We start from the raw sequence: 71,631 nt of genomic DNA, 5'->3' as shown, positions 1-71,631 counted from the left end.
TTGAGGCTGGCTTTGTAGCAGGAAAATGCCTACATGACCAGCAAAGCACAAAAATACCTGAGCTGAGACTCCTGCCCAGTTCAGAGGTGTCCCACGCACCTGCCCCTTGCAGAAGGAGGATGCAGGGAGTCTGCCCCTGGCCTCTCCAGATCCCTGGCTGGGAAGTACTACGTCCTGACATTAATGCGGTCTCTGTGTCGTCTCCTATTCCTATAATAAACTGTAGATTTGTAAGTACTGCCGTGTGGGGTCCTGTGAGACTGCTTTAACAATTGAATCCAGCTCAACTGCTACTATCAGAGGTTGAAAATCTATATTTCATATCTTATAGATGGAGCCCCTGAAACCCAGAGAGGGAAACTGACTTATCCACAGTCAGGCACCGGGTTTGTGGTAGAACCCGGACTGGAAGCAAAGGCTCACCCCTCAGTCCAGAGATGGACTGTTTTTTCCTCTTTATACTTGGCTCCTTGGAGGTGAGTGGTGACTTCTCAGCAGGCCTAGAAGAACCAGAGAGGAGCCTGGACCGCTAGCACAGGCTTCAGGGTAGCAGGAGAAGAATTACCCCAGGATGAGGCGAGGACAGAAACCAGGAAAGAGATGGTAAAACCTAAGTCTCGGTGATTGGAGCAGATTGAGAAAGAGGCCCAGGACTGAGCCTGTGAAGGGAGAGTGTATCAGTCAGTGTAGGACAACTGCTGTAACAAACAAGCCCCGGTCTCAGGCACTTAGATCAAGAAGAGTTTGTTTATTACTTGTGTCTCAAGTTGAAAGCAGGTCAGTGGAAGAGAGGGAGCCCTGCTCCATGCAATTATTCCGGGACCCAGCGCCCTCCACCTTGTAGCTTTGCCTCTTTTATGAACACCTTTGTCTGCATGTCAGTGTCAAGGAGTCAGCATGGAGGGCTGACTTTCTTTCTTGTTGTTGGGCAGTGGAGAAGGGACCTGACTTTGCACTTCAGTGTTCCCAGGACAATTCTCCTGCCATCTCGACATCAACACAGTCCGTCTTTCACATAGGTGAGCCAAATCCCAAACATACTACCAAGTCCGAGATGGCCAGGCTCCTCTTGACCCTTGAGTCTCTGAACGCCACATCCCAAGTTCATCTAATAACACCCTTGGAGAAGTGTTTCAGCAGTCATGCAGACCACTGGCCATTCATCAAAACCTTGGAATAACAGTAGAGTATGAATTAAGAGTTGTCTTTTCCCAGGATGGGCTGTTCTGTTTAGAAACACTTGTATTCACGGCAGAGCCCATGTTGGAAGTTGATTCCAGTAGCTTAAAAGCTGCAAGAGTGGTCATTTGTGTATTACCCAAGGGACAGTCTGTTCTGGAATTTTCCACCAGGACTGGCAGTAGGAATCAGTAAGGCACAGGGAGGGGGCTAAAGCAGAGTGTGGCTCAGAGTCAGGCTGGGGAATGGCTCCCAGACACAATACGCCATGATAAGTGAGGAGGTCTGGGAGGAGCACAGGCCTTGGGGCAAGACAGCTCTGGCTTCTATTCTATAATATGTTACAATGCTGTGTGACTTTGGACAAGTCAACTCACCTCTCTGGGCCTTGTTTTCTCATCTGAAAGACGGGTCGAATCATAATATCTTTCTCACAGGGATGCTGTGAGGTTTAATGAGAGAATGCACTAAAGCACAGTGCTTGGCACTCAGGAGGCTTTCTGTGCCTAAGCTTTCCATGGCTCTCTGCCCTTCTTGGGCCCTCTGTGACGAGGGGACCCCAGAGCCTATTTAGGTAAGCCTTTAAATCTTTAGAGACAGTCCTGTGGGAATGAGCTGAGGGTGTTTTCTGGTTATACTGAGGGGAAGGCAAAGCTTCACTGCCTGGTTCTGGTGACCAAGGCCAGGAAGTGAGCAGGGCCTCAGAGCCCAGTTGTGCAATGAACTCCTCCATTTCGGAATTATTTTTTCACCTGGCTTGGGAGAGCCTGGGCTTATAAAATGCACTTATTAGTCGAAATGATCTAAATCTAATCTAATTCTCCCGTGGAAACGATGTAACGATGTTCTTCAGTACAGACCTGATGTTCAACATTTCCGAAAATGACCACAAACATCTTTGTTAATCACATTTAAACGGCATACCTGTGCTCCAGGCAGTGGCAAGCGTTCAGAACTGCTTCTGAATCAATTAAACGGGGCGACACGGTAAGCACTCACATAAAATATCACTTAATATGAAACGGAGTCATAGTGAAAAGTACAAAAGGTCCTCATCAACGTTCTTGTTAATTTTCACCTCGTTTTCTCGGCAGTGAATCATAAAACCTAACATTTATTGGGTGCTTATAATGCGCCGGACGCTGTTCCAAGCTCTTTCCAGATACCGTATCACTAAATCCAACGCAATGAGTGGAAAGAAGCTTGGGCCCCAGGGACGTTCACCATCCTTCCTACAAGTAGGAGGTGACAGAGCCCGGCTTTGAAACCCACGTGATGAGATTCTAGAACCAATGCTCTTAACCAAGTCAGGGATGGGCCAGTTTTGACAGACAACTTGAGGAGCTCCCCCTGGTTGGCTTTGAGAGCTATCTGCCAATGGTGTTTGCTTTTTGTCTTTCTGTTCCATGTCCTGTTCAATTCTGCAACATCCAATCCGCTCCATCTTAGGTACCAAGAGCTGTGCTGAGCATGGGAGATATCAAGGCATTTGAGAACTGGTCCCTTCCCTTCAGGGGAAGCAAACAAATAAATGGCCCATTCCAAACCAGGAGGAAAAGCACAGTGGTAGCACACTGCGTGTTTGGCATGGCATCGGGGAGGAAATGGCCTGCCTGGGAATGTGTGAGAGAAGATAGTAATTCCTGGGACAGATTCTGGAAAATGAAGAGGAGTTTTCCAGGTACGCAAGAGGAAAATGCATCCTAGACAGAGACATTCATGGAGACACAAAGGCTGGGTGGAATGAGTGTGGGCCCCGCAGGCGCTTTGGTGTGACTGAAGCATGAACCTGCACTGTCATTGTGGGGTGGGGTGGAGGGCGGGTATGGAGCAGCTGTGCTGAGTCTTACAGAACATTGCAGGCCATTATTAGAGGCTTGAAATATCTCTTCCAGGAGAGGGAAACTGTATTAGTCCGCATTTTCATAGTTACAAATGACAGAAACCCAATTCAAGTGGCTTTGGACTTGAAAGATTTTGATACATGTCACTGAAATCAGCAATGTTACTGCATTCAGGCCTGGCTGGATCCAGGTGCCCAAATGATATCCTCCGCAATCAGTCTTCCTCCGTCTCTTAGCTATGTTTCCTCTGGCTTAATCCTCAGGTAGACTCTGTCCAGTTGGTGACAAAGACGAGCTCCAGCTGATCTAGGGTTACATCTTATCAGTTGGACAAACTTAGGGGAAAGAAAGTACCTTGTTCCTGATCATTTCAAACAAAGTCCTGGGACAGATGTTACCTGGCTCTAACTGCCTGTTTAAATGGCCTGTGCTATTATTGAGGAGTGAACCTCAGCTCAAGAGCCCCCAGGGTTCAATTCCAGCCCTGACAATTAACCAAGTGGCCTTAGGTGAGTCCCTCTACTTCCCGGGTCTTGCCCTCCTCATCAGAGTGGGGTAGACTTGAGCATCTCTAAGACCCCTTTGGGGTCTTGCCTTGCAGCCCGCATACAGCCTGCCTGCTCCAAGTGCTGTTCAGGCAGCGGGATATTGTCTGCAGTCTGCAAACTCACAGCTGCCCACTGTGGGAATGGGCTTGCTTGGCACCGTCCACACCTTCTCTCTCTTTCTCTCTCTTCCTAACCCATAAGCAGGAGTGTGGCTTGGCTGACTGGGGGGGTGGGATGGGCAAACAGACCTAGCCACTCCTCCCCCAAGGACCTGAGAGAATGGGCCTTAGAGACCAGTGGTACCATGTGTCAAGTCACTGTGCAATCCACTGTCCGCGTGGGGACCTTCAGGTGAGAGACCCTGCTCCAGTGCAGGGTGATTTAATAATCGCAGAATGGCTTCACCAGAAAGCATGACTGCTTAATCCTTAAATTGAATTTTATGGGAATTTTTTTCCCCTTGAACTCTCACAGTACTTAATTCCAGCTCTAATCTGGGACCCTGACTCTAATCTGTGATCTGGGTCACAGTCATATTTTATCAGGCAGCAGGAGGCTATTATTCACACACGGATGTCATGCTGTGGGCTGCCGTTCTCCCCCCGGTCAGGTGCTTCCCTCCTGTCTTCTGCGCACTAGGACACTTGGCTTCCTTGAGCGCTGACCTTTCTTGTCCTTGACTCAGGCTCTGGTCAGGCCCAACCTCTGGTCATGCTCATTTCCATGATCTGGCTTGTCACAGTGCACTTGACATCCAGAGGTTTGGGTCTTAATCTGTCCCCCTTGTTCTGGGGGACGGGGAGGGGAGAGAAGTTCTCAGTAGGAGAACCATCGCTAGTAATGGGTCTCACTCAGATGCTGCCTTTGGAGGGTAAAGAGAGTTGTCTGTCCCTCCCTGTTCTGGTTCCTATTGCCCCCTCCGCCCACCCGTACCCTGTGCCAGGGACAAGATGCTCTGTCAGTTTTAAAGTGCAGCCTGGCAACACAGCAAAGAGCTGGAAGAACTGGGCTCTCTTTTTCTTATTTTCCCTTCTCTCCCTTCCTTCCTTCCTTCCTTCTCTCCTTTCCTTTCTCTTTTTCCTCCCTCCTTTCCTTGCGTTCACTCAGGTATCTCCCTGCCTTGAAGGACTATTGAATTTTTGAGCTAATCCATGTGAAGGGCTCAGCCTGGCACACACTAAGCACTCAGTGAAAATTATTATCAATAGGCTGGCAGGTAAATAAGCCTAATACGGTACCTTGGGGCAAGAACACAGCAATCTGTGCTATAATGGGCTGGGGGAAGGAGTGTGGATAGGGTGGCAAAGGAGAGGAGGGGGATCAGGGGTCAAGGAAGGCATCTTGGAGGAAGCGATGTAGTAGAGGGCCTTGAAGGCCAAGCAGAATTTCATCTGTAGAAGGGGTGTGGCCTGCAGCCTGACAAGAAGGCACAGCAGCGTGTTTGTGGAAGAGTGACTGGTCTAAAATGATGGATGGGACAGACTGCAGGGGAGGGTCAGACAGAATGACAGGGTGAGGCAGAAAAGGTGGGCTGAGGCCACAGAGTGCAAGCCCAGAATGTCATCCCAAGGAGACTGACTTTATCTTTAGACTAAGAAAAATGTTCTTTCTTCTCAAAGCGGAGAAGTGAGTGACATAATGAGACCAGACCTGAGTCCTCAGTGTTCTTCGGCAGCCCCACTGGGGGACGGGAGCCATATGCAGGAGGCTGCAGCTGCCTCCCGACCTCGGAGAGGAAAAGCCCTGGAACCCAAGTGCGCTCAGGTCAGCAAATGCTTTCCGGGGTGGGGACATCCTGCAGCGTGGTCTCAGCTGCATGGTCAACTCTCTGGGCCGCCTTGCACAAGTCACTTTCCCTCTCTGGGCCTCAGTAAAATGAATGCGCTGGACCAAGTCCATACCAGGCTGTCCAGCAGGATGAGGGTCTCAAACTCAGGCCCTCCAGGTAACAAGCAGGGGATGTAATAAGGGAAGGGACGGAGGAGCATCAGGAAGAGGTGGGAATTGTAGGAAAATGGAAAAACTTTGCCTTGTCTGGAGAGGGGGCTGTTGCTCTGCCCAGCCCACCTGCCACGGGGGACAGGGTGTGTGTGTGTGTGTGTGTGTGTGTGTGTGTGTGTGTGTGTGTGCACAAATGCTCTGAAGTTGCTCATAAGTCTTCAGACTTTTAAAGAGAAGCTAGAAATCCATTTTATTTTAAATAAGGAATCATCTGACTTTTAAATCATCTGACTTTTAAATTGGCTCAACTCTTTTTTTTTTAAATCACTGTTTGAGTCAGCTCATCTCATCTACCAGCCAGAACGGATTTATCTCACCAGTTTGAGACCCCTCATTGTGAGTTTCTGGAAAGAGGAGACAGAGCAGGTAAAGAGCAAACTGATGGAAGTAGTCCTGGGGGAAGGAGTCCTGGGCCCCCAGGATCGAGGACAGCCTGGTGCCTCCTTGCAGCCAACCATCCCTGCCTGCTATCCGGCTAAGCACTTCTTCTGGGCTCACTGGGGAACCAGGAGTCTGTTTTCATTAGGAGCCAAAGGCAGAACCAGCCCTGCGGGCATGTAAACCAGCTCCCCTGTCCAGGAGGCTTTTAAGCCTATCTTGTAAACTTGCCTTTCAGGCCTGACAAGGAGAGAGGCTAGTGAGCCCGTCAGCAGTCCTGCTCTTGGCAATCAGGCCGCAGTGGGGGAAGGAGGCAGGGAAGGGGAGCACTCCAGCAGGCCCAGATCCTGCAGCCTTGGGGCTTTGTCAAGGGCAGAGAGATGAGTTCGTAAGCTCCTGTTCTGGCTACTGCCAGCTGTGTCACTCTGAGCTAGTCCCTGAACCCTCTGAGCCTTTGCTTCTGCCACTGAAATGTGAGGACAATGCAATCCCCTCGCAGTGCTGGTAGCACAGCCACCTGGAGTTGGGGACCACCATTATTTTCGTGGTATAGAACAGGGAACTGGCATTCTGGAACTTGCCTGGGGTCAATACATCTAGGAAAGTCAGAGGTGGGACTCGAACCCAGGTAGTCAGCTCCAGAGCCCACACCATCTGGTTGGTCTCTCGCACTACTCTGGCAGATTAGAGGAGACATGAGAAGGATATTTGGGTCTGGAGTCAAAGCTGCCCCAACTGCCTTCCAACTCACTGGGTGGTCTTGGAAAGCCTCTTCCCCTCTCTGGGCTTTAAAATAGGGCTGGCTATTTGACCTCCAGGGACCTCCGGCTCTGACATCCAGTTATTCAACAAGTACTCTGTTAGCACCTGTTCTGTGACAAGGCCTTTGGGGAGAGATCAGGGAACAAGACAGACAGACAAGGCCCCTGAGCTCTTAGAGTTTATATTATCTGGGTATGGGGGTGCGGTTGGGGGGAGAAGTGGAAATACAAGAGCTCGGGACCAGAGGCGCGTCCCAGACAACGATGTGTCTGCGGCAGACAAAGCAGTCAGGTGGGCATGGGAGAGCAGACAACCTGAGACCCGGTGCTCATGGGCAGCTTGTTCAGGGGAACTCATCCATCCATAAGCCCCGTAGGTGATGATGAAAGGAGCCCACTACGTAAAAACCTATAGGGCAATCATTCTGGGCAGAAGAAATAGGAGACAGAGGCCTCTAGGAGGGAACATGTTCGGGGTTTTCAAGGACCAGAGAGAAACTGGTGGGACCTCAGAGTCTGCAAACCCTTCCTGCTTTCCTCTGCCTCCTGCTCTGGAGGCCAAGGGGCAGGCAGCCAAAGGGCAAGAGACAGAGATGGTGCCGGCCTTGAGAACCCATAAACCCAGAAGACTGGCCCTTTAATAATCCCAGGGTGGGCACTCAGCACAATTGCAATTTGAAGAGCTCCGCTTGCTTGGTACAAGAGGAAAATTACCTTAGCATCTATTCTGTATTGCTTTTTGATCCTGATTTCATCGTTCAGATGTGCAGCAGTGCATTTTCAGTGGGTACAATTTAATTAGGCTCAATTTGTCTAACTACGTCATTAAAGACTCATTTGAAAAGAGCTGAGTGTCAAAGGTTCATTGGACTGCACCACTTGCTCAAAAACATGCTTGGAATAGAGCCTGCTGATAACCCCGGATTCCAGAGAGCTCTCCTCTGCCTCCAGCGCACAAGCCTGGCTTGTCCTTTAATTTCCCTCTCACTTAATAGAATGTCTTTGGACATCTCTGAATCTTGGAGCCTCTGACCAGTGCCTCTTATAATCACACAGAGGTTCCTTATATGCTCCCTCCGTCGGTCACCAAACATTCATGGGGACCATTATGGTAGTGAGGTCCTGAGCCAGGGGGGCTGGATGGGAAAAAAAGCATCAGGCCCTGCTGGCACACACCTTATAGCCTCGAAAGAGGTAGGGGAAAGAAGACCCATGATCCCACTTTTATCCTCATGAACAGCCCTATGGGATGGGTGGGCAGCAAGGTGTTATGAGTGCCAGTCATAGATAAGGACTTGGAGACTCAGGGTCTCTAAGTCAGTGGCAGAGCCAGGGCTTGAACCCAGGACTTCAGACTGGTTCTGCTTCACCAATATCTTTTTTCCCCTGGAAATGAGGTGCAAAGATATTTGCCATGGCAGAGATGGAGGCAATGGAAAGATCCAGTTGGAATCCAGTTCCTGGGAAGGCCATCTAGGGGCAGACTCCTGGCAGATATCGACCCTGGAGGCCAGGAGCCTCTGAGTCACTGAACCTGAGGGGGCAGAAGGAAGGTACATTAGTCAGGGCTTTCCAGAGAAACACAGCCAGTAGGATGGATATATACATCTAGAAAGAGGTTTCCTATAAAGAATGATTCACACAGTTATGGAGGCTGAGAAGTCCTAAGACCTGCAGTCGGCAAGCTGGAGCCCCAACCAAGCCAGTGGCGTTAAGTTCTAGTCTGAAAGCTGGCAGGCTTGAGACCCAAGAGGAGCTGATGCTCCTGTTCTAGCCTGAAGGCAGGGAAAGCTCAGGGCAGCCAGCCAGGAGCAGCCCCATCACCCTCCGAGCTTTTGGTTCCACTCGGGCCCTCACCTGACTGGGTGAAGCCCTCCGCATTAGGGAGGTCAATCTGCTCTACTCGGCTACTCATTCAAATGTTACTCGCAGACCCACCCAGGATGTTAGACAGAATGTCTAGGCATCCTGGGTCCCAGTCAAGTTGACACAAAATTAACCATCACAGAGGAAGAGAGAGAGGGACGTAGAAAGCAAGAGAGGGGAACAGACCAAATGGGGGCAGGGGAGTGAAGGAAGCTCACATTCCCGCTTATCCTCACAGCCACACTGTGGGGCAGGGGTCATTATCCCCATTTTAGAGATGGGAAGACTGAGGCTGAGGTCAGTGACTTACCCAGGGACACACAGCTGGTGACTGCACGCCACCTTGTTCCCTCGTAATATTTGCATCAGGGAGAAAGGCTGAGGGTACTTCTTGTAGGCCAATCTTTCTCTTGTTTTCTGGTGCTGCTTCTGGTCTTCTTGTGCACTCACAATCTAGCCAATTGCGATATCACCTGTCTCTAGCTACTGCAAATACTGAAGGTAATAGCATCACTGTTGGCTCCAAGGTCAATGAAGTCATCAAGGTCTCCCATGATCCTCTGCTTCAGAGATGCTGAGAGCCCTGGAGGTCAAGAACCCTGGCTCTGCCTCTGAGTCACTGTGTGGACTTGGATGAGTTTCTTTTCCCCTCTGGACCTTGGCTCCTCATCAGTTGAACAAGGAAGGATTAGAAGATGTCTAAGATCTAGCAGAACTTCCTGAAGGGTTTTATGACTCCAAGATGGGTCTGTCCTTTGCTGGAGTCCCTTCAGCCCCTGAAATCCCCAAGTCCTATAGGGGCTGCTCTGGCAAGGCCCCCAAACAGGGGGCTGCACAATCCTCACTAAAGGAAATTTAGGAGCTAGGGACCCTGGCCCCGCCCAGCGCCACAAGCAGGGCATGGAGGGTTTGGCTCAGGTGCTGGTGGGAGACAGTCCCACACATAGCCCTGGTTTCACTTCATCATCATCATTGTCATCATCATCAGCCTGGAGGATGTTCACAGCCAGGGGCAGCAGTGTCCACAGACAGAGTTTTCTCCTCTCTGGCTTTTTCCCTGAAGAACACTCCCGAGTGAGGAAAACTGCACTCTTCCCGGGTGCCTCCTTTACTGTCACCTGACTGTCACATGACACTTCTGACACCAGATGTGGCTTGTTTATCCCCCCACACCGAGCAGTGCTGGAACACCAGCTGGGTGTCCTCCAGTGTAACTCAACTCTGACCTTCTCTACCTGGAGATGCGTCAGATCCACAGGTGAGGGCTCAGTCCTCTGAGGCTGCCCCTGCTTCAGACAGCAACCACCTAGCAGGTCCCCAGGTTACTCACGACTTCTGTCTGACTTGGCTACAAATTGCAGTCCCCAGGACCCCCTTCCTTTGGATTCGATTATTTGCTAGAGCAGTTCACAGAGAACTCAAGGAAACACATTTCTCAGTTTATTGTATAACAAACAATATGAAAAAGGCTACGGATGAACAACCAAATGAAGAGATACAGAAGGCCGAGGTCTGGAAAGGTCCCAAGCACGGGAGCTTTTGTCCCTGTGGAGCTGGGTCCCATTACCCTCCTGGTACATGAATGTATTCACCAACCTGTGCCATTAGGATTTTTATAAATGCTTCAATACATAAGCATTATCAATCATTAACTCCACTTCCAGCCCCTCCTCTCTTTCTGGAGAATTGGGGGGGGGGGGGCTGAAAATACCAAATTTCTAATCATGACTTGGTCTTCCCAGTGGCCAGCCCCCCACACAAGAGCCATCAGGAGCCCAGCCTCATTGGGACAAAAGACGCTCCTGTCACCAGAGAATTCCAAAGGATTTCGGAGCTCCGTGTCAGGAACCAAAGTTAAAAACCAAATATTAGAATAAAATATGCTTCTAGCGTTCTTATCACTTAGGAAATTACAAGGGCCCTGGGAGCTCTGTGCCGGGAGCTAGGGTCCAAGACTAAGATTTTTCCAGCCCCTCTATTTATGAGAATTTTAGGAGCCCTGTGTCAGGAACCAGGGCAGAAATCAATCCATGTACTTCTTCTTATTTCACAGTTCCTCAGTGATCCACCCCGAGTCAATGAATCTAAGGCCTAGGATGTGGGCTTAGGGGGTTGGGGGGAGAAAAGTTAAGAAAATCACCTGTGATCCAAGAAAGAAATCAGGAGAATTGTGGAGCCCAAGGCTACTGAAGAGCTAGACTAGAAAGGGGCACGCAGGATCCAATGCTGGCCCTGTTCCTCATCCACTGTGTGACCTTGGGCAAGTCACTCTCCCTCGGGTTTTGCATCTATAAAACAGGGAAAGGGGTAGGTCAAGGTGACTGTTAAGATTTCCACAAGTTTTCGTTCTTGCCAGAGGGCCTTTGAACATGCTCTTTCCCTCAGTCTGGAACCCTCATATTCCACCTCACACCTCAGATCCTGCTCAATGTCAATACCATCTCCACCAGGAAGCCTTCTCGGAATCCAAATGATATTAGGTTCTCTTATAACATTTTTCCCTGCTTCTAAATTTCTTCCTCGTAGCTTTTGTCAGAGTACTTGCTGAATCATTACTTCTAGGATGGTATCTCCCTGGGAGCAGGAGTCCCACCTGGCCTGTTCACGTCTGTGTCTCCAGCATGTATATAGTACATGCTCAATAAATGTCTGCTGACTGATGGACTCGATGCTTGGATGCTTTAATGGTATGAGACTGTGGGGATAAGAAGAACAAAATAAACAATGGAGAAACCACCCATGTTCTCTGAGCTTTATAAACCCCTGGCCATCCCACAGACCATATCACAACAGCCTCCGATGCCACTACTGAAAAAGGAAGAACAAGTGTGGTTGTCATATACAGGACACACCCCTTCTCACCTTTCCTGCCTCCCTCTCACCTGGCTCCCACTAAAGAATGGCTCCTGCTGCGATTCCCCCACCTGGGCACCTACACCATGCTCTGCCATCCCCTGTGGTTGCTCCGGAAACGATTGTGACATCTCTGATGGGGGATGAGGCTTTCAGGCAGGCGATCAGCCCCGGGAATCCACTTGGAGACATTGCCTCTGGGATGTTCCCATGAAAATACTCCTCGTGTAAAGAGCAAAAGAAAAGCCCAGTTAGTCCAGGCTGTCAGGATACCCACGTAAGCTGCTTCCCTCCTAAAGAGGGTTTCCTCCCCCCACCCCACCTGCAAGATCTTCTGGGGCTGTGGCATATCTCACGTGCTGTGGGGAGCTGTCAGCTCCATGGAAAGACTGTAGAAATTAAAAATAATAATTGACTTTCAAAGAGCAAAATCAGACCTGACAACTTAAGTCATTCAAACCAGCTGTGGTTAACAGATCGCAAATGTGTTTATAAAAAGGAGTGGCAGAGACTGGCTGAAATATCACGTGTGAGAGAGAAAGGTGGGAGATGAGATTGTGCCTGGCTTTGGTCAATGAAATATTAGTGGGCGTGAAGCAAGCAGTGGCATTACATGAGCTTGTGAAGTTAGGCTTGGCCAAGACCGTCGTCATCAGAACAAGGAAATGAAGGCACTGTGACTACTCCAACGGGAGGCACTGAAAATTCATATTGCAAAGGGTATGCAAGTCGTACGGGAGGAAATTAAAGACTAGAAACAATAATCCAATTTGCTGTAAGATCACTCTGGCTATTATGTGGAGGGTGGATGGGAGAGGACGGGTGGGAGCGGAGGAGGAGAGACCAGTCCAGGTGAGAGAGGCTGGCAGCTTGAATTCAGGTGCTAGCACTCGAGGCAGAGTGAAATGGACAGATTTGGGGTGCATCGTAGAGGCACACCCCAGGGGAGCGGTGACGGCTTAGACAGGGAGTGACTACAGTTGCACGCCCTTTGCCCACTCCATTCCAGCCACATTGGTCTTCTTGCTGCTACTCAAGCGTCTCAGGCAGGCTCTGACACCAAGGTCTTTGCAACTGCTCTTTCCTCTGCCCAGAACCCTGTTCCTTCAACCCTGGCTCGGCCCACTTCTTCAATTAATTCATGCTCCGCTAAGATGTTAGCTCCTGGGTGAGACCATCTCTGCTCACCCTATTAAGAACAATAGTACCCTGTTACCCTGGTCAAATTTTTCCATAACTCTTATTCTCTTATCACCAACAGCCAGATCTTGGTTTATCCATTTCCTCTCTCAACTCCTGTCTGCCCCCCCCCCCCACTTCCACTGCAGGCTTCCAGCATTCTTCACGATCTCTGCTGTACAGTCAACACCTTGAGTACTGTCTGGCACACAATAGGCACTCGGTGTCTCATTGCTGAATTAAAAAATACATTCCCACAGGCCAGCCGTATGAGGCAGGCCTATGACGACTCCTGGAAACCTTTCTCACTGGGTCTGGTCTTCAGATGGCAGAGTCTGGCCCAGCTCCCATCAAGAAGACCACCTCTCCCCAGGCACCTGACACAGGGGGCTGACGCGTGCCTGGACTGTGCTGAGGCTTTCCTCCCTGCATGAGTCATCGGAAAGCCCACCTGGGGAAATTCTGGAAAACTGGTTTACATGGTTGTGATGAGCACCTGCCTCCCAGGCTTGCGGTCCGGCGCTTTCTCCCCCCATCGTGGCTAAAGCAGAGTGGAAACTCCGGAGGCTGGGCTCACACCCCTCCCAAGCACTGCAGCGAGGACCAGGGTGAGAGCGGGGGCTTCGGAGGCCACAGCACCGAAGATTCAGCTCTGGGACCAGAGGCTGACATCTGTGGGCAGATCTGAGAGAAAGGGAGAGAAAAAGACTCCCCGGACATTTGTTGGTGGTGATGTACAAACCAAGGCCCTGGCTGCCTTTACAAAAGAATAAATAGCTTCTGATTGAAATGGGAAACTAATTGATTTCACACACTGGCTTTTCACAAGGAAATGTCTTCCAGGAAGGGAGTTTGTAGGGAACAGTAGAGCCTATGTGTGTGTCATGGGGAAGGGGGTGGGGACAGCTGCGGTGGACACAGTAGGAGGAGGCTCTGGTGTGCTCCTGGGGAAGGGGGCAGGAGTGTTGTTGTGTTCCCAGAGGGGCAGCAGCCAAGGACTCTGCTGGAGGACTGTAAGGGACACATGCAGGGGCGGGCGCTGTGGAGTTTATATGTGGCTGTGTATTTGCCAGACATGCTCTAACCTACTGTGTGCATTGGGAAGGAACACTTTGGGTGGGAACCGCTGGAGAGCAAATACAGGAGTTCAGCTGTAACCTATACCCCAAGGGAGAGACAGCTGTTGGTTATGTAGAAAGGATGACTATGCACCAGTGAGAAACCTGTTGTCACCACTGCATGACACCTGCCCAGGAAACATCACCGGGTATTCAGGCAGGCCCACTCACAGTCCTGCGCTGCACAGGGACCTTTGGCTGAGAGGTTATGAGTGGGGGTGAAATCTGCTTCCCAGGTTGTGTGGTCTGGCATTATTCACTGACTGATCCACCCACACGTGCCTCTTTTCCTAATCGGTCAGCCCCTAGGGGGCGCCTTTTTTGCTAACTGGTCCATCCAGAGGGATGCCTTTTTCTAATCTGGGCAAATGGGAGGTAGTGCTAACAACAGCCCAGTGTCTTGAACTCTCTCTCCGCTCCCCGTCACCTGCTTTGTCTCCTAATCCTCTCTCCCATGTTCCCCTCCCTCTCGCTCCAGCCAAACAGGGTCTGGTGTCACCCTTCCTGCACGCCCCATCTGGGACTTTCCTGACATTCTCCTCCCCATCCACATCCCTGGTCACTTTCCCCTCCTCTAAAATGAGTATGTTAGACTAGAGAATCTCCAAGGTCTCTTCCATATGCTCTATCATAGGAATTTTAAAACCAGTGTTATTGAGGTATAATGAGCAAATAATGAAACTCACCAATTTTAAATGTCCAATTCAGCAAGTTTTGACAAATAATGTCATGTAACTACTACCAACCCAGTTCAAATCATTTCCATAACCTCCAAATGTCCCTTCCTGTTCATTTGCGGTCAGTCCCATCCCCCACTCCATCCCATGGGCACCATTGATCCATCCCTACAAAAGTTTTACCTTTTTCTGACTATCATATAAATGAAAGCATACAATCTACACCCTTTTGTGACTGACTTCTTTCACTTAGCATAACACTTTGGAGACCCATCTACGTTGTGCGTGCATCAGCAACTCAGTCCTCTTTGTTGCTGAGTAGCATCTCCTTTTGTGGCTATACCATGATTTATCTGATCAGCTCTTCAGTGATATTCGGGTGGTTTCCCATTTGGGGTTAATATAAACAAAGCTGTTATTAACATTCAAGTACAGTGTTTCTATGAAGGTATGTTTTCATTTCATTGGGTGTATACCTAGGGGTGGGATCGCCGGGTCATACTGCTAAGTGTCTGTTTAACTTTACTTTTAAAAAGCCAACTATTCCAAAGTGGCTCAACCATTTCTCATCCCTACCAGCAGTGAATGAGTATTCCAGTAGTTCCACGTCCTTGCCAACCCTAGGTATGGTTATTTTCTAAAACTTTTTACAAATTAACCTTTTTATTTTGTATTACGTTGTTAACTTGATATTAATTTAGAGTCAGTGCAATTGTAAGAAAGAATACAGAAACCCCATGTGCCCTTTACCCAGTTTCTCCCAGTGGTAAACATCTTGCAAAACTATAACACAATTTTACACCCTGGACAGCAGCATTGATGCAGAATATGTCCATCACCACAGGGATCTTTTCTCTCTCTCTCTCTCTCTCTCTCTCTCTCTCTCTCTCTCTCTCTCTCTCTCTCTCTCTCTCTCCAGCGCTCTGTGTCTCTTTCTCCATCTCTTTTCTTTCTGTGTTATGTCCTGCAAGTTCTAGTTGCCTCAGCCCCCATAAACTACAATCTCTGTCTCAAGTCAGCCAGACTGCTGAGCGCTGTTCGGATTTTCTCTCCTAGGTTTCTCCTCACCCCTCGCCCCTCCCCTCGGAAACAGCCTCTAGGCGGTGGGCGAGGCCAGTCCCAGGCTCACCTGTCTCCCTTTCTCAGGCCTCCCACCCCTGCTCTGCACCTTGTCCCAAGTTTGAAGCGCAGTTGTTTCACATATTTTGTCTGGTGTTTTTTTTTTTTAATGTTCTCAGTCCAAGGATAATTCTGGATTCTCTTACTCTCACTTGCCTAGAAGTGGAAGTCTCCCACCATCTTAGGCTTTTAAAATAAGAAACCAAATACACCTAAAAGGGGCTGCCATTGGCACAAGGACTCACGTTCTTGGAGAGGTGGAGAAGATGCTGTCCTGTGCTTCCCTCTGGTCCAACCTTCCCCTGAGGGGAGGCAGCAAGAGCAGCACTGGTTAGACAGGTGCTGTGAGGGGTGCTCGCTGAGTTTCAGGGATACTGAGCAAGAAGATGCGTGAGTGACAGGACCTTTGAGGACACCAGGACTGCAGGGCTGGCCATGTATTCAGCAGCTCTCCTGGCCTGTGGTCGGCCAAGGGGGGGGCCTTCCAAGGGGGGAAAGAAGTCACTAAGAAAAGAAAAAATGTATATATAAATATACATATAAATATGTATATAAATATCTTAACAAAACCCTGTTCCAGCTGGGATTGTGGAGGGGTTTTTTACCCCCTTAAACAAGTGGCAGTGAAATCTTTATTGCACCCACAATCTCCCAGACTTTTTTTTTTAGGCTACCTAATGTGTTTGCAAGTTTCTGTCCATTGCTGAGTCTCCCTGTGCTTTGTCCTATGTGAAACCACTGGTTCCCATGGCAACTAGACTGCCAGCACACGGAATCACATGGAGGGACAGAGGTTCTGAAGTGCACATCTGGGGCCTGGGCCACAGGTAGGAAAGGGACATGGAATAACTTTGCAAGTGTCTCTTCGTGAGCCTCTGCTACCCCGTCTGCTTTGCGCCCTGGGTGACTGCCCAGTGCATCAGCTCGCTGGAGCTCCCGGGAGGACCTTGCCCACTGTTGGGCTCCCGCAATCATCGACATAACAGGCACCTGGGACCTATGCCAGTTTCTGGGCCAGGTGCCGGGTCCTAGGGACAAACAGGACTCAAACTCTGCCCCAAAGGGCAAGCAGTCTTTCTAGAGACAGGAAAATGATGGTAAAGAATGTCTAGGAGGAACATTTATTAAATGCTGATGATATGCCACGCACTGTTCTGGGAACAACATACCGTAGTTTTTAATCTTCACAAAAACCTTATGGTTTAGTTACATCCAGGTTCAAACAACTAGGGAAAGGGAAAGCCGAGATCCACATCCAGGCCTGTCTCTGCCTCTACCGCGGGGCACACTCCCACTCAGGTCAGTCTGCCTTCCTCTCTCCGGAAGCCTCTTTGCCCAGGTGCCCCCGAGTTTAAAGCACTCTCTCAGAGCATCTCTCTCTCTCTCTCTCCCTTCCTCTCCCCTTCTCTCTCTTTTCCCCTTCTCTCTCCCGCGCATCCTGCCCCTCTTGTCCCCATAAATGTCTCTGCCCTCAGTCTCTTCCCTCACGCTGGAGGTAAACGCATCACTGCATTGAACCCCCTGCAACATGAATTAAACATTCGAATAAATCCCAGTGTGACCTCCGAGCCCCCTGCTGTGTGGTGACCACATTAATGAAGGGTCACACAACCACATTTCTGCTTCATTCTCTGAAATCCCACCCCCTTGGTCCAGATAGCGGGAAGTAACAGCCAACATCAAAAACTGGAAGACCCTCAGGGAGAAAGATGCTCTTTTATTAAAAATAGCTACTGTAGAGGGTGGGCTGCCCTGGGCCGAGCCTTCCCCGGGCCCCGGAGCCTGCAACAGCAGCCCTTTCAGCACGCTGGGCACTGCCTGGATGGCCTCACAGGCTGCTCCCCACGGGGCTTAGCCAAAGGAGACAAGCTCATGGACAAGCATCGTCGCTGAGGTCACGGCAGGCTAACAGTCAGCCGACGCTGAATGAATCAGAGCACGCAGCCTGGGCCCAGACTTGGCCCTTCAGACAGGCTGCAGTCACTGGCCTTCTGTCTCTGTGTCCCCTCCCCTGTGCTGACCATGCCTGGGGTCCACACAGTATCAGAGGCTGCAGGAACCTTTGATCGGACTGTCTGACCCCTTGTTTTAGAAATGGAAATCCAAGGCCGAGAGAACGGTCATGTTGACTGGTGGGTCACGTAACAACTCAGGTCAGGTCTGAGCAACAGCCTCAGGGCCTATGAGACAGTCATCACCCCAGGCCAGACATTGGCCATCAAACAGGTGGAGAAGAACAGCAGCTCCTGGGGGCCCTGGAGACTGCAATGGATGGGAGGGGGCCGGCAATGCTGCTTCAGGACCTGGAAAGGGTATGTGAGATCTGGGAGGTGGGTCTCAATACAGACTGAAGGCCAAGGGGATGGGAGGCCTTCTGGGTACCAGGATCATCTAGGCCTCCAGCTCGTGTTGTGGGCACAAGGGGCTGGCAGTACTTTGAGTGGACCTTGAGTAAGGCACCTAACCCCCTGCCACCTTCTCTGGGATGTGGGGGAACACAGGCACCCACCTCTTGGCACGGCTGAGTACACTATGCAATGAGGTATTTCATGAAAAGCGCCTTGCTGGGTCCTGGCACTTGGTACAGGCTCAATAAACAGCAGGAATACACACTGTCCCCTCACATGCGTGGCTTCCCCTCAGGAGCCAGGACTCACAGGGATACTCTCTGTGGCTCAGGGAGCTCCTGGCTGCATCCAGACAGCTGTTCTCTGCAGGTCTTTCCTGTCCATAGAATTCTTGGGTCCCTCCTGACTCCAACAACAGATGTGGGGCCCTTGCCTTGTGTCCTGAGTTGCTGCCATGGTCACATACCAGCATCCTGGTGCCAACCACCCTGGACACTTTACATCTGTACAATGCCTTTTCTGGGCAATTCATATACAGGGAATCATATAACATGTGACTTTTTGTGTCTGGCTTCTTTCACCTGGCATAATATTTCTCAGGTTCACCTATGTTGTAGCATAGATCAGTATTTCATTTCCTTTTATTGCCAAATAATAGTCCATTGTATACTTGTACCACATTTTATTTATCCATTCATTCTCTGCATTTCTTTTTTCACATTTGGCTATTAGGAACAATCTGTACATAAACATTTATGTACAGTTTTTTGTGTGGACATAGACTTTAATCTCTCTGGGTATATACCTAGGTGTGGAATTGTTGAGTTGTATGCTAATTTCATGTTGGACCTTTGAGGAATTACCAGACTGTTTCCAAAGCCGATATATCACTTCACGGTCCCACTGGAAATGTATGCAGGTTCTAATTTCTCCACATCCTCTCCAACACTTGTTATTATGGGCCTTTTTAATCACACCCATCCTAGCGGATGAGAAGTAGTATCTCATTGTGGTGTTGATTTTCATTTCCCTAACAGTTAACAACTCGAGCATCTTCTCATGTGCTCTGTGGCCATTTGTATGTATTCTCTGAAGAAATATCTAGTGAGATTCTTTGTGCATTTTCAGTTGGATTATTTGTCTTCTTGTTATGAAGTTGTAATGGCTCTTTACACGTTTGAAGCTCAGAGAGGCTAAGTGATGGGTCCTGATGAGACTCAGTGCTGTTTCTGCACCCCCGTGATCACCCATCCCCAGTTCTCATCCGTTAGTGGATCACGAAGGATTTGCAATGTCTGGCCATACCTGTATTTTATCAGACCTGAAGATCTTTCTCTTGGGGTTTGCATCACCCGAACTGACTTTTCTGTGCTCCCCCTTCCCTTTCTGTGGATCATGCTGTAGGCAAAGGAGGATGTTTGCAGGGCTCAGCGTGACCTCTCATCGCCTCCCCCAACTTGGTCCACTAGTTTTTGTACTCAGCATGTCTCTTTCTTCCTCTGGCCACCAGACTTGCCTTCCTGCATGATCCTCACAGTGCCTGCCTCCTCTTCCGGGCTAAGGTCCCCCAGCCGCAAAGAGAAGCGAGGCCCTCCCTCACCCTGCAGGTGACCAGCGTCCCTCCCCAGACTCTGATGTGCTATTTCTCTTTATTTTCTTCCCAGTGGGTAGCGTCTTCTCCTTCATCCCTCCTGGCTTCCTGCCTGGCTGCCAACTCATTGTCCTTTTCTGTAATTCTGCTGGAAAAAAAAATCTTTATATTGTTATATTTTCAAGTTCAGAGACCTGGAAAGGAACAAGTGAAACAAGTTTCTCACTGATTTTTTTTTTTTAAATTTCAAAATCAAGCCTGAAAAGGAAACATCAGGAAAGTTCCAAAGGCTTCCAGAAGCAAGTGAAAATTGCCAGACCCTCTAGGAGACTGAGTGACCAAAGGAAACAGATCCCTTTGCCCCATTTAGGAAACAAAACCACGTGGCACGGTCAATGCTGAGCAACTCTGATCAGACAGACCCCTCTGCCTTAGTTGATACCAGACCATTTGGGATTTATATTTCATGTAATCTGGATCAATGTAAAGTCTCCTCCATCTATGCAAAAAGCCAACTGTCCAAGTTTACCTTAGCCTGGGTTCCCCCAAAGCAGAACCCAAGACAAAAGCATGTGCAGGTGGTTTATTTGGGAAGGGGTCCCAAGGATCTAAAAAATAGGGTGGGAGAGGGAAATGGGAGGGAGGGAGATCCAATACAAGCATGCATTATGGAGTTGCCCCTCCAGTGGGGCTTTATGAAATGCATCTCAGAATTGTCCAGGGAAGCTCCATCAGCACCCCAACCCCCACTGACCCAGAGTGGGTCCACAAGCATTGACTCCCTCTCACTTGGAGTTGATCATGCATCGGAGGGCTCCCACAGACACTTCCTGAAGGGGTGACAGAGAAGGGAGAGTCGTGTGCCAGGGCTGGAAGACAGGACCATGTGATTACGTCTGCACGAAGCCTGCATGAAACCAGTCACTGCAAATTTTCTCTCCAACTTCAGTCTCTTCCTGGCTGAGTAATATGCAAGGCCAGGATATTATTAAAGTCATATCCAAGAGGAGACCAGGGACTGGAGGGAGGATGCACCTTAGCAGGGGAACACAAGTGAAAAAGAAATCTCTGAACCTTGGTAGCCACATTCTCCGAATGAGTCAACTGTGTCAACCAAGCCAGCGCAAACTCGGCACAACCCACAGAATAAATGAGCTGGGAACCTAAACAGCCACTTGAGTCCCCTTAGTCACCATCCCGTCCACACCACCTCCTAAACCATCTTGAATCTCTTGCTGCTCCCTCCACCCCTGCTGCTGCTGCTCTGGTTTCAGCTGCCTTCCTCTCCACCGGCACTATCTTTCTGTCTCTCCGCGTCTCCTCCTTGCAGATTAAAAAAGATACTTCTTGCAACTGACTTGAAGCATAGAAGATGCCCTAAAAATGTTTTTTTTTTTTTTTTTTCTGTGTCTGTCAGGATAGGCTTGACAATGCTGCAGTGAGAAACAACCCCCAAATCTCAATGGCTTACTACCACGGAGGCTATTACTTTCTTTCTTTTTCAATCAATTTGAGAGAAAGAGAGAAACATCGATTTGTTGTTCCCCTTATTTATGCATTCATTGGTTGATTCTTGTATGTGCCCTGAGCAGGGATTGAACCTGCAACCTTGGTGTATGGCAGGATGCTCTAACCAACTGAGCTACCCGCCAAGGGCCAGAAGCTAATTTCTTACTTGTGCTACATGTTCATCACAGGTTGGTCAGGAGCCGCACTGATGTTATTTTCACTTAGGAATCCAGGCTAATGGAGCAACCATCACCTCACATATTGCTGGTTGTGATGGCAGAGGGAAAGAATGTTCTGGAAAGTCTTATATCTTCAACTAAATGCTTTAGCCTGAAAGTGACCCACATCTCTTCAGCTCCCAATTCATCAGTCAGAAGAGCCACATGACCCCACCCAATGGCAGGGGGTCCAGGAAATACAATCCTACCACATGCTCAGAACACAGAAAACCAGATATATTTGGCGACTAGCCCTCTTGTCCACCACAATTATCCATCTCCATCTTGATTTCTTCAGCAGCAAAATGGATTCATCACTTCTGCCCTGCACTTAACTGGAAATTGGGGTGATCAAGTCCACACAAGTTTTGGGGGGGTTGAGTTTTCCCAGGGTCCTTGAGCTCAGAGCTTCCCTTTGAAAGCCTCCTGGGTCCTCCGCAGAGCTGGGACTGCTGGGACTCAGGGAGAGGACAGCGGAGGTTTCTGGTGGGACCAGGAGGTAGCGAAGGCCTCATTCTCCAGCCTTTGGCCCCAGGGAGATTGGGCCTGAACTTCCAAGGATCCTTGTGATGAGGCCCGCCAGTTATTAAAAATGAACAAGATGGCAAAGCAATGTTACAGAACCCATGACCTATTTTAAATGTTGGCTTTTAACTAATTAATGCTTTTGCCATCTATCCATGGTCTAGTGATTGATAGAAAAACCACTGGGGAATAAATAAAAGTCTAAGTGTGTTGCCCTTCGTGAGCAGAAGACCTCCTCGGAGGACAGGGGAGGGGGCTGTTTTCAGACTTCTTAGAAGGTTTCCCCACGAGCTTTGTCTTTCAGGAAGCTTGCTGTGACTTCAGTCTTGTGGCTATGGGGTCAGTTCAGACCTCAAGGCAACACCATTTAATGGTCCAAGTCTGAAACTATTCAATCTGAACAAGGCACACAGCTATGACTGAAAATGCCCTAAAATCTCCCTGGCTGAGTCTCTCACCAGGCCCATCATTTCCTTTCCTTAGAATGTCTGTCATTCCTTTGGGATAAGACTCCCAATTTCTGCAATAGGCGGAGGGCTGATAACAGACAGGGAGAGAAAGAGGGATGGGCTAGGACCAGCTGTGGGTCCCTGAAGTCTTTGTCCCTCTAGGTGGAATTAGCATACTGTAAAAGCTACTGATCACCCTCAAGGGTCTGGAGCCAGGCATGGAGGCATCTTCACAGGGACCCAGAATGACTGAGTCTCTGTGGGCTCTGTCTTGTTCTTCCATCTTCTGCTTCTCCCCTTCATTCTAGACTCTACCTGCCCCTCTCTGGTGGCTTTTGCTCATTCTCCTGACCTTGCTCCAGGCATAGCTGGTCAACTCCAGCCACAGCTGATCAACTCCAGAACACAGAATTGCCATTCATTCACTAATTTACTCAAATTTATTCAAAATGTATCAAACATTTATTGAGTGCTGACTGTATTCCTGGCATCGCACTGGGCCCTGGAGCCTCATTTATAACCATGAACAGAGCAGGCATAGTCTCTACCTTCATAGACTTTTCAGTCTTGTGATGGGGAATGATCTTCAAATCACAACTACAACAACCTGGTCTTTAAAATAATAATAATGGATAAAACATGTGAGCAGATACTTTACCAAAGAAGATACATGGAAGATGGCATATAGGCAAATGAAAAGATGCTCGACATCAGTAACTATTAGGGAAACACAAATTGAAACTGCAGTGAAGCACCGCTGTGCCCGTTTCAATGGCTGCCCAGCCTGAGTGTCAGAGAAGGAGTGGCTGAACTGGGACTCTCACATGCTGCTGGCGGGACTGGAAAGTGGTTCGGCCACTTTGGCAAACAGTTTGGCATTTGCTTAATAAGTGGAAAATCCACCTATTATATGATCCAACCATTCCACTCAGGTATTTGTTCATGAGAAATAAAAACAGATGTCCATACAAAGGCCTGTACACAAATCTGTATTTTTTATTTTTAAATTTTATTTTTATTAAATGTTATTTTCATTGAATTTATTGGGGTGACATGGGTTAATAAAATCATAGAGGTTTTAGTTGTACAATTATGTAATACAACACACATATATAGTATAAGCTGAGTCCCCTTCCATCACCATTTATTCCCCTATACCCTCCTCTACCTCCCCTGCCCTCCTTTCCTTCTGGTGATCACCACACATACCCACATCTTAACTGCAGCTTTATATGTAATAGCCAAACCTGAAATCAACTCAGGTATCTATCAGCAGGTGGCTGGATATACATACAGACAACGAAATACTATTCTGCAAAGACAGGAGTGACTGATACACACAACAGTGTAGATGCATCTCAAAAGCATTATGAAATGCTTAAAGAAGCCAGACAAAAATTGTATATGCCTTAGGATAGTCCAGTTATTCTAGAAAGTTCTAGAAAATATAAACCAGAAAGCAGATCAGTTGTTGACTAGTTGGGGGGAAGGTTGGATGGGAGAGAGGAACCATAGAGGTTTGAGAGGTAAAATTTTAGGGGAGACAGGTATGCTTATTAACCTCACTGCAGAGATGGTTTAGCAAGTGAAAACTTACAAGGGCAAGATGGACGAACAGAGAGAAGTTTTCAGTTTAGTTATAGCAATGCAATGGGCTACCTGACGAGTAGTGAGCTCCTGGTCACTTGCGCTTCCTGGTTTGAAGGATGTCAAACAGAGGCTGGAGGACCACTTTTCCTACCTTGCATTGGGGGCCAGGATCATCTCTGAAGTCCCAGTGAGCCACCGAGCTATCTGGTGTGGTGGAACCAGAAATGCACAAGATGGGAAAAGGGGAAGGAGCAAAAAGATGAGTACCAGGAGGTGAGGCTGGAGAGAGGCACTGAACTGCCTGCGGTTGGCCATTAAGTTTCATTCCTTTGGATTACAGATTGTCCATTACAGAAATATAAAGAATGACAGATAGTCCTATCAGTCCTTTTCATTTTAGTATAAATTAGATACACAGATCATTTCCTCCGTGACAGCTGACTGATGATAGAAGAAGACAGAAGATATCAAGTGAAGAGAGAGAAGGACAAGGAGAGTAAAGTGGGCAGGGCTCTGAGACAAACTTCATTAATCTCAATTTTGCCAAGAAGTAGCCCTGCCTGACAGCAAGCTGAAATGAAAAATATATATATACTTACTGGCAAACTTTTGCCATTATCTATTCATTTCAGCAACCAACTGCAGAGTACTAACGATGAGCCATGCTGTGTGCAGGGCACTGGGAACACTAATGATCAGGCCCAGTTCCAGCCCTCTCGGGCGCCTGGGCCGGTGGGAGACAAGCATGAAAATCCCAAGCCAGCGCTGTGGTAGAAGCGTGTGCTTAAGCAGTGGACAAGCCTTCCCATCAGCGGCAGCCTAGGCCTTTCTCTCAGAGCCACCCCTCCCCCTGGGAAGAATAGATCAATGCAACACAGACAGCAAAACAGGCCCAAAGAGCTTGAGCAACCTCTTTGGGATACAGCAGAGTCAGAACTAGAACGACAACTGAACCCAGAGCTGGGCCCCTTCTCCCAAACAAAGGCACGTTCCTTGGGGCCAGTTCCCAGAACATCCCCCACTCCACGGGCCGCACCCCCCTCGGTGGGCTGGCTTCCTCACTGCTCTCCTCCTTCCTCTGCTGCCTCTCCAGGGCAGGAAAGACAGAGGATGGCTGTTGCAGCGAGGGTCTGTGTGGGGCTCTGGGCAGGTGGATAATTAGACTCTGAGAGAAGCCATCTGCTTCGGACCCCCCGGGGTCCTGGGCATGCTTGGGCAGCGCAGCTGCTCTCCACTGGGCGTGCAGGCAGCTCTCACAGTGAGGTCCCTACGTGCAAAGGGTTTCAACATCTCTGACTGTGAGAAGTCGGGCCGCCTTCCAGCAGCAGGGCCTTGGGTGAAGAGCCGGGGTCTTGGTTGGGTCTCTATTTCCTTGTCTGGGTGCTCTAGTGTCTTAGGGCCCTGGGCAAGGGCTGCAGGGATGGGGACAGGTGGATGGGGAGGGTAGGCAAAGACTACCGAGATCAATCATTAAACTTCAGAGGTGGGAGAGACCAGCACCACACAGGCTCTTCCTCTCTCCAGAAGCATAAACTGAGGGCCAGGGAAAGGGAGGGGGTGGACCCAGATTGCACAGTGAAATACCATCTTCAAAGGTCATTCAACCCTTGCTGGGACAGGAATGGGAGTTGGGGTGGGGGTGAGCCAAGCCCTCAGCTCATAAGGAAATTCTATCTCAACACACAGAGAATTTTACCCACACGACCTGTCTTATGTTGGCAACCTCTAAGGCTGACATTTTGGTCTCCAGTGTACAGACGAGGACACTAGCACACAGAGAGGTTGAGTAATTTGCCCAGGGCCGCCCAGCTATCAGATGGATCGAGGCTTGGCATTTACGTCTATCTGGATTCATGGCCCTCCTCTTACTCACCCAAGAGGCAGTGCAGAGCAGCGAGTGCCAGTGTTGGGCTGCTGTCTGGGTTCAACCCAGCTCTGTCACCTACAGGCTCCGTGAACTTGGGCAAATTGTTTTTCTGAACCTCACTTATCCTCCTCTTTAAAATTGAGATACCAGTACCCACCAAATGGTGTTATGAAGATTAAGTGAGTTGAAACAGGTGAAGGACTTGGAATTGTGCCCGGAACGGGGCAAATTCTTGAAAAATGTTAGCTGCTGTAATGACCACAGTCTGTTTTCAACACAACAGTCAGGGGAAAATGTAAGTCAGATCATCTCACTCACTATTGAAAATGTTTCAGTGGCTTCCTCTCCATCCAGAACTAAAGCTCAACCCTAACCATGGCCTCTGACTGGGCTTTGTCACCTCCCTGGCCTCACCTCCCACCCTGACATGACAGGCTGCTGCCTCAGGGCCTTTGCACTTGTTCTTCCCTCTGCCTGAACACTCTGCCTCCTAGAGATTAACATGGCTCCTCCTTCACCCGTCCCAGGTGAGTTTCTCCTCCATTCTGTGGAGAAGGTGATTGTTTACAACTTTATGGAGGAATAGTTTACATATCATAAAATCTACCTGCTTCAAGTTTACCACGCAATGATTTTAGCAAACTCACCAAGTAGTGCAGCTGCCATCCTTGGTTTTAGAACATTTTCATCACCCCCAAAACACCCCTGTGCTCATTTATGTTAATGCCCGTCTTACCCCCTTCCCATCCCAGGCAGCCACTACCTTACTTTCTGCATCTGTAGATTTGCTTTTTCTGAACCTCCTGTATCAACGGAAACAGACCTTTGTGTTTGGCTTCTTTCATACAGCACGTTTCTGAGGTTCATCCACATTCCAGTTAGTACGTATCAGCTTGTTTCTTTTAAAGGCTGAATAATATTCTGTTGAGTGGATATACCATATTTTGTTTACCCATTTACCAGTTGATGGACATTTATACTTTCAATATTTGGCTATTATGAATAATGAGTAACGCTGCTACGAACACTTGTGAGCAAGTCTTCGTGTGGACATATGTTTTCATTTCTCTCGGATATATATCCAGGAATGGAATTGCTGGGTCATGCAGAAATTTTTACTTTTTAAGCAACTGTGCATGAGGTATTTGTTTTGCATCAGTCTTGGCCTATGGATAGTGATGCTATCAGCTGGGAATGCCTGGGGCACCCACCTGGGCCTGCACGCCACAGACATTTCCCCCAGCAGAGCCAATGCTGGGGCTGGATGGACCCTTGTGGTTTTTATTATGGTTGCAGACACACGTCAGCAACAACCATAGGGGACTTGGGAAAAACAAGGTTTTTTTACTCACAGGCCCTGGCAAGTGCACAGCATGCTCAGAGCCACACAGCGAGATCTCAGGGAGAGAGACGGAGAGAGAGACAGAGACAGACACACAGAACCTGGGGTCCTGCCTTTATTGAGGTTGAAGGTGGGGGGCCTGGGGTTTTGCAGTTCACTTTTCATTGGCAATTTCAAACATAAGAACAAGAAGTAAAGTGTGGGAAGGGAAATGCAGGGCCATTGGAGCAGTCAGTCCTAGAGGCAGGTCACCCAGGGCCTTCTAAAAGGGGACCTTCGTGGGAGACAGGGTGGGACGCGCAGTCTGCCTCTTCATGCAGCTATTTATTCAAGATGGATGTCTCTGACACGGAGGCCTCTGCAGTCAAAGCTTAATGCCTGGTACTTACATTACCATCACCGTCAGGCACTTACGCTACAATATTATCATTTTTCACACGAGGACTCTGAGGTTCAGATAGGTCAAGTGAGTTGTCCGTGACACCAGGTCATAGCCGGGTGAAGGAACTGGACTGACCGTAACACAAACCGTGGTCTGTATATATCCCCTGGTAGGCCACACTTTCCGGAAAGATCTCCCCCATGGAACTTTCTCTTTCATGTGCCTGCAGTCCCACCATTAATGCATCTTCCTGTTGTGTTAAGCCGTAGGTGATAGAAGTTACCTTTCTGTAAATAATCTCCTTCAGGCTTGAGCCTGAGGCCTGAAAAAGAAGAAAAGAGAGACATGAAGAGTGTAAAGAGGGCCTGGAAAAGAGGCAACCGGGACCTGTGTTTTCCAGCCTGGTGCTGACCCTGATGTGCCTAGTTCTCTTCAATGGCATTCACTGGGTGTCTACCATGGGCCAGGCCCTGTGCTGGAAGCCTGGAGGGAGCCAGGGCAAGTCAGACCTGGCCCTGCTCTTAGAAAGCTCACAGCCCATTGGGGTGAGGAGATGTACCATCTCACACCAGAGAGGTGCTGTCAAGGGGTAAACACGGAGTATCCCAAAAGCCAGAACAGAGAGAGATAAATTCCTGCTGGGGAGATGGGAGACTCTTTCTGGGAGAGGTGGCATTTGAATGGAGTCTTGAAGGCTCCTTGGGATTCCATGTGAAGTTGGGCTTTCTGGGCAGAGTCCAGCATAAGCAGAGGTGTGGGGGTGGGGAGGAGATTCAGAGTGGACCCTTAGGCATCTCCCTTCACCTAGAGATTGGAGACCTAAATCAGAGCTGGCACACTCAAATGTCTCAGGGGCTGACTGGCCACCCCGAGAAGTGAATCAGGAAATTGGAGATGTCAGAGCCGGGGCACAAGCATCCTGTCTAAATGGTGGCTGCTATTCGGCTTGAGCCAATGGTTGCTGTGTGAGAGTACATACAAGCCCGTTATTGCCAGATCTATGATGTCTCCAAAGAAACCAGAAAAGCCAAATATTTACATGAAATATCCAGGTGTGGCGATGCTAGAAATGCATTTCAAATTCTTTACACTCACCTATGAGCCAGATTTTGTCCCATGACCTCCAGTTTACAACCTCTGGCCAATTTGCCATGTCCAGATAAGCTGTGCTATCCCAGCCTTTTGGTCTTTGAAGAGGGACCACCAGAGAGATGTCCCCCTCCTGCCTCCTCCATCTTCCTCCTGCTCAAAAGGGATTGGCTGATGACGAGAGCCAATCAGAACTCAGAAGCTGGGGGTGGGGGAGCTCCTGACAAAGGAGAAAGTAGGTGAGCAGTCATCAAACCCTATCTGCAGTGAGTGTATGGGTTTGATGGATTTTAATTACATCTCATTCTAATCCTTAACATTTATCTAAAAAGTGACGGGGGCGGGCAGGAAGGCGGGTCACGAGTGCGCTCAGCCCCAGGATTGCCATGTGTCTAATTAGAAGTTTTCTCCCTCTTGATCACCTAAAGTCAAATTCATTTACTCTGCTCGAATTGAGAGTTTAATTGGATTCTTGTTTTCCTCCTCCCGTCTTCTCCCCAATCTCCTTTGCCTTCTAAAGGGCCTCTGTCCGTGTAGGAAGCAGGCCACAGAATCTCATTAGGAGAGAACATCCCTTTAAGGACCCCCATTTATGACTGTTCATGTCAGCCTGCGGCAGCAGCGACAACATTCACCCAGGGTCACAAGTATTATTAAGGCCATCATGATTGAGACCCTTGTAATGATGTCTGATGGGCATTAAGGTGGCCCTGGGCAGCGGGGGGTTTCTTAGTCCACGAACCCCGCCCGCTGCCGCTCTCTGCTAGGCCAAGAGGACATCGGTCTTTTCAATCCGCTGTGCACCTGGGTGGGCTTAAAATCCCGATTCTGGAAGAAAAGTGGTGGAGAACAGCAATTAGAAGCTGAGCCAGCTATGTCTGGGGACCATGGAGGCACGAAAACCACTAATTCTTTTGCCAAGTAATTAGGTTTCTTTCCTTTTCTGTCACCTCTCTCCACCCTTGTTAATTAACGCCAAATGCAGCAGTTTCTCTCTGGCTGATGGGCTGGTAATCAGGGGGTGAGGGAGGCAGGAGGCAGCTACTCACTTACTGGGAAAGTCCCCTGTTCCAGGTCACACACTCTGGGTGCCGGAGAGAGGAAGAGGAGGAGGTACAGACGCAGTACAGAGACCTGGACACCAGTCCCAGCTATGCACTGGCTGGAGATAGCACCATACAGGGCAGAACTGGATTGAAACCCAGCTCGGTCCCATACAAGGGACCTGGGGAGTGTGGCCTAACCACTCTGAGCCTGTGTCCCTTCCCCACGGCAACACATGGTTAACATAAGTTTGCTATGAAGAGTCAATGTGCCTAACACGTGCTGAGAACCCTCCGCACAGCAGGTGACAGAACACTGTCATGTTGTTTTAAGCACTTAGCAAGGAACCTGGCACACAGTAAGTGCTCAGTAAATGATAACCACTAGGATGACCATTTGACCTTGAGGAAGTTAGCTAACCTCTCTGGGCCTTGGACGTCCCCATTTGTGAAATGGGGACAGTCTCTACCCCCTTCCTATTTCTTGCTGAGAGAACCAAATGTGTTAATTCACATTTGGAGAACAGCCTCTGGCACAGTTAGGGTTCCCTGCGTGTTAGTGATGATTACTCTAGCAGCTCTCAGAACTTGGGCAAGCCTCTTAACTTCTCTGGACATTAGTTCCTGCATCTGCAAACATAAATGAATAAATAAAAGATTAAAAAATAACACCATCTGTCCTGTCTCCGTCCCAGGGTTGTTGTGATAATTAAATGGGATGGTGTTGATAAAAACATTCGGTGATCTGTAAGTGCTCTACAAATGTTAATTGTCAGCATCACGCCATTGAAAGGTAATTAGTTGGAAAATAAAGGGAAAGAATCAAGTTTTTCCCATACAAACTGTACTGCTGGGTACCCAAACTGTAGATGAGGGACGCTTCTCTTTTTAGAAGTATTCCAGCTAATAAATAAGGAAGGGATGGTAGGATTAGAATCTCACCATTTTGCAAGCCCTGAGGGATTAATGGATCTAGATATTGCACATCCACAGCTGCTAACACCCCCAGACTGGAGACGTTACATACGGGCATTATGTGCCTCCTGATAGAAACATGAAGCACCGTGAGATTGTCTTGCGGGGAAGAAAAAAAAAAAAAAAGCCAAACTCAAATCTGGTCAAGCTTCAAAAACTAATTGTCAATTTACCAGAAGTACGAAGGATAGAGGAATGAATTAGAAAATACCAGTGAAGTCCACACTGGGATAACATGGGCCAAACATCTGGTTGCTGCCCTGGCTTGTATGACTCAGTGGATTGAGTGTCAGCCTGCAAACTAAAAGGTTGCTGGTTCGATTCTCAGTCAGGGCACACGCCTGGCTTGCAAGTTCGGTTCCCGGATGAGGCCTTTACAAGAGGCGACCGATCAATGTTTCTCTTTCACATCAGCATTTCTCTCCCTCTCTGTCTCCCTCCCTTCCCCTCTCTCTAAAAGAAAAATAAACAAAAAAAAAAATTTTTTTTTAAAATTCTGGTTTCTTTTCAAAACTTTTCTTTAAGATAAAGATACAGCCACTTTGGAAGACAGGTAGATGGTTTCTTACAAAACTAAACATTGCTGGATTGCATGCTCTTTGATATTTACCCAAAGGTAGTTGAAAACATCTCCACACAGAATATGGGCAGTGCAGGCCAGGAGACCTTCCCCTCTCACTGCTCCAGAACAAGTGCTCTTGGCCTCAAGGATCCCAAGCCTGCGATGCTGGCTCAGACTTGGCGCTCAATGAAAAGCCTTTGCCCTTGATCATGGGGGGAGAGGGAGATGGAGAAGGGTGGGGAGGAGAGGGCAGCCTCTGTCCCTCCAGCCCAGGCTCTGTGGCTGACTCACGCAGCATCACCCAGGACACGCCATCTCATCTACATGCCAACATCCAGCCTGGGCGACTGGGCGGAGAGTGAAGAAGACTGACCTTGCCCCTCTGCTAGATGAGAGCCGCTGGTCTAAGGCTAAGAAGGCTCTGTGGGGGGAGATACTCCTATCCACTCGTTCATGTTCTAGGCTCTGGGGAGGCAGCACAGCCCATGAAGAGCCCTGCCCTCGTGGGGCTTCCTTTCCAGCAGGAGGGCAGGGGCAGGGGTTGCAGAAAGGAACCTTTACACGTAATAAGTAAAACATTTATGTAAAACATTAGAAGGACAGAAGTGCTAGAAATATGCGGGAAGCCAAGTGAGAAAAGGAGATGGAGTATGAGGGGAAGCCTGCAATCCCACCTCCCTGCCTTGTTCTTCACCATCACCTGACCATATGGCTCACTCGTTTTATTTCTTTAGTGTCTCTCCCTCCACTCAGATGGACGCTCCATGGAGTCTGGAGTTCTGTCTGCTTGTTCACAGCTGTTCTCCTGTAAATGCTCAGTAAGTGTTTATCACATGAATGAAACAGTCTGTGTGCCTGGCATCCCTCCTGATGTCCCCTGCCCTCCCTCTGGGGAGGAAGTGCATTTTGGCAGCTGCTGCTGCTGTGCCCTGACGGCCCCAGGCCCCAGCCAGGAGCCCAGATTGGCTCCCACCCACCCCAGAGAAGGTGAGTGCAGACTCACCCCTGCTGTAGACGGAGGCCAGTGTGGAAGAAGGGCCGTGAGCGCTCGGCTGCAACTCTAAATACAGCCAGAATCCAGCCTCTTCTCACTGCCCCCACCAGCCCTGTGGTTCTCGGTCACCATGTCTCCCCCACGGATTATTACAGCAACCCCCTCCAGGTGGCTCCACCCAGCCAGGGCCATCTGTTAAACATCAGTCAGGTCTTGTCACTGAGAGAGGCCTTCCCTCTCCAGCCCACCCCAAACAGCACCCCCTCAGCCGTCTCCATGTCTCCTGGCTTCGCTTTTTACCACGTGGCTCTTTTCTCTTGACATTGTACTATAGGTTTATTCAACTGCTCACTGTTTGTGCCATAAGAATATAAAGAGGAGAATAACAATGTTGCTATTTTGTTGACTACTATCTTCCCGGCACCTAGAACCATGCCAGGCGCATAATAGGTGCTCAGTAAATTTTTATTGAATGAATATATGAAGAAGCCAGACTGTCAGTGGGTGCTCCAAGGAAACAAGTTCTCCCGGGGATGTGGATGGTGGTTCTGCTTCCTGCTGTAAGCTGGATGGGCCATGCTGGGGCCGGGGGCTTAGTCTGCAGTCTGGGAAGACGTTCATGGCACTGGCTGAGTTCAGAGGCCCCTGCAAGCGGAGTGGACTCCACCCTGCCTCCATCTGTAGCTGCCCTGCCTCCTGGCAAGTGGCCAGCCAGGCAGGTGATCTGATTACAAGAGCCATACGTGTTTTTTTGTAAATTTGGGAGCTGCAAGAAAGCACCAAAAACAAACAAAATGAAGTAGAAACAAATCATAATCCCATGTACATACTACTCTCTTTTTTAAAACAAAATTGAGATCAGATGGCGCATCCTATATGGTAACTGACTTTATTCTTAACTTTATGTACTGGGAATGAATTCCTATGCCATTAGACCCGTCTTCTGTATTGCCATTTTTAATGGTTATTGTTGTTGTATATTCTGGAATCAAACAAACCACAGAAGTATCTTTAACTGCAAGGCTTTTTTCTCCCTGACACCAAATACGTGGTGTGTTTTCCAACACCACCTGGGCATCTGACCGACCTGCTATAAATCAGAAACTCCCGTGAGTCTCTCCTCAGGCTTGAGAATTTTCTAGAAGGGCTCACAGAACTCAGAAAAACAGCTTACTTATATTTACTGGTTAATTACAAAGGGTACAACTCAGGAACAGTCAAATGAAAGAGATGTGCAGGACAAGGTGCTGGGGGGGGCGGGGCTGCAGGGATTCCACATCCTCTCTAGGGGGGCCATATTCCCAGCACCTCACATGTTCACCAGCTGCAAAGCTCTCCAAACCCCACGGCCTTGGGGTTTATATGGAGGCTTCATTATGAAGACATAATTGATTAGATCATTGGCTATTGGTGACTGGCTTGTTCTCTAGCCCCTCTCCCTTCCACAGAGATTGGAGGTGCAGCTAAAAACTCCAGGCTTCCAATCAAGGCTTTGTTTTTCTGGTGACCTGCCCCCATCCTGAAGCTATCTAGGGGCCTTCCCAGAGTTGCCTCATTAGAATAAAAGACCCTCCAAGCACCTTATCACTCAAGAAATTACAAGGGATCTCAGAGCTCTGTGTCAGGAAGCCCAGACAAAGATTAAATGTCTTTTTATGATGTTATGTGAAACCAGCCACCACTGTTGGACCTTTAGGGGGCCCCGGATGCTTCATTCTTGGAGACCATGCTGCAGCGAGCATCCTGAGGCCTACACTTCAGGTGCACACAGGACCACTACCCTCTGCAGACGAAGCTGGGATTTGAGTCCAGGCAGGGGAAGGAGGTAGTGGCCCCATTGGGCTCCTTTTGCTCCAGACAGCTTTGAGGAGTCCTCAAGGACCCAGCGTGTTTCCCTCTCCTCTCTACAGGCCTCCCTCCCCCAGGACCGTCACCTTTCAGAGTTAGGGTGTCTTGTCTGGGAAAGTTCTGACACCCTCAGAAAGCCCTTTTTATGGATTCGTATACATTTGTCCAAACGCTGCATGTAGCATTTGATGTTTTATGTGACACGTGTCCATGTGGAGTGCGGGCTGCCATGAGAGCTTAAGCAAGTCCATTCCCCCCGCGGAGCTCCGGTGTTCTCTGCCCAGTGAGAGGATGGCAGCTCCGGGCAGAGCTCCGCAAGTGCCCTCCAGGACAGAAGAGGGCTCACAGTGCAGGCTCTGACATCCGACAGCCTGCACTGGAATCCCAACTTGGCCAGGTATCAACTACGTGACCTTCAGCATCTTCCTTGAACTCTGAAGGGGTTCAGAACATACCTCTCAAGAATGTGCCACTTCGGCATGTGGACTATTTTGACCTGAAGATAATCACGGCCCTAAAGACGCAGTAAGAGCTTTTTTACCTCCCACTTAATCGCCTGAAAGAATTCAGATAGGGGGCCTGTCCCAGCAAGAGGACAATCATGAGAGATTACAAAGAATGTATGCTCGGTATGGGAAGCACAGGACGAGCACAGCAAGGCCTGGAGCTCAAGGTCTTTTCTGTGTGCGTTGTCTCTGCATGGCATGGCAAACAATTATTTACCAAACTTTGCTCTTCTCATATTCTTGTAAATTGTCTTCCTTCCCTTTGAAGCCCTGGACTCCTACCCCTTCTCCTTAGCCTTTTTCTTCCCTGATATTCTTATGCGCCAGCCCCCATAGATACATAATTAAATTTGGTTTTATGTGGCCTCCTGTTAATCCATCTTGTGCTAATTTGGCTATTAGATCAGCCAAAGAACTTAGAAGTGTGGAAGGAAAAGTTTTCCTCCCCAATTGTTCTCTGTGCCTTAGTTTCCTCATCCGTACAAAAGAGATAATAGTAATGCCCGACTCATGGGGAGGAGGGAGGAAGCCAGGAGAGAATCCAGGCCAGTTCCTAGCACAGTGCCTGGCTCACAGCACAGGAAGTGCTCAGGAACTATTGTTGCGCTGGCCTGTGTGGCTCAGTTGGTTGGAGGGTCGTCCCATAACCGAAAGGTTGTGGGTTGAGTTCCCGCTCAGGACACATACCTAGGTTTCAGGTTCGATCCCCAGTCACGGAGCATGCAGGAGGCCACCATCAGTGCTTCTCTCTCACACTGATACTTCTCTCTTTCTCTTCCTTTCTCTCTAAATACAATGAAAAGTGTCCTCAGGTGAGGATTAAAAAAAGAAGAAGAAGAATCCATTGTTGTAATGAGAAGATTGGTTTTTCAGTCTTTATTTGGTCAACCACATTGACATGGTCCCTGTGTTACCAATGAAGATAGAGGCTCAGAGAGAGAACATGACTTGCGCAGGTCACATGGCCAGCTCAGGGGCATGGTCAGGGTTGTCCATGCCTCCCGCTCCAGGGCTCTCTGCGTCTAGAAAGCAGGCCCCCAGTGGGTGGCCCAGCCCACAAGGAGAGTGGAGACCCTGTTGTGGAGAGTCAAGCCAGTGGTGCCTCTGCTTCTCCCCATGCTTGACCCCCAGACCCTATACAGAAGTACCTATTTCACCAGGCGAGCTTGGGCTGGCAGAGCTGGGGGCGGCAGTAGCCCAGGGCATGTCAGGTTGTCAAAACCAATGCCAGGTGCTACTGAGCTCAAGGAGCCAGGGTGACTAATATGCTTATGTCCCCCCCCCCCCCCAAAAAAAAGAAGTGAAACTCAGAGGAACATTTCCTCCCCCAAACAAAAACTACACAGCCTACCTGGTGGTCGAGGTATGGGGAGTGGGAGGACCAGCAGCTGCTGCCCCCATTGAGCCTCAGCTGGTGGGTGGAAGAGCTGGCCAGGCCCCAGGAGACTCAGGCTCCCTGTAAGACAGTCACCACACAGCAGTGCCACAGTGGCTAGGGGAATAGTCTAGGGCTTTCCCTGGGGGTGGGGACACAGGTCTTGTCTGTTTGGGTGGGGAGCAGGGAAGAGTCGGGCAAGCACATGGCCCATCTCCAATGCCTCCCTGTCATTCTGCCTTCAACCAGCCTGGGGAACATAGAGTTTCATCTGGTATGAGGACTTGGAGCACCCTGCATCTACCAAATCTTGGGTTCCTTCCACTCCCCACCTCCGCACTCACACATTGGCTTCAGTTTTTGACACCTAATAGGCAGGAACATCCACTGGCCATCCCTCTCCTGCAGCAGTGAATGTTCTGGGTCCAAGTGTCCTATAGTGGAAGAAGAAATGCCAGGGAAAGAAGGAAGATTAATATTCCAAAAAGAAAACCATCTGGCCATATACTTTTACATTTATGCTTATGATCAATTAATCTCTGTCTCCCTTAGACCATAAATTTCGTGAGGGAGGACCCACGTCTGATTTGGCTCACTGTGGCATCTCTCGCTGTCTGGGAGGGGACCTGGCACACAGGGAAGAATGAAGATTAGATGAATGAAGAAATGGCCATTCATTTTTCTTGGGTTCTCTGGGTGAGCTCAGAAAGGGCCTTAGAACCATGGAAATAAGGCAGCTGAACCAGACCTATGGTTGCCAAGCTGGGGTTTGTGAAGACAGTTGTGGGGATCCTGTTCTCAAGATTTTAAAAAGTCTAATGAAGACATCAACCCTTTCCCTCCCCTGTGGATGGCTTGCACAAGACCACCAAGAGAGCAGCCCCTCTGGTTTTACCCAGAGTCATAACATCTGTCAGAGACTGTGGTTGGCTATTGGTGACATCACAGACCTCAACCCCAATTCCAGATCACATGCCCAATAGTTCCAGTCTCTACATTGCACTCAGCGGGCACACGAGGGTCATTTGCTGCCCTGCAAATCTGAGTTGTGGCAGAAAAATACAGGGTGGGGACAAAGTAGTGTTACAGTTGTGAGTACGCAAAACAGTTTATTCTTTTTTTTTTAATTTTTATTTTTTGGTTTTTCAATTACAGTTGTCCTATTTTTTTCCCACAGTTTATTCTTGTATTATTACTTACTAATTGTTGTATTATTTTTGGTACAAACAACTGTAAGCCTACTTTTGCCCCATGCTGTATTGCAGAAAGCACACGGCATGGGGTTACCTGATGATCCACGTGAGCTTCAGTGGGGAGAAGGTTTAGAACTCCAGCTCAGCAGCTACTTGAAGTCCCTTCCAGAATCAAGCACTTTGAGTGAGCACTTACTCAAACCACTTTTGTCTCAATCCAGAAGCGCCTGAGCCCAGTGGGAGGGAGATAAGGGGAGTGAGGGGAGCAAAGACATCCCTTTGGGTCCTGGGAAGGACCCCAGGACCAGCGATGGATGGGGTACAAAGGCTTAATCTCCATCAGGATCTGGGCATCCCTTTTCCTGAAGCCAGAATTGTGGGGAGGGACTCTCCACAGGGCCAGCTTTCCCTGGCACCAGCGATTCCCAGAGTAGAAAAGCAGGCCCACAGCTGTCTTCCAAGAGCTATGTCCTATTCACTATCCCAGAGCCTTCTGTGTGGGGTTTTCATTCTCCCTCTCAAAACACTGCTAATAACGAGCGACCATTCACCTTATGGACTGTCCACTCCTACCCGGTGCGTTTCACATTCATAGGCTCATTTCATTTCAGTCCTTCCAACAATCCTTTGAGGAAGGTACAAGATTCTGCTCATTTTACAGAAAAGGACACCGAGGTCCAGCAAAGTGGTGACAGATTATTGCAGTAATGTCCCCGATGTGTTCATGCACACCCTTGGGAGGCACCCTCCCACCCTTGCTCAGGGCTCGGCCATGTGACTTGCTTTGGCCAATAAGACAGAAGCAAGCACAATGCCCACCGAGACTGGGGGGGGTGGGGGAGTGCTTGCACGTTGGGGCTTGGTATCTTGCTGCCTTCGAAGCCCTTCAACCACCCTGTGTAAACAGCCCAGGCTTTCCTGCTGGAGGCAGAGAGGACACGTGAAGAGGCCCAGTAGTTCCAATCATCCCAGATGAAGCCAAATTAACCAACCAGTCCCTGGGGATCTACCAACTGACAGCAGACACATGAGTGAGCCCAGCCAAGATGGGCCAAGCTCTGCCCAGACCGGAAGGACCACACAGCTGATCCCAACAGAAAGTGCTGACCCCCCCAAATCATGAGCTGAAGAAATGGTTACTGTACTGAACACTGAGTTGTGGGATGTTCGTTGCATAGCAACAGCACCTGACACAATGGTGAAGTCATTTGGCCAAGGCCACACAGCAGGGCTGGGACTGAAACCCAACTTTTCTGCCATAGACCACATATTCTTAACCACTAGTACTTTAGTGCTTACAAAGTACATTTAGTTTCATTGCAAGCCCTTAGTGAGTCCATGAACCAATCAAAACAGAAGCTCAGAGATGTCAAGGAACCTACCGAAGGTCACACAGCTAATCAGAGCTGGAAGAGGGCATCCAACCCAGTTCATGTAATTTCACATTCATGCTGTTTCCATTGCTCCATGAAGGCTGGCTCAGCCAGAGCCTGGAGCACTGGTTTATGAAACAGTGTCTTCTTCAGTGCCTCCAAGGTCTCCCACATGCCTCCTTATATTTCATGAAAGGCCTGATTTTCTCCCTCCCACCATGAAATTCTCAAACAGAACAGGTGGTTGCTCAGCCAGGGAGCTATGACTGCTGAACTGACCCTGACTGCCTCCCGATCCTCCCCTCACTGCCCAGTATGAGCTGTCGGTTGTCTTAGATACAGCAGGTGATGGGAAAGGATGGTGGCTGAGGTCACAGCAGGAACTGGGCAAGCTACGGACAGTGAGGAATGGCTTCCCAGACAGACTCGTGCCCTTTTGCCCACCCTGAGTGAGAGAGGAGGGCGCGGCTGGTCCAGCCATGCCAAACCGGCTTCAGAGCCCTGAAGTCTCCATCAGCTCCCCGGGAGGAAGGAGAATGGGAGTGGAGTAGGAGGGAGGCAAATCAATCACTCACGTCCTTCAGGTCTAATTATAAGGTTGTGGGGATGGGATATCCTCGTCCCATCTGGAGGGTCCAGATGAAGCCCTGCCCTGGCTGAGCACCTACAGGGTGAGGTTCTAGAAAGGTCTGCTTCCCAGAAGTGGGTATAATGAACTGCTCTCTAGGCCACCAAAAAGTAAAATAAACATGCAAGGGACAGCTGTGGCAGGAGGGAGACAGATGCCTTGAAGTCATTCAGCCCTCACTCTGACTCCCACGTGCCCTTCCGCCTCCGTGTGGGACTCTGGCAGGATCCTTCATCTCTGAGCCCCAGCTTCCCGTCTGGAAAGTAGGGGTGATCACCGTGTATCTCATGGGCTGCTGTGAGGCCTGCATGAGAAAATACTGTGGGAGCTTATTGTAAAACACAAATGTCATGTAGGCCGAAGTGAGGAGGGGACACCAGGGCCCACCTGTCCATCTGGCTCCTCCAGCCCCAGAGCTCCTCTGAGTCCTGGATGAAACTCCATAAGCTCCGTTCCTCAAAACTCAAAGGGCCCATTAGAACCCATTTGGCCCAAATGGCCTGATTTTACAGATGGGGAAATTAAAGCCCAGAGAGAAGGGGTCTGCCGGGATTCCAACAGGCAGCGAGTGCAGGGCTGGCCCTGGGACCGGGTCTCTGCACTCAGGCTCTTCCCACTGCACCATGTATGCCATCGACGCTCACCCCTCTGGGTCCTATTTCTCTCTGGCTCCCTGCTCCCTTACTGGTTAATCCAGTCCCCTTCTGAGCCAACTGATGCAGCCAGATCACATTAGGAGGCCGGACTGTGATCACATCTCTGTTAAAAGGAATGGAAAGTCCTGGGGCAGCCCCTGTGGGAAACATCAGGGATTGAAAAGCCTTTGGTCCCTCCAATCGCATCAGCAGCTGCCCTTGTCCTGAGGAGGGCCACCACTGGCTTTGCCACACCCTGAAGGGACTCCCTCACCCTCACAGGCCATCAGAAAAATAATAACTTCTTTCATGTTCTAGACAAAATCCAAAGTCCGCCCCCTTGTTACCAGGCCTGGGAGGAGCCTTAGCCACTCTCAGAGAGCTCAAAAGTACGCTGCGCTCCTGGGGTGGGGGGTAGGGGGGTGCCAGCCCCCAGCCCCTTCAGTCTGAGCAGGCAGAGCCCATGCAGCCATCTGCTCCTAGTGGACAAGAGTGGAGGGGTCAGTCTGGCTCAAAGCCCCTCCCCCACCTCGGGAGCTGACCTTGGATGTTCCGCTCCCTGACCACCCTTTCCCCAAAGGAAGACGCAAGCTTCTCGCTCACCTCTTTGTTTTCAGGCTGGCTTGGCACCCACACTCCAAGCTGCCGATGAGGCAGCAGCCAGGCCCAGAATTCCATTCCAGCCTCATCTTCAGGACAGTAGGTGGTGGCAGTCAGGGTAGTGATGCCCTCCACGCCTGTTTCGGAGCTGCACCTTGAGCCTCAGTTTCCTCCTCTGTAAGGCGAGGATAACTGCCCCTTCTCTCTGGGCTGCTCCAGGATGAAATGAGGCAGTGTACACAGACACCTTGTCTAAGGTGTCTCCCAGGGGGCTATGGTCCGCCCCCTTCCCCCACAGGCCGGCTTGATGAGGCCCTTTCCTGCCTCCCCTGGGCCTGAAAATCACCTTGGCCATGACTTATCCTTGCATGTCCTATCCTGGCTTTGTCACAACCCTCCATGCCAGTGCTTGTCTGGGTTAGTTTTTTAACTGTGATTTTATTTATTTTTTTAAATACAAAACACATATACGTGGTACAAAATTCTAAAGCATAAAAGGGTAAATACAGAAAAAAATCAGTCCTTCCCTTTCGTATCTGGCTCCTCTTGCCAGAGGATAGCCACTGCTCAGACTCCGGTAATCTAGTGAGCCAGTAATAGTCTGCATCTTAATTATAAGGAAAAATATATACACATGTATTTATAAGTCTTTCTGCTTTACATAAATAGCAGCATCCTATACCCATTGTTCTGGACTTTGCTTTGTTTCCCACCCAATAGCCTGTCTTGGTGATCTTCCCTCATCAAGACATGGAGAACTGTTTCTTTCTTTTTTGTGGTTGCATAGTATTCCATCACCTGGCTAGTCCATCATTTATTTGCCAGCATCCTAGTTACCGGCTCTTCTACCATTTCCCACCAAGCTATCAGATTGCTGCCACAAATCATCATGTTCGCTGTAGGATACATTCCAGGAAGCTGAATCTCTAGGTCAAAGAATTCATATGCGTGGTTACAATTTTGATAGGTCATGTCAAAGTGCCCTCCCTAAAGGTAATACCAGCATTGTTTGAGAGTCCTATTTTTCCATACCAATCTCAATTCAATATATTGTATTTTTTAACTTTGTTCAGTCTGATGGGTAAAAGTGCTATCTCTGCTTACCTTTAATACTCATTTTTGTTATTATGGGAGAGGATGCCCAACTTTGCCTATGTTACGTAGTTCCTTCACTAGAAACTGTCCATACCTAAGCTTTTCCCACCTCTCATGTTTTTCTTTATTAATTTGTAGAAGGTTTTCATGTATCAAAGAACTTTTTCATTTGTTTTTGACTCTGTTTACAATGTTTATGCCCATGTATACTTTTTAAATGTCATTGAATTTACTAATCTGGATTGTGTAGAGTTTCTGGGATTTGTGTCATACTTAGAAACCTTGTGAATTTTAAACCTGGACCCACACTGACTCCTCATGTTGGTGTCTGGCCTCCTTTTCTTTCCTGGTTTGACCCACAGCCAACGCTGACACCTGTTATCTGCATCCAGGCCCCGCTAGACAGCTCCTGGCTTTGCCTAGACATCCCCTTCCCCCCTGCCTGTCCTCTGCCCCTGCAGTTTGGCCCTCAGCTTCGTGTCACTTCCCCAGCCCCCAGTTACTGTGTCCATCCAGGTCCCTTCCAACCTGCTCCAAGCTCTCTGGCCCCTACCCAGCACCTCACCCCCTCTAGGTGAAGCAATGCCGAATCACCCCTTCCTCATTGCTACCTCTCCCTGGTCAGCCGGCCCAGCCTTCTGGCTCCTTCTAAAACACAGCCACTCACAGGGCCTTGACCCTGAAGCTCTGGCTCCCTGCTCCAAGCTGGTGAGGTAAGGGATCTGTGGACAAAAATGTTGGGAAACTGGGGGGATGAGTAGCAGAGCAGGAGGCAGGGAGGAGTCTCCCCAAACCTTTGTTAGTAAATCCCAATATGGCTCCTCCTTCACAACAACTTAACTGAATTTCTGTCTTTATTAATCCAATAACAAATTTAACTACCTTAAATTGCTCTAATTGAATCTAGACCGAGAGCATGGACAAAACCCTGGGAAGTTATGAACCCAGGCATTTCCAGCATCAGGAGTTGAACTGATCTCTAATTCCCATTGGGTGTAAAAATAATGTGACTGGGGTCATCTACTTCCCTCCCAGCCTTCCCAAAGGGAGATCTGAGCAGCAGAGGTTGTTCGGGGTTGTAAGGAAGGTCAGTGCAATCAGTAACAGCCTGGCAGTAATATTTAGGGGACCAGCTAGGCATCTAGCACCCCATCTCCCTGGCCCTATGACCCTCGCTTCCTACGTCAGGAAGGGTGCTAGTGTCAGGGCCCACCACCAGGCCAGCTTCTAGCCAACTTCCTGCTTGTCACCCCTGTGTTAGTTTCCTAGGCCTGCCATAATGATACCACCAGAAGTATATTCTCTCACAGTTCCAGGGATCAGAAGCCCACACTCTGATCCCCTGGAGGCTCTAGGAGAGAATCCTGCCTTGTCTCTTCCAGCTTCTGGTGTCTCCTGGCATTCCTTGGCTTGTGATGGCATCATTCCCACCCCCAGCCCCATCCCTGAGATGGCCCATTTAGGGGCACAGGCAGGGCAGAGAGATGGTGCTGGTGGAGCTCGCTGGGAGCTGGGGGTTCTGGGGCCTCTGGAGCCCCTCCAGGCAGGGTGATGAGGCTGGGAGGTGGCTGGTGAGTGACAGCCACCCTGGCAGAGGGAGCAGATGTCTCAGCCTCTCCCTGTTCCCTGGCAGGTCTCGTCTTTTATAAATAGTTGTACTTGCTGGGAGCCAGAGTGGGTGGAGGCTTTAGCATCTCTGACTGACAGCCCAGCAGAGCCAGGCAGGCCCATCTGCCGGGGGCTATGCGTGCTCACATACCACCCCCTCCCCACAAGCAGTCCAATGCCCATGAGGATGTCATTACACCCAGGATGCACAGCATCCTGGCATGTGCTGGCTCCACGTGGCTGGTGGCATGCGGGTTGTGTGGGCTCTTGGGCAAAGTAGCCAAATAATCAGAAAGGACTTTGGAACAGGCTGATGTTGGAGATAGTGAGCTCCTCTGCCCTGGAAGGATTCCAGGGGGAGCTGGATGACCGTATGACAAGCATGCCACAACCAAGCTTTGAGCTCTGACACATAATAAGGGCAGAGGGAGAAGGCTCAGCCAGGTGACCCCAAAGTTTTTTGGGTACCAGCATACATCTGGGGTGCCACAGTGTGGGAGCTCTCAGGACCATGGTGGCTTAGCAGGACCACAGCCTCTCTCCTCAGTTCTCAATTGCCAGGAAGGTCACCTACGTGGGTTACAGAAGCCCTCCCACTCCTGCCTGAGCCCACCAGCCTCTCTGGGTGCAAGAGGCAGTCACCAGAGGCTCTGCCTGCAGCGTGGAATGCATTACTCGAAGCTGTTTGCTCCTCACCGAACACTTAGGTGGCTCCTACAAGATGCATCACTGAGGCTGCCAGCTCCCCAGGCTTCCCAGGAAGTTCAGGGAGTTCCCTGGGGAACCTCGGTTAGAGTGGGGCCTCTAAGAGCCTCCTCACCCTTAGAAACTCCCCATGTTCTAAAGCTGGAAGTTTATGGAATTTTCAGGCTTGGGGACCAGAGGTGGCTGTTCCAAACCCTAAGCTCCATGAGGGCAGGGACCCGGTCTGTCTTGTTCATTGCTTTTGTGTCCATGGTGGAATTTAAATGACTATGGGTCACAGGAATAAATAAGTGAACAAAGGGTGTAAAGTTCACTGCACCCACCTCCTTGCAGGAAGCCAGAGTCTCTTGTGAAGCATCCCCTCTGTCCTCGCTCTGAGGAGCTAGAGGACGAGCATAACACTCTGGAAAGCACATTACCTTTGAGGTCAGATGACCTAGGTCTGGGTCTGAGTCCTGGCTCTGCCTCTTAACAGATGCGTGACCTTAGGTGGGTTCCTCAACTGCTCTGTTTCGTGGGCTGCAAAACCAGGATAACGATCTTTACTTCATCAAGGTGTCAGAATTCTCTGAGGTCACATTTTTTCAATTGCCTGGCATATAAGAGGTCCCCAGTAAATGATGCTTGTGGTAGTCATTAGTGCTGTTCTCCAAAATCTGTTTCTCCTTCTAAGCACATTGTAGGGTCCTACCTTCCCTTCGTTGAAATTGGGTTGTGGCCATATGATTTCCTTTGGCCAACGAAATGAGACCAGAATGTCACTCCTGAGACATCACTTCTGGTCTTATTTCATTGGCCAAAGCAAATCATATGGCCACACTCTTTTTCCTGCGTTGGTAATCAGGGCAACACTAAGATAGAGCCACAACCAGCCTGGGTCCTAGAAGGAAGAAGACATGGAGCTGATCCCTCCACCTGACCATGATGCATCAACCTGTGGTATAAGGTAAAGGTGGCTGCAGTATTCCTACCATCTCAGTTTGTACCCCACGTGGCCACGTGACTTTGCTACCCCCCATCCAGGGGTGGATAGAGTCTAACCCTTGAACCTGCTTAGCCATGTGACTTGCTTTGGCCACTGGAATATTAGATGTGATGCAGGCAGAGACCTGGAAAGTGCTTGCACGTTGGAGCTCGCCCTCTGCTATGGCTAGGAACTTTCCTGCCACCATGTGAATGAGTCTGGGCTAGCCTCCTAGAGGAAGAGGAACACACAGAGAAAGGCCCCAACTGTCCCAAGCATGTGAATTAGGGTCCCTTAAACCATCTAGCCTCACCTGAACTAGCACACACCAGAAGAACCACCCAGACAACCCACAGAACCAAGAGAAATATTAAGTGTGTGTTGTTCTGAGCCACTAACTTTTGGAATGGTTGGCTACTTGGCACAGGCTTACTGGTACGAGAGAACACGAATGAGAAATAAATGTCAGAGTATTAAGATCTTTGGGGATGTTTAGCACTGCAGCACAACCTAGCCAATTCTGATTGAGATAGTTCCTTCCTCTTTTTCTCTGGGACAGAAAGTACATCCCAATTAAGTTGCAAAAGACCTTACCCTTCACCATTTCCCCCCTGTTCAGCCATTTCCTTCCACTCAGCACCCTATCCCCACCGCCTCTTGGTCCAGGTAGGCTCTTCTGTCATTGCCCATGCCCCTAGGATGAGTTATTCACTAGGCCCATCATGAAGCCTTCTCCTCACCCCCCACTGCTGGAACCAAACTCTCCAGGGTTGACTGGGCCTTATAAATAATACGTGAAAAGTGCCATCTTGTGACATTGGTCACAATGGATTCTTGAGGAAAGGCAGACTAGCCTCAGCCCATACTCAGCATTCCCCTATCCCCTTCATTCTTGTGTATATTATCTGGCTGCAAGCCAGACACACCTGAGTTCAAATCCCAGCTTTGCCACTTGCCTTTTAATCCTGTCTCTGTCACCTCTTAACGGTGTGACCTTGGGAAAATGCCTTGACCTCAATGAGCTTCAGTTTCCTTCTATATGAACTGAAGGTAAAAATTCCCTGTTTGAGTGGTTGTAAGAATTATAAATATATTAAGTGTTCAGCACAGTGCCTGGTGCATAGGAGACACTGAATAAACAGTAGCTTATAATTAACATTTGGAGCCAGACTTCCTAATTCTCAAATTTCAGCTCTGCCATTGACTGGCAGTGTGTCCTTGGAAAAGTCACTTGGCTTCCCTGAGCCTTAGTTTTTTTACTCTGTAAAATGGGAGTATAAGTGCCTTTTTTTTTTTTTTTTTTTTTTTTTTGACAGGGTTGATACCAGCATGAAAAAAGAAATATATGGTAAAATATATAGCATGCAGTAAGTTCTGGAGAAGTCTCAGTTCTTTCTCCCCCTGTAGTTTGCTCATTCTTTTGAGGGCAGGGTTCATATTTTCTCTCTGTACCCCTCCCCCCACTCTCTCTCATACACACAGAGCCTGCACATGTGCACACAGTCCGTGGTCAGTAGGGGTGGTGGGCTTGTTGTGGGGAAGGCGAATGGGTTCCCAGTGACTCCAGACCCCTTGATCCAGGGACAGTTCTGTACCCACTGACCTCCAAGGGAAACTTCTCAGCTCAGATAGCCTGGTTTTGCCATACACCTACTAGACCAAAAGAACTAACCGAGCTGAGGTGGTAGGGAGACCCCTGTGAGCATCACACACCAATGTCATCCTCAAACTCCCCTCCCTTCCCTTTGCCTCACCCTCTCCCACAAGCGTGCTCTATGACAGCTCAAGAGCAGTTTCCATGGCAATAGCATTTTAAAGTTTTCTAGGAGCAGAACGCGAATAATTTTCTACCTTCTCCTCCTCCTCTGTGGCAATCCGGGAAAGAGAGCTTATTACAGATAAAGGGTGGGGTGAAGGATAAGGAGGAAAGAAGCAGCTCCTTCTTTCATTACCTGATCACATAAGAAAGTCACACTGAAATTCCTCCCTCCCAGCTCCTCCCCGACCCCCACCATCACCTGCTGGAGTCCTAGGTTGCTTGGCCCTCACCCACCTCCGCTTGGATGAAGAGCTGGTATGGGCAAAGGTAAGAGAAGAAAGATGTAAAAGAAAGACAGAAAGGATGGGCCGATGTATGCCCAATCATATGCAGGCACACACACTCATAAGCCCAGTGGTTATAGGAAGTTTCCACTAATCCCACTCTGGGAAGTGACACTAATTAGTGAAGAAGAGCAGAGTATTAGAAGCAGAGACATATGTGTCAACTGGTTGGGACCCATGATTGAGAGTCAGTCTATATGCTACAACCACCAAGCAGATATCTCCATAATCTGCCAGCCCCAAAGAGGATCCACACACACTGTGAAAGAGTGTGTGGTCATGATGTCCACTGAAGACAGTGAATGTCACAAGAAATGAAGTGTGGGTAGGTACTCCTCTTTCGTTCTGATTCTATTTGCCTTTATAGCCTTCTTTTCTTAGCCCCCAGCTAAGTTCCTTCAGGCTCATTCTCCAGTCTTTGAAGGGTATTTTGGTCCAGATTGTGAAACCCTCTCCTGTTCATCTATGAGTTTCTGGCAAGCATCCCTGAGGCTGACACCATCCAGGATAAATGGGAGGTGAAAATGGGCTCTGATGGTCTACCTCCTTTTCCTTCCTGGCATGGCTGTGAAGAAAAGGCATCAGTTTAAAGCCAGGTGAACAAGATCCCCAACAGGTGCTAAGAAGCAGGCTATAGCATGGGTGGGGGCACAGGCTTTGATGGAGGTATGTCCAGTCCAGAAAATTCTGAAACCAACAAGATTTCTTCCAGGGCCAGGCTTGGCCAAACAATTCACATTGCAAATTATGCAGGGAACATTAGGATAAGGAGACAAAAGAACCAGATTCAAGTTCTGATCCTACCACTCACCAGCTGGGTGACCTTAAGAAAATCACTTAATCTCTCTGAATCTCCTCTATTTCATCTCTACGTTGCATCCTATCTCTCTTGCTCAAAGGGCTATTAATATTTTTTAATTTTAAAATGAAAGCACCATACTAATTAGCAAAAACCACACACTTGTAAGACATTTCCTTCTATTCCTTTGGCAGGGTCAGGGACCAAAACAAGCTTGAAGTCTGGTCTCAAACAGCATTTGAGGTGAACCCAGGAGACGAGAAAAGTTCAAATACCAATCTAGAACTGCAAAGGCCACAGGCAAACCGATAGGTAACTCCAAAGGCAAAGGGATCTGCTACTGGGCCGTGAATGAGTCACTTGTTCTCTTAGGTCTTTGTCTTCTTCTAAGAAAAGAGGCTCTTAAGGGCCTTAAGGGCCGTTGAGGGCAGGAATCCAGGCCAGATAAAACCAAGTCAAGCCAGAGAGCGTGGAGCTGCGATCAGCACCAGGGACAGCTCCCTTGAGCCCAGGAAACTAAAAGAACTCTGACTTAAGGTAGACCTGCCTTCAAGTTCTGACTCTGCCCCAAAGTGATACCTTGAGCCGGTATCTAGGCCTCTCTGAGCCCAGTGTCCCCATCTGTACATTTAGCCCCATGAGCTCACTAAGGTAAACATTGCCCCACACCGTAAGTGGAGCTCAGCTCGGGGCAGGCTGTGGGGGTGAAATCCAAAGCACCAGTGAAAAGAGTTTCTCATGTCCCTCCTCCTTCAAGGCCCAGGCCTTAGTGTATGTTATCAAACTTCTTGCCACATCAGGGGAAATTCTCCCACACTCTGTTCCTTTTAAAGAGCAACTTGCTGTGATAGAAATCTTCAGAGTTGAACAGCTTTGAGTGTGACTCCCGACTCTTGTGCCTACTACCTTTGTGTCCTAGGGCGGATAAATTTCTCTCTCTGAGCCTCAGTCAGTCTCTTCCATAACATGTGAATTAAATTAATACCTCCCTCACACTGCTTATAATGAGATGTAAACAAGAATATGCATATAGAGTCTTCAGTATATTCTTGTCCCATAGTAACTGCCCAATTAAAGCTAGTTCCTCAGCCATTCCTCCCTTCTGGATTGTGGTCTCTTTCACTGTAAGAAACATCTCTAGCTGCGACAGCTCTGGCCGGGTCAGTTGGCATAGGAAAGGCAGTGAGCAGGAGGCCAGCTATCATTTAGCTGTATGCTGCTTTTAAAGGGAAATGGCTTGTCTGCCCCCATACAGCTGATTCCTGAGTAAGGCCTCCCTGAAGAGATCTTGGGTCAACCTCTCAAGCCTGGAACTCTGACTGGTCAGGCAGTACAATACTGAGAAATGGAGGCCATGAAGGCAAGGTATGGCCCAGAGATAATGATACTCTCCCTTCCTCCAGCTCCAGACATCTGTCCTACTCGCCTTTACTTATTGATTGGAGTGGAGAGTTGGGGTGCAGACGTGCAGCCTAGAGGGTTTTCAAAGATCTAGTCTCAACTTTACAACCAACTTGCTGTGCATCTTTGGTTGACTCTCTTCCCCTCTCTGGACTGCACTTTCTATTTCTGAAGGGTGAGAAGCTTGGAGCAGATGCTCTGTAGGGCTGCTAGATTTCCACATGCCTTTCCATTGGGCCTGTACTATGGCTGCAGAGGAGACTGGGGCCACCATCTGCTTCTTTCTGCCCCTAGTCTCGCCTGTAGCCTGTTGGACCATTACCTGGACTCATCCTACATTTTGTCTGGGCTGCCTCCCCAGAGTCCTTTCACAGACATTGAGAAGGTGACTCAGAGGCCTCTGGGCTGTGTGGCCCAGAGACCAGGGTCTTGGAGACTTCCTAGGATAAGGGATGCACCATTTGTCATGGGATCCACTGGGACAGTGGGAAAGCTTGTTCTGATTTCTAGCCTGATTCCTCCAGGGCCCAGGAGAACAAAGTTGTTTGACAGGAAGTTAGATAAAAAGGTCAATGCATGAGGAGGGAGAAGTCCACCAGCCTGAAGCCCAGGGCATGGCTTCTCTGTGCAGACAGCTGCCCAAAGTCCCACATCTTTGCTCCAAGTAGCACTGAGAAGGAGGGACAACGCCGTCAGCTGCTCATGGCGCCTGGCACCTTATTTGTGAGTAAGAGCTCCTGATACAGCTGAGTCTTTATGACATGCTCATGGTTCAGAAGGCCTAGGATACTTTTGTTCACCATTCTAAATGCTTATGATCCTTCTAGAGAGGCAGTGTGGCACAACGGTGAAACACAGAGATTGGAACCAAACTGCTTGGGCTGTGAACTTCAGATAAGCTACTCAACCTCTTTGTGTTTTGACTCTTGTTTCCTCATCTATGAAATGGAAATAATATTGTTTGCCTTTTAGCAAGCCCTCTGCAAACCCCAGTTCTTGTTTCTCTTGTCTGGCGGTGTACAGTTTCTATTCTTCAGAAGGGAGTCTTCTCAATCATCCCTTTAAAGTCCTGTGAGAATGGCGTGGAAAGCATTATCATCCTCATTACACCTTTCCATAAGCCACCTCCTCTAATCCCCATTATAAACCCCAGCTGAGGTATTGTTATCCCTACTTTTCCAATAGGAAAATGGAGTCTAAGAGGGGAGCACCAAGCTCATTGCCTCATCCATTCTTTATGCCTCACTCATGAATGAGATGGCTCCAGCCCTGCCTTCCCAGAAGGCAGCGAGACCTCTGGGTTGGACTGGAGCTCCAAGCTCAATGCTTCCTTACTTCCATTATGCAGAAGGGTATGGGACCTTGATCTTGGAGCACCAGACTTGGAGCCAGGAACCCCTGAGAGCCTAGGTCCACCCCAGCCCCAGGTCTCTAAGGACCAACAGGTAGATTCCCTGTTTGGAGCTTGTTCTGAGCCAGTTCTCCCTTGGAGAGCCCTGGAAGATTCGTCTCTGCTGTTTTTGGCAGGAATCTTTCTTTTTTTAGTGAGAAACTTATTTTGACAAAGCATTTTTATAAGTCATGGGTGTCAGCCTGACTGTAGAAAAGTGTCACCACGGAATCAATGTAAGCCTTGGTGTTTTAATTATAGCAACACCCTCTAGCTCTGGCACAGGGCTTCCCCACCCACCCTGATCTCATGGCAGGGGGTCTATATGATCTGGATTTGTCCCCAAGGGGTCCAGGCCAACGTTACATCATCAGGATGAGTTGGGTCCCAACTGCTCCCAAAATGAATTTCAAAGGTCAAGGTCTCACAGCCCCAACAGAGTTTAGCACTCAGGAAAGTTTGAGGTGGAAAATAGCTCAGATATCACCATATCCAACACACTTATTTATAGGTGGGAAAGCCTATATATTCTGCATATATCAGGCTATTTTGTCTTATTATATGACCAGCCGTGCAGAACTGGGCAAGGTGTGTGTGAGAAGACCCAGGGACACAGACTGGGGGTGGGGGCACAGAGGAGAAGGAGCAGGCATGTACTAAGCACCTGTTATGTGCCAGTCACTGGGCTCATCACTTTTAAGATTGTGGTTTTGGGTCTTATCCCCATTTTATAGATGTGAAAACTGAGGCTCTGGAGAGATTAGGTGGCTTACCCAGGGCCAAACAGCCAGGATGTGGACCCAGATCTTCCAGACCCCAAATCTTGGGCTCTTCCTATTGAAGGCTATAGTGGGCTCCTTTCTTAAGCAGCAAAAGTCTGAGGTCAAATCCTCTTTGTTCCCTACTCTTCTCACTTGTTCTCCACGCTTAAGCACTCAGTTTCCCTGTATTATCTTATTGAATAAAGGAGGCCTCCTGGCAACAACCTGCTCTCCATTGACTTAAAGGTCTCACTTTTCCCCAGGTGACAGGTACACTTTCTGCCATTTTGAGTGTCTATGAACTACTGAATTAAAATGACCCAAGCAATATCCTTGTTTTCAAGAAGTCAAATCAACCCCAGATACACCAGGAATGTTTCAGGACACAAGAGCCAGCCACCAGAGGGAGATAAGATTATTAGGTGAGACCAGACATGCAAACATCTCCAAATCAAGGATGGAAGCAGTACTGGAGGGCTTGCAGTGAGGGAGGAGGTTTTTAGCTTAAGGATCCTCAATCTAAACTTCAGATTCTTTAAAAAAAAAATTCCTTTGCATTAGATTTGAAACACCCATGGCCTGATCCCAAGATGCTGGCACCATCCTGGTGTCAATCAAATTTCTACAGATGCCTCTGGCTGCTGTGGCTCAGTGGACTGAGTGTAGGCCTGAGAACCAAGTGTTGCTGGTTCGATTCCCAGTCAGGGCACATGCCTGGGTTGCATGTCAGGTCCCCAGTTGAGGGTGCATGAGAGGCAATCGCACATTGATGTTTCTCTCCCTCTTCTTTCTCCTTTCTCCTCTCTCTAAAAACAAATACATAAAAAAAATTTAAAAAAAATTTTTTTCTACAGATGCCAAGAGCTGAACCAGTCTCAATCTACACCTCGTTGCTCTGGGATCCAAACCAATTGGTTATAAAAGGTGGGGGAGCAGCAAGTGGTTCCCACACCTTACATTGCGTCCATTGTCATGTGGGGGCCGCCTCACTTCTAGCTGAAACATCCCCCAAACCAGGCCACACAGGGCACTTGAAATCCCACATGGGCAAATGGCTACTGTTACAAGCTGAACTGTGTCCCCCAAATTCATATGTTGAAGTCCTAACCCCCAGTGCCTCAGAATGTGACTATTATGCGGACATGGGGTCTTGAAAGAATGAGGTCATGAGGGTGGACCCTAATCCCATATGACTGGTGTCCTTATAAGAGGGGAGATTAGGATACAGACTCGTAAAAAGGAAAGACCATGGGAAGACACAGCAAGGAGACGGCCATCTGCAAGTCAAGGAGAGAAGCCTCAGAAGGAACCGACCCTGCCCACTCCTTGATCTTGGACTTCCAGCCTCCAGAACTAATAGAAAATAAATTTCTCTTGTGATATGTGTTGTGGCAGCCCTCTCCAACTAAGGCAGCTGTCATCTCCCTTTCTTCTCTCTAACATGCCTGGCTGTCTCCTTCCTACTTCCCCACCCCTTCTTCCCCTGGGTAATCAACTGGCATTTAAAAATACATCATGGGATGAAGAGGTTGGGGTTGCCTTTTAGTGTATTTAGGACTGAAGCAGGGAAGACTGAGGTCAGGAAGGGCCTTTATTTTCCTCCAAGCAGCCCAGCCCTCCAATGCCAAAGATGTTTTGAGATTACAAGAAACTAAGCAGATAAGCCAGGTCCACCCCAGCCAGGGGTGAGCCAGGTTTCTGGGCCCCAGCTGGCATCTTCCAAAGAAATAATATTTGTAAAGGCAGATTGGCTCCCAGACTAGTCTGCCAAAAACCTGTTTGGTTTATCCTAGAGCTCTTTCTGACCTGGAGAACATAGTGTGAGATACTCTCTCAAAACTAATCTTTAAACTCAACAACGACAACAACAAAAAACAAACAAACAAACAAACAAACAAAAAACAATAAGATCCACCATGAAGTGAGTGGAGAAGGATTTCCATACTTGGAGGAAAGCAGATCATGTTGGAGGAGGGCTGAGGAGGTAAATGGAGCCCGTGGTGGCGATTCTGAAGGGGAGTTCTGGGATCTCTCAAGGGCTTTTGAGGCTGAGCACCCTTGTTCTTTATTATGTCTAATTTCACTTTGAGACACGAGGTCCCCTTTGTAACCTCACATGACAACTGAAGCAATTGCCGTGATTGGGCCTTTTGAGGGGGAAGAGAGAGCCAGCCATACGGGGTGTGACTGGATAGCAGAAGAAGAAGGGCTACCAGGCAGCAATTATTGAGAGAGGGGAGCTGGTTGATGGGTCGGAGTTCGGCATGTGAGCCCAGTCTTTCCTCTCCATCCTAGCGAGGGGCTAGGGCACAGGGAAGGGCTCCAGAGCCACGTGTACTGGCTTGAATCCTGGTTCTATCACTCTCTGGCTGTGCGCCACTAAGCGAATGCCACACTTCTCTGTGCCTCACTTGCCCTCTCTGTAAAATGAAATGATTATAGTACCCTGCTTGCTGGGCTGTTGTGAAGATTCAATATTCATATAAAGCTTTTAGAATACCCCTGACATTTAATAAGATACATTCAGTTAGGGTTGGTTATGTTGGTGGTTGTTAGTAGCCATGTTCCAACTTTACCATTAACTTGACCCTGAAGAACAGAAGTGGGGGTAGGAAAGGAGAGGAGAGGGGAGCGGGGAGAAAGATAGGCTGGGTCAGGGAAGACGCCTCTGTCTCTGTCAGAAAGGGCCACCGAGTGCCCATGGTCCTTGCCCCTTGAAGTGGATCAGGACAACTGCCCCACTGCAACCAACACCACCATTGGCCCCTTTTCTTGGCTCTTCTCCTGACCTTGACCTTCTTATAGCCACCCAGTAAGAAGCTTTCAATGCCACAGTGTCTTCCGAAGGGGGACAGCCAGCTGGGACCATCTCTCTGCAGCTAAAATGCTGAAGGAGTTTACGGGGAGCCGGAGAGAGGTGGGAGTGGCGGGGTGCTGGAGGAAGAGAATTGTGAATTCTCCAAGAGGAGCCAGAGTGGCGTTTTCATTCCAATTAATTCTCCTTTTAGAGCGGTTCGCGTTGCTGGAGAGCAAGGAGGAGAGATTCATTTATATTAAAATCAGCCCCAGCCCTTCTGGCCAAGATTCTAGACTGTGTGTTGATACTGTGGTCATAAACTGCAGAGGAAGCCGGGGGGAGGGGGGTGATCTTGCTGCCCAGGCACCCCCCCAAAGGGCAGTCTGTCTACTGCTCTTTAAAAAGACCTCTGCCCTACAGGTGCTGATAAATCAAATGCCACTGACAGAGACCTGGGCACCAGCTTAACATGCTCTTTGTGGAGACGCTACTTGGAGGAGCTGGTACTTGTCTCCATTCACTGCCTCATGGAGCCCGGGTCCAACCAGGCCTGCCTTCCCTTCCTACACAGACTCCCTGATCCCCTCCCCAAAGCCATGCTTTACTCCAATGCATTTTCTGAGTATGAATCCAGTCTAGCCCTGTGCTCGATGGTCAGGGAAGTCTTCCAGGAGGAGGTGGGAAGTCAGATCTCAGGGCCAGAGCAGACCAGCAAGGAGGGCCCTGCAATATTCCAGGTGGCTCTCCACCTGTGAAGGTGGAAGAAGTGGTCAGATGCTGGACCCATGCAGAGTCACAAGATTTCTGGATGGGTTTGGGTGTGGAGTATGGAAGGGAGAGCAGAGTCAACGGGAGGCTGAGGATTTTGACTGGAACACCTGGAAGAGTGGACTTGCCTTCACCTGAGGTGAGGGCAGCTGTTGGAGGAACGGGTTTGGGGAGGGAGAAAATCAGGAGTCTGGTTTTGGACGTTTCAGTTTTGAGATGCTTGTTAGGGGTCCCTGGAATTCTCACCACTTCCATCTCTGCTCATTCTGCCAGGCCTCTGGGGTGTTGGGTCTCCAGACAGTTGGGGGTCACACAGCAGAATCAGATTCTCTGACTCTTCACCTAGTGCTTTTGCATCTTCCCCACCTGGCTTCTCCAAAGGGCCAGGTATGAGGTGGGGCCAATCACCTTCAGTGTCCTTTGCTTCTGGACAGTATGTCCTCAGTCTTTCTCCTGATCACTCCTCCCTTAGCCTGTGCCCCTGACTAATCTTTTGGAAAATGTTCTATCACATAATTCATACTAAAGTGCAAATGGCTGATAAAAAGGGAACAGCCTGAAGAGACCACAACAGTACTTAATCCTTATATATCACTTACTATGTGTCTGGTGCTACAATAGGCACTTTTGTCTGCTTTATATTACTTAATCCTGCCCACAACTCTTTGAGAAAAGTGTTATTATCATTTTTTTACAGACAAGGAAACTGAGGCACATACCCAGGGTTACATGGCAGTGTTAGAACTGGAACTCCAACAATCTGGCTTGAGAACTCACAGTCTGAGCCACTGCAGTCTATCGCCTGTCCACACAATCTCGCCAATCCCCACAATTCCCTGTGAGGACAGCAGTTTATGCCCTCTGTGCAGAAGGGAACACAGACCAGAGAGGGAGGAGACCTGCCCACGGCCACACAGCTAGTACCAGTGGGACTAGATAGAGCCATAGCATGCCATGCCGGTTTAGATTTTAATCTCAGATACGCAGAGATTTTTTTTTATAAGTAGGTTTCATCCACTATTTGGAATATTTTTATACTTAAAAAGTATATTTTTCTTTATCTCGGATTCAAATTGAACTGGGCATTCTATTATATTTGCTGAATATGGCAACCCTAAAATTCACAGAAGGATCTGCCCCAGTTAGCACCAGCTTTCCCAGTCTCCAGAGATGAACCCAGCTTCCCAGCCTCCAAGTGCCACGAGGATGCGGTAGCTAAGGTGTCCCCTGGCTGCTCTCTGCCATGACACACCATCTCCCAACAGCCATCACCAGGAAACCCTGGGATTACGCTCCAGCGGCCTCTCCCAGAGCCTTCAGGTTAGGCACTGGGCCGCATGGAGCCTTTGGGGGTGCGCACGAAGCACCAGGTTTAGGAGCTTCTAGCTGCAGCACTTGCCCATACATCACAGGCAGCTGGAAATGGAAACTCATTTCACAAGCCTATGCGCTGGCGGGTTCCGCCGCCTGCTTTAAGCAAAGTTGCATTGTTCATCCAGCATTTGTCAGTTGAGCACCCGCTAAGACACACATCACGCATGCGCTGGAACAGATCCATTCCCAAATTCCCACCTCAAGGTAAAACAGAGCCAAGTTCACGCTGTTGCCTTTAAGGCTGTGAAGTCCCAGCCCCTTGGGCAATAGCCAGTTGGTTTTTAGAGTATCAACTCTATGCAAGGCCTGTGCCAGGCTGTGGGCCATTCAGACAAATCTGATAATGGCTGTTTTTACAAAAAGTATAATTGCTACTATATTTTGAGTGGGTGTTTACAACCTCCCGGACAAAGTTGAGAACTTTGCATACAGTGGTGCATTTAATCTACAGAAAACTGGGGCACAGAAAGGTTAAATGGCACAAGGTCATGCAGTCAGAAGTTGCTGTGAAGGGATAGAAACTGACCCCTGCCTCCAGGCCCAGGATCTCTCCCTCATTCCTTGGCCTATGTAACAAAAATCCTGGTCTGAGATATGCGTCACATGGAAGGAAGGGACAGAACATCAGGGTGTGGTTCGGTGCAGCCCCTCCTTCAGCATGAAATGCTGCAATGCTAAGGGACTGCATAGACAGAGAGAAGTCAGTAGGCATCACCTCCTGGGAAGGTCTGCTGGGGGGCCCTCGATTCTGCGTTGGAAAAAAGGACAGTCTGCTGCCCACAGACCCCAAGTGAGTGGCCCCACTACCTGTACCTGAGGCAGCCCAGGAGGTATGTAATAAGTGTCCCCAAGTCTCAGCCTGGCTGGGGCCTTTCTGTGTACCCATAACGCCATAACTCTCGTCCCTTCTCTGAGCCTCAGTTTCCCCTGTATAACAAATCTTTGACTTGCTCAGTCAGCCCTGGTATTCACAGGTGGCCCTGTCACACTGTAGTTAGTCCCTAATCCTGACATCAGAGGTCCCCCACCCCAGACTTCTCCAGGCCAGATGGGGACCCTGGTGTGGTGAAAGGAAAAGGAGCAAGGCCCAGGGTAACCTGAAGCAAACTCTCTTTTGGGGCCATTTCTAAGACTCAGCCACATTTCAAACCTCTTCATGCCCCCAGGATGCAGCCCACATCAGTCACCCACGTCCACAGTGGATTAGCTGAGCCACATCATAGACTCCTCAGAGGAGCCCCCAAGCTCCAGTCTCTCGGGGGTCTCTAAATGCACCTCCCCTCAACGCAGGAGGCATCAGGAGAGACTGCTAGTGGAGATGCCACTCCTCCAACATGCTTGACAGTGTAGGGCGAGGGAAGGGAGGGCACAGGGAGTGAGCCAGAGTGCCCCCAGACAGCTGGACCTACCCTGTCTCCGGATGGTGCTGGCTTAGAACAAACCTGAGTGGCAGCAGAAAGAAAGCACAGGAACTGAGAGGCCTGGCCTCTAACCTTGGCCATGACTATACCTTGCCCTGCTCTGCAGCCTCAGTAGAGCCCCTGCCTCCTCTGAGACAGGACTGAGTGATTCAAAAGCTGCCGTTTAGGACATCCCCCTTGATGACTCATACATCCACAGGGAGTAGGACGAGGTCTGGGTCCAGGCTCTGATGGACACGAACACCGAGGGGGACAAGAAACTAGGTCAGAGGGTTCCTATAAAAGAATGAGGCCTTTATCCCCGGGCCTGGCCCGGAGTGCAGGGGGCTGCCCTGCCTTTGCTCGGGCTGTTTCCTCTGCCTCTGTACCCTCTCCACCCACAGCAGCGTTTTTCAAACCACTCAGTGAACAGCACTCACACTTAATAGTGGAGAATGCAGAATGCAAAATCTTATCATCAGTAAGGTTCTGGTTTCATGAGTCTATGTCTAGTCTAACCCCGCCCCCCCTCCTCGGACCATGTCCATCTTGTTCTTTCACTGTTCCCAGAACCCAGAACAAGGGTCTGGCTCATGGGAAGCAGTCAATAAACATTTGCTAAGCAGATAAATTAAATGCACTGACCTGCCAACAGTGGATATTCAGGGCAGGAAAATTTGAGATCATTTTAATTTCTGTATACTTTTAAGTCATTTTCATGTTTGTTTTTTTTAAATGAGCATGTCTTGATTTAATAACCAGAAGCTCCCCCCCTCCTCCACCACCACCACACCACCATTAAAAGCTTCTAAAAAAAGAACAAAGTGGAACTTCTCTCTTGCCTCAAGGACCTGCTCCCCAGACCCCCTGAGTTCTCTGTTCTCACACAGTCCTGGGAGGCTTGTAGGGCAGAAATACTCACCCATTCAACAGATGAGGAAGCTGAGGGTCTTCCCATGTGTGCATTCGTGTGAAAGTGGAAACTTTCTCCATGAATAAGAGGAGATTCTGGCTTTCCCAGGGGAGTCCCAGGAGAGCTCAGGGATCATCCCAGGGTGTGTCCACAGTGTCTGGGGCTGGGTGCCTGGGCAAAAAGGCAAGGATGCAGACCCTGCTAGGAGCCTAGGGGAAGCTGTGGACAGCCCATGACAGCAGTACCCAGGGCTGGCTGGAAGACAGCCTTAGTCCACAGGGACAAGACGGGGCCCTGGATCCAGCCTACACACCCCACTCTCATCACAGCAAGGTTTCGGCAAAAAAGGCATCCCAGCCTGAATGTCACCTCCTCAGGGAGGTCTGCTGTGGTTTTTCTACCTGAACACACACCCTATTGTGAGTTCCCCTAGCTGGCTGCACTTCTCACATATCACAGTTTATAATAATACCTTTATTTATGTGGTGGTTGGGCTAACTGCTGCTTCTCCCACTAAACTACAAATTCAAGCCCAGAGTCTCCATGTTTGCGCTCTGAAGTTTTCATCACCAGGCAGCAGCTTAATGTGTATTTGTTGAATGAATCATGGATGGACACACGGACAGATGACAGTAACTAGCATCCACTGAGATCCTTGGCAAGCGGGGAGCTGCAAGGAAAGAGTGAGACAAGCAGCTTCGACAGACAGTTGCCCTGAAGGGACCCAAGCAGAAAAGAAGTGACCAGCCCTGACTGGTGTGGCCCAGTGCGTTGGGTGTCATCCTACAAAGTGAAAGGTTGTCGGTTCGATTCCCAGTCAGGGCATATGCCTGGGTTGCAAGTTCAGTCCCCAGTCAAGGCATGTATAGGAGGCAGCCAATCAGTGTTTCTCTCTCACATCGATATTTCCCTCCCTCTCTTTCTCCCTCCCTTCCTCGCTCTCTAAAAATAAATAAATGAAATCTTTTTTTTTTTTAATGACAAGTCCACAAGAGATCGTTATGACACTGCATATTTGAGGGGCAGTTTTATGGGGATTATCTCATTTGATCCTCAACACAGCCCTATACAGTCAACATTTAAAGATGAGGACACTAAAAAATAAGAGAGGTAAAGTGACTTGCCCAGGGTCACACATCTCATGAATCTTGCAGCTAGAATTTCACTCAGTTCTGCCTGGCTTCATATAATAGCATCTTCTATTCACTGAGCATGGACTAGTTGAATATATACTACTGTCTCCATACATTATCTTTAATTCTCATGCCACCCCTTTGATGTAGGCACCTATGATTCCCCTTTCAAACCCGAGAAGCAGAGGCTCAGAGAGGCCCAGGGCCCGTTCACACACAGCTCCTCACCTTCCTCACCCTGCTCCACTGTCTCGTCAGACCTCTAAAGCCCCATCTAGCCCAGAGGGCCTGTGATTCAGGCGCCTGCCCTGAGGGGACAGAGCCAGGACTGGGAGGCAGTTTAGGGGTGGCACTTGAGAGGAAAGATTCTGCAGCCAGACTACCTGGTCCCCATCCAGGTTCCACCGAGTCCTGGCTACAGGATCTGCCTCTCTTCTTCCCTCGCCGCTCTAACAAATGTGAGTAATAACAGAGCTACTTCTACAGTTATAAAGGATAATTAAATTATGTGAGTGTTTCAGGACAGAGCCCGGTAAATACAATAGAACTGTTAGCAGGAGTAAGTTCTGTGATGGGTTGGGGCCAGGCGAGCTCTGAGGTCAGCAGTCCAGGCACGGATTTGTGCGGTGGATAGTGACAAGGCCCTGCGTCAGCCCGGGGCTCTGGCCCACACTGCGCCCTCTGTGTCAGGAGAACTCTGATACTTGCCTGTCCTTGGCTGACCAGAGGGGAGGTGCCTGGGCGTGGTGCTGGGAGCAGCTTTCTAATGGCTGAGGCCCAGCATGGGACAGGGAGGGACAGGGAAAGCAGGCTCCTTGCTAACAGAGCCCAGTGTTGTTCAGAGGCCAGGAGTAGCTGAGTCCCTCCTGGATCCAAGGAGTGAATCATCACTGGTCTAAGACAGTCCCAGTAACTCCAGTGACAGTGCTTTGTTGGGGACAGAGAGCATGTGCCGCAATTCTGGACAACAAAACAAGAGAGGAATTTTGCCAGGGAACTTCTGGGAAAGGTTCCCATGCTCTTAAGGAGAAATGAGCAACAGGAAGCAGGTCCTTTGCTGCCCCCGGTTGCGGCTGTGTGAGGCTGTGATGCACGGAGCAGTGGCAGCCACCTCACGACCACGAGGGAATGGTCTGCTCTGAGGACGCCAGAATAAGAAAAAGGAACGATCATGGCCTTGGGTAATGTTGAGTTACAGATCAAGCAACTCACCACTGGAACATCTTGTCCCACGCGGCAACACATTTTCTTTATTGTTTATGTCTGTCCCAGTTGGGTCTTCTGTTGCCTGCAGACTGAAGCATCCTGACAGCACCTTGGCCTGACTCCATCTCACAGGCTTAGGTCGATGTGGCTCAGGAATGAGGCTGAGCGAAACCGGTGTCTTCTCCTTCACATCCAAGGAGCTCCAGGCAGCTGGGAAGACCACTCCCCATACACACACCCTCCAAGGTCTTAGATCCCTCAAAGGAGTGCCGGAGAAGCAGAGTCTAGGAAAATCACTCCCCTGAGCCAGAAAGGGGTTATAGATGCCTCTTCTGTCCAATAGCCTAGAAGGTTCTGATTCTCACCCTTGACTCTTTGGGGACTTGAGGCTCAGAAACCAGCCCACTCCAACCTGCCTGGTCACCCTGGGCTTAAATGAACCTGACAGTGCCCCAGGGCATGGGGACCAAAAAGGCTAAGAGGGGTGCAAACTAGGCTCACCATCCTTAGCTGCTGGCCTCAGTCAGAGGGGTGGGCCCGAGAGGACTTGAGAGCTTCTTCTGCTGAGGTGTGAGCATAAAGGTACACAAGGGGATCCTTTGTAAATGGTGAAGTGTGGCTCACATGTCAAGTGTTCATGGTAACGTGATCCTGGCACCTGCTACATGGTGAGTGTTTCATGGGTAATTGTTGGTTCAGTGAACAAATGAATGGATGGATGGATGGAGGAATAATGACTAAGGTCTTGAGTAAATGAATGAGTAAGCCTTGTTATTATTATTATGAGATACATTAGGAATTACCCCCCAAAACTGAGCAGCTTAAAACAAGGCATGTTTAATATATCAGAGTTGTTCTGCTTCTCTAGTTCAGGCACAACTTAACTGGGTCCTCCAGCCTGGGGTCTCTCCCTGGCTGTACTCACAGTGCATCAGCTGGGCTGCAGTCTTCTTGACCCTTGACCAGGGCTGTCATGCAGAGAGACCTTGGCTCTGCCAGAGATCCGAGGCAGGCCTGGGCCTGGGACAGACAAAGCAGTGGGGTCTTTCTGGGGAACTGTGGGGACTCTGGGCTTGTGCTCATGCATGCACCGCCTCCTCCTTCCTCAACCCTTGTAAGCCCTGCACCCCCAAAGTACCCATAGGTCCCTTCACCCCCTGCCCCACCCAGAATCCACCACTGAAGGCTATGCCTCTCCGGTGTGGATGAAAAGGGGGCACTGTAATAAATCTAACCAAAAGTAACCTCCCAATGTGACCTGATCATAAGTTCCTAAGTGGGCAGGTCATGGTAGGGGGTCCCACCTCAGGTTTATCACTTCTTTAGTAAAAGGTTTATCTTTGCCTTAAGCAAGCCCTGTCCATCCTGTTTGTGCGCCTAGGTTAACATACCTCTGAAAAGCCCCCTTTTCAGACCCCGAAGAAGGCAACACCCTCAAGAGAGCGCATAACCTTGATAACGTCCTGTAACTCAATCCCCACCTGCTCTCTCCCAGCTTCCTGTAATCTTCTGTGTTCCAAATGCATAAAAGAAGCTGCAAAGCTATCATTCTCCGGAGCATCTGTGCTCTTTCTTCCCGACATTGTCATCAATTTGGCTCAAATAAACTCATTTTGCAGGGTTGGACATTCTTAGGTTGCCACTGTTCTTCCTGTCTTCACCACGAGCCCACAAGGAGCCACCCTGGACCCAGGCATCAGGCTGGTGTAGGAGCCTCCTGCTCTTCCACACCCCTTCTAAGCAGAGCCAGCTTTATGGTCACATGACCTGTACAGCCACCAAGGCCCATGCTTGGCTTAAGGCTCTACTGTTGTTATCTTGAAATTCTTTAATAATTTTTTTTTTAACCAGGAATCTTATATTTTCATTTTGCACTGAGTCCTTCAAATTATGGAGCTGGCTTTGCTCCCACCATTGTTTCCTGGGGTCCTCACAGCCAGACTTTGGGGTCAAGTAAGCAGAGCTGATGAGCCCCATTTGCAGATGACAAAATGGAGGCCCCAGATTTGAAGCAGGAAAAGGTCAGGATCATACCCCGGCCTCTCCTTCAACCCTTGACCACACTGTGGGGCCACTCACTTCAAAGCCAAGGTCTAAGCATGAGGGGCCATGGAGCGGCTGTCTGGAGAAGGTTCTCTCAGGAGTCCCTCCATATTTCCAAAGGAGTGAAGGAGAGAAACCCCTGGATTCACTTGACCCCCAGCTTGTTCCTTTCAGAGCCCCTATTTTATATCTTCACTTGGAATTAACTAGAGATGGATGGGGTGAGGCCTCCAACTCAAAGGGGCCCCACAGGGTCGCCCTTGGGACTCTCAGAGGCATTTCCATACTCCCCCCTCCCCCACCCCCACATAGCCTCCCACTACTCCCAATGTGCCTGCAGAGTGAAGTCCCAAACCTGCCCTAATGTCTGGGTCTAGGGACAGAGAGAGTCTGGGGGCAGAGAACAAGGGCCGGGAAGACCCTTTGGTAAGTGTTGCCCGTCTTTTCTGGGACTAGGTATTAGAAAAAAATCAGAATCTAGAATCAAGCCATATTGGGTGGAGTTGAACCCTGACTCTGCCACTGGTCAACTGTGTGACTCTGGACATATCTTGTAAACCCCTCAGGGCCTCCACATCCACGTCTGTAAAATGGGAGCGATAAAACCTGGCTCTGGTTTTGCTGTGTTCCTGTGATAAGCACAGGGGATACTAGAGATGGAATTGCTTTGGAAGCTGCCTTCTAAGTTAGAAGGACACTTCAGAAACCTCTTCTGCCCACACCAGCTGGGCAGTGCCCTCCTCGCTGTGCCCAGGGCACCCAGGGAATGGCTATCTCCCTGCCCTTAGCAGGTTGCCTGGCTCTGAGTCTGCCTCCCTCCGCAGTCTGAGAGCTTGTGAAGGGCTTCCCCCCAGGCTGGGCTCTGAGTTGGCAGCTTAGCACATGGTTAAAAGGCCACCTTTGAAGCAGACGATGCAGGTGAGCATCTCAGCCTCTTCATCACCTGCAGGTTGGAGCCTCAGTTTCCTCACCCTGTCAGGATGTGCCCACCACTTGCTCCATAGAGGAGTCGAGAAGGCAACATGAGGAAGATGAGGGGTGGGAAGCACACTTCCAGGGAATCATGCGCTCCCAGGTATGTGAACACACACGCATACGCACACACACGTCCTCATAAAGGCCAGCTCCTTCTTGGATCTGGACCCCAAGTGTGCTCCCACCCCCACCCCACCTGAAACCCAACTCTCACCAACAGCAGCCTTCACATCCCAAGGCCTCTGCTCACCCCCACCAAAACATCTGGAACATTCTGCCAAAATTGCTGCTGGGGGACTCAGCAGCCTCCCTCCCGCATGCCCTGGCCGTGGGAAAGAGTACAGAGAACTCCCTCACTTCCTGGACATCGTCTTGGCCAACGACCCCTCTCCCTCCAGCCAGCCCACCCAGCTCCCCTCTGCCCTCTGTCTGCCCCTCACCTCTCCTTTCGCCTTTTCCCCTCTGCCCATCTCTCCTTCCCAATGCCTGGCCCTCTCCTTTTCCCTCTCCCTTTCACCTCACTTGTCCCTTCAGAATCCATTCCACCTCATCCTTCACTTTGCACGTGGGGACACTGAGGCTGGGGGAGGCTTAATCACAGTTCCTTCCTCAAAAGATGGATGCGCCGGTCAGTAACACAAGGGATCTAGGGGCCAGAGTCTGGCACCCGCTGGGTGCTCAGCCTCTGTCCCTTTCGTCCCGCTGCTCCTTCTTTCCCCTTTGCTCCCCTCATGCTCTTTGTCTCTCGCTTTGCCCTTTGCCCCCCATCTCTCCACCCTGCTGAGCTCCCCCCGCCCTTCTCCCTAGTCCCCACCCCACCCTCTGTCTCCCGGTGGCCCAAGCTGCCTGGCCACACTAGGAGAGCCCCCGGGCCCTGACACTCCCCAGCACACAGCCCAGGCCTGGGGACCGACAGCGGGCAGCAGGCAGGGAAGTGGGCAATGGGGAGTTGGCAGCCAGCCCCGCCCGGCCCCCGACCCCTGCTCCCAGCCCTGCCCGGCACACTGTCAGCCACCAGCCTGTCCCTTGGCCATGGTGCCTCCCATATGAATAACAGCCCTTTAATTAGGATATTACAGGAAGTGGGTTTGTGGCGCTTCTTGCTCGAAATGCCAGCAGCAATTCCGGAGCCACGCGGAGACGGACAGATCCTGTATTACACCTGGCACCGCCGTCTCCCCGCCACGGAGCGCGCCTCCAAATGAGATTTCTTTCTCCCAGAAGAAAACAATTTGGTCTCCCTCTCTTTTCTTTCTTTCCTTTTTTACCCTCCCCTGATTGTCAGACTGAAAACACTTACTGGAGCTGGTTCATTGTTTTCAGATTCAATTGGGCCCAAGGAGACTGGGGAGCGGGGGGGCAGAAAGGGGGGTTGGCAGTGGCTTGGCTGGCATCATGATGTCGACAATAGCTAACCTATCTTGTGCATTAACGTATATTAGCTCACTTGATCCTCACAAAAGCCTACAAAGAGGACGCAGGAGTATCCCCATTATAGAGACAAGGAAACTGAGGCCCAGCGAGGTTAGGGCAGCCAGGACAAAAGCCAAGGAGTCTGGGACTATTCCTCTATTACTCAACACTGTCTGGGTTCCCAGAAGGAGGTCAGAGCATTCTGAGGAAAGAGGAGGCCCTGGACCTCAGTTTCCTCATCTTTAAAAATGGAAATAAGAAATAACATGTCACCTGCCTGGGACACCAGCCCCTGTGAGCAGTCCCAGGAGAGAACGAAAGGAAAATCCTCTGTAAAATTCTCAGGCCAGGGGCGTGGAAAGTAAGGGCTAATTGGAGGAACCTCAACCCCCAGCCAGTGTCTGGAGACTAAATCAGGCCCAGCACGCTGGTGAGTTGTTCTTTTTTTTTTTTTTTCCCAAGTGTTGTAGATGCAATTAGGACAAATAAATGCAAATTCTTATTAAATCATGGCTGAATTCCTAGAGGCTTTTAGTCACTGGTTGTTTTCTCAATCGATGGATTTTAAATTATAATCACTGTCCGAGTGCAGAAGGCCAGAGTGGGAAAGCAGGTGCTGCTAAGGGGCCATGCTCCTGGAAAGGCGGGAACCACCGACCTCATCAAGTCCAAGGCCTTCTGTGAAGAGGGTTTTATGACCCAAGGTGATTTTCCCAACACTGATGGCCTATCTGGCCAGAGGGCCATTCCTGCAACACGCAACCCCAGAAGCCTTTGGAGGGGGAAGAGGAGGCAGGGGCCCCCTGCCTGCTGCGGGGGACGTGACCTTGATGTCAAGCATGTGGTCAGCAGCAAAGGAGAAAGAAATCCAATGCTCCAGAGGTGGTCACTACGCCTCCTCCTCTCAAACACTAGGCAACCCCCACTCCGTGTCAGCAGACCACCCATGAGGCAGGAAAGGGAGAGGAGATACTGGGGCAGAGCTGAGGCTATGGCCAAACTCACCCCCCCCCCAACCCCTCCAAGGCCCCCATTTCCCCAGAACTTGCGTCTGCCATCCAGGAGCAGATTGGCGATTAGCGGCATCTCTTCTTCCTCAGCCCCCACAGGCCCCCATCCTGTGACCTCTCTCACCCCCACTTCTGGAGCCCTGAGCTCTACCACACGGAGCCTCTCCCTGCTTCCTGCACAAAGCTGCTCATCCCACACCTCTGGGTGCTGTCCCCCCAGATGGTCTTCCCTCCCCACCAGCTCTCCAAAGGATTCGGAGGGAGTGAGGGACGAACACCCTCCAAGAGCTGGGGATCTCACTTCTCACCCCTCACCTGCTAGAAGGTCTCGGCCAGCACTGTTCCTTGTGGGGCCTCAGTTCCTCTTCTGTAAATTGGAGTCTGTGGGGCTTATGGTATCTAAGCTTCTTCCTCAGTCTGGTCTCTTAGTGCAGCCTCCACTCCTCGGCCTGGTCTCAAAGACTGGGAAGAGACCCTTGGAGGGCCGGATATGGAGAGCGTGTTCCCCTCTGCAGACTGAGGTTAAGCCAGACACCCTCAAGGAGACAGAAAGACACATGGTTATAGTGGGAGGAGCCTGGGTTTCAGTCTTAGCTCTGCCTTTGACTTGCTGTGTGATCTCAGGCAAATCTCTCACCTTCTCTGGTCTCTGGGTTCCAACTGTAAAACGAAGGATTTCTATGATCCCCTCTTGCTCTAAAACTCTGAGATCCTGGGCTTCCGACTCCAAGCCCTGACTTAGCTGGGGTTGGAGGTGACAGTCTGTGGGGAGATAGAGAAATCTCAAAGGAGGGTCCAAAATGTGCTTCCCGAATCTCCTCCATACCCTGACCCACCGCATCCAAAGGGCCACATCAGCAAGTCCCAAACCAGGGCTGCTGGGCTTAGGGAGCAGCAGCCTGCTCACAGACCTCCACACAATGGCTGATCCCCAGAAGCCAGACCCTGCATGGATTCATTATCACCGTGTCTATGAAGCCACATGACATAGGCTTTGAAATCTAAATGAAAGAAACACAGCAGAGACCCCCTTCCCTCACGCCTCACTGTGACACCAGGATTTATCGCTTTCATTTTAATAGATTAATTACTTAGACAGGTAGGTGTTCAAGAGGCTTCCTTCTCAGCACAGAGCAATCACAGGGTGACCAGGCTTCCCCGGGCAACCTCACGGTGTGTGCAGGGGAATGAGGGGCCGGGCCAGCTTTATTACTCAGGGTGTGCACTAATATCTCCGCGAGGCTTAGAGGCCGTGAAATACAAATTGTCACTAGGCAGCCAGACTAGACTTAGAGCAAACCAGCTGCACTCCGCCTTTCCGGCTCCATCTGCATTTTCCCCTTGTCATTTACAGATGGGCGTATCTCTTCGGATGGTCAGGGGGCTCCTGGATGGTAAGGCTGTGCTGATGCTGGTTCATGCCATTCATTTACTCAACCAGTATTTATTGAGCATCTACTATATAGCAGAGGATCCTTCAGCTGCGAAGAGAGGGGGGGTCTGCTGCATGGGCAACAGCAGACCCTCCATATCACCCTGCCCAGGCTCTGTAGCTTCAGCTCCACTGGAGAGGACACTCCAGCGTCATCGCAAGATGTCGATTCAACACGGGAGGAGACAGATACCGTGTCACTCCCGAGTCGGACTGCATAGCCATTCTCGGCGGTGCAGATAGACTCTTAAGAAGCTACACCATCGTCTCTCGAGACGGACGGCTGCCGACGACGACGACGACTATATAGCAGGCACGGTGCTAAGCACTGAGGATACAGCAGCCAACAAAACAGGTCAAAACCTCTGCCTTCCTGGAACTTACATTCTAGTAGGAGAGAAAGATGATAGACAAAAGAAATGTGGAGCTTGCTATATTCATTTTCTATTACTGCATAACAGTATGACAAAGTTAATGGCTTCAAACAACCTGCACTAATTATCTCCCAATTTCCATGGGGTGAGAGTCCAGGCACAGGTCGGCTACATCCTCTGCTCAGAACCTCAGGTGGCTGGAATCAAGGAGGTGGCTGGGCTGCTTCTCCCCCTGGAGTTCAGGGCCCTCCTTCAAGTTCATGTGAATAGCGGAGGAATTTGTTTCTCACTGGCTGCCAGTAGGGGTTATTCTTAGCTCTTAGAGGCCCTTCTCAGGTCCTAGTTGCATGGCCCCTCCACCTCCTAAGCCAGCAATGGAGACCTTCTTGCACATCAAAACCCCTCAAGCTTTGAATCTCTTTCATCAGGAGAAGCTCAGTGCCTTTGAAGGGCTCATCTAATCAGGTTATGCCCTCAAGGATAATCTTCCTTTTGTGAAGTCAACTAATGATTTGGGACTTTAGTTCCATCTGCAAGATCCCTTCACAGGGGCATCTAGATTCATATCTGATGGATGTTAACTGGGTGAAGGCGTGTTTAAGCCAGGGAGCTGGAGTCTGCAGGCATCCTGAACTCTGTCCCCCACAGTGTGTTAGAAGTTACAAGGTGATTCAAAGAGAAATTGAGCAAGAAGGGGAGACACAGAAGGGTGGGGTTGTAAATTTCAATAGGTGGTCAAGGAACATGCCACCTCAGAGCAGCATACAAGCTAAGACTTAAAGGGTGTTGGGTGCACAATGCAGTGTGCAGATCACTGAGTTGTACACTCAAAAGCTGTATGATTTTGTGAACCAATGTCACCCCAATAAGTTCAATTTTTTAAAAAGATGAGGGAGTTAGCTATGTGGCTCTCTGGGGAGTGGGCATCAGGCTGAGGGAACAGCTATGCAAAGCCCCTGAGGCAGTGTGTGGGAGGGACACAAGGACTGTTGAGAGTCCCAAGGATGAGTCACAGGTTCAGACAGTGTAGGCTGCAGACCATGGTGAGGATTTTGAGCAGAGGAGTGCCATGATTTGACAAACACCTTTTTAAAAATCTCTTGGGCTGTGGGTTTGAGAACAGACTGCAGGAGACAAGGGCTGAGCAGGGAAACCAATTAGGAGGCCTTTGCAATTAATGACTCAGGAGAAGAGTCACTGTGTCCCAGCCCTGGCCATGTTCTGAAGCTTGAGCCGATGGGATTTCCTGATGTGGTTTCCTGACAGATTGGGATGTACTTGGGAGAAAGTGAAAAGCAAGCCAAGCAGGGTCCCTCCCCAAGGCTCCATGCGCAGCGTCGGCCCCTGGACACCCTCAGGAGGCGTCTCTGGACCTGAATGGCTGTACAAAAGGCAATAGGTACCTTCTAAATTGACAGGAGGCCTCCGTGTGGGGAAATTGACCAACCTTTCAACAGTACCCCAGCGTCCTAATTAAATTATCCCACTTGCAGGCACCAAAGTCAGCACTGTACTTGCAGACCTGTCAGTGGGAGCCTTGGTAGGGGTGGGAAGTCCAGAGTTCAAGCTTCTAACCCCTGCCTGGGACCTCCCCAATCCACTCACATTGCTGTAGAAATGGCTGCACCCGAACATAAATCTCATTATGTCCCTCTCTTCTTCAAAAGCAGCTTCCACAGAAAATTATTTATTCAAGATATGGTCATATAGCATCAATTCTAAGACATCGTCAGTTGCAAGAAGCCCTATGGATTAAATAACCAGCTTTCAAAAACTTTAAAGGAACTCTATGTTACATGTGTATATCGGTTGTAAGACACTCCTCTATCTCATAAAGATGGAAATATTCATCTTATAACTGTAACTGCTATCAGGGGCAGGAGGATTTTGTGGTCAACACTTAGTTAACCTTAAGATTCTGCTACTGCAGGACTTGTCAGAGCCTTGGACTGATCACATGCCCTGTGCCTCTCCCAGAGTGGCTTGAAGCATCTATCTGTTTTCCAGCTTATTTAACCTCCAATCCACATGGTCTTTTCCTTTGGTAGAGCATCTTGCAGGATGGGTCTTCCCCAGAAAATACTTTGCAAGTTGCTGACTTACAAACTGAATATCAAATGTCTCAGCTTAGGTGCTCAAGAAACTTGTGGTCAGGCCCTGGTCCATCTTTCCTCACCCAGCCTCTGTTCTAGGGTTCTTATGCTTCCTCAACGACACACTGTCTGTGTACACTGAACTTTTCTGCTCCTGATACAATGTCAGGTGGATCACCCAACCCAACCCAGTCTCACCTGTTCCTCATTCCATCCGTCAAATCACATATATTGAGCCTCTAGAACTCTTCCAGGCATAAGTGATAGCATGGCAAACAAGACAGGCACGGAGGGTACAAACATCCACATCCACACACATGCATGTGCACACACCTAACTGAAAACTGGGTTAGGTGCTATGAAGACTAAAACAGGGTGCTATGAGAGCGTGTAACGGGGCACTAATGGCATTTAGCACAGGCCTCTTGGAGCTGAGATCTGGAGGATGAGTATGAACCCGTCAGGTGGAGAGTGAGGACAGGGAGTCCCAGGCAGAGGTTGGGATGTATGAGAAGGCTCTGAACTGGGGAAAGAAAGCTGGCATATTTGCAAAACTGAGAGGAATTCAGCATGACTGGATTGTAGTGAACGTAAGTAAGACAGAGTCTGGGTTCCGATGTGCTGAGTTCATGGACCACGTTAAGGATTTGGGGATTCTGTTGTTTGGGAAATGGCCAGTCACTGAAAGGTTTTTAAAGTCTATAGCATGAGAAGTATTTGAGGGGAGGGACAGGAGAGAGGGTGCAGAGATTCTAAGAAGCTGCATCATTCTTTTGATTGAAGTGTCAGAACATCCAACCCGAAGTGGTTCAAGTCAAAACGGAATTTATTCACGAAAGTAGCTGAAAGCCTGGGGATAAGGAAGGGAGTCAGGCAAGTCTTGATCAACGTTCAAACAATGTTGCCACAACCCAGGTTCTTCCCCTACCTCTCTGGTCTCTCCTTCCTCTGGCTGGCTCCGTTTTCCCCCAGGATGACGCTGCAGCGGGGCAAGGAGGCTGGTGTAGCTCCAGTCCCACATCTGCTCTTGTCTAGGAACAGTCAGCGAAGGGTTGCATCTGCTTCCCTAATGCCACGATCAAGCCCTGAAATTGAGTCTCATTGGCTCTGATTGGTCTGACCTTGGTCTTGTGCCCTTCCCCGAACCAATCACTGTGGCCAGAGGAATGGAAGGAGCCAATTGGCTGACCTGGGTCACATGTTTTACCCCCAGAGCCAAGCATGGAGCCTGCTTCCTTGGGACTACATTGATGGGTAAGAGGTGCATCCCTCTAATTAAAATCAGGGTCTTTTATAGACAACACGGTGAGAGGAGGCTGGGGGCCCTACACAACAAATGCCTACTAGAGAAGGTACTGCAGTGTCCAGGTTAAGAGGTGGTGGTGCCTTGGGCCAGGGCAGTGGCAGTGAAGTGAAGAAAAGGGGACAGATTTGACATATATTTTAATGGGAGGATCAACAGCTCTTGGTGACAGGTGAGATGTGGGTGAAGAGACTTAGGTTTTTCGCGTAAACACCTAAGGTCGCGGAGCCACAGAGTTAAAGTGAGGAAGGAATGAGGTGAAGCCAGTTTGCAGCCTCAGGGGAAGACCAGTTAAAACCTTTGCATCCTTCAAGGCTTTAATCCTACGCCGTGGTCTCTGTGATACCCTCCCAGATGCTCCCCTGGCAGGATTCTTTCCTCTCGCCCTACACTGCCACCCCCTGCG

At 49.5% G+C, this 71,631-nt stretch overlaps 1 long non-coding RNA gene across 1 annotated transcript; it reads right to left on the bottom strand.

The window, feature by feature from the left end:
- Positions 1–32,501: 32,501 nt before the first annotated feature.
- LOC150017919 (uncharacterized) lies at positions 32,502–40,369 on the bottom strand. Its single transcript, XR_016509179.1, has 4 exons — positions 40,169–40,369; positions 36,081–36,170; positions 35,049–35,147; positions 32,502–32,773 (listed from the first exon to the last, which is right to left on the bottom strand). It is a non-coding gene; the product is annotated as an uncharacterized LOC150017919 (long non-coding RNA).
- Between the last annotated feature and the right edge of the window lie 31,262 nt (positions 40,370–71,631).

The sequence above is a fragment of the Furipterus horrens genome, unplaced genomic scaffold, assembly GCF_987537825.1.
Source record: "Furipterus horrens unplaced genomic scaffold, mFurHor1.1.pri manual_scaffold_2, whole genome shotgun sequence".
Taxonomy (NCBI): domain Eukaryota; kingdom Metazoa; phylum Chordata; class Mammalia; order Chiroptera; family Furipteridae; genus Furipterus; species Furipterus horrens.
The sequence above is the reverse complement of the archived record's forward strand: the minus strand, read 5'-3'. Positions and strand labels throughout refer to the sequence as shown.